Source organism: Phyllobates terribilis, unplaced genomic scaffold (assembly GCF_046119375.1).
Source record: "Phyllobates terribilis strain yellow unplaced genomic scaffold, ASM4611937v1 Scaffold_119__1_contigs__length_5224398, whole genome shotgun sequence".
Lineage (NCBI taxonomy): Eukaryota > Metazoa > Chordata > Amphibia > Anura > Dendrobatidae > Phyllobates > Phyllobates terribilis.
The window spans coordinates 5,158,370-5,224,399 of record NW_027362879.1 but is presented as its reverse complement, the minus strand read 5'-3'; the positions used below and the strand labels follow the sequence as shown (position 1 = coordinate 5,224,399).

General features: G+C 44.9%; 3 protein-coding genes across 4 annotated transcripts; 1 reads left to right on the top strand and 2 right to left on the bottom strand.

Moving 5' to 3' along the window:
* Positions 1 to 5,453: 5,453 nt before the first annotated feature.
* On the bottom strand, positions 5,454 to 24,517 carry LOC141201606 (uncharacterized). 2 transcript variants are annotated; one of them, XM_073663608.1, is made up of 7 exons: positions 24,318 to 24,517; positions 11,640 to 11,773; positions 11,331 to 11,510; positions 11,123 to 11,246; positions 10,942 to 11,039; positions 10,653 to 10,743; positions 5,454 to 7,350 (listed from the first exon to the last, which is right to left on the bottom strand). In XM_073663608.1, the coding sequence occupies exons 2-7, from the start codon at positions 11,694 to 11,696 to the stop codon at positions 5,999 to 6,001; spliced, it is 1,902 nt and encodes a 633-aa protein (XP_073519709.1). In that variant the 5' UTR covers positions 11,697 to 11,773; positions 24,318 to 24,517; the 3' UTR covers positions 5,454 to 5,998. The 2 variants fall into 2 exon arrangements, with proteins under 2 accessions (XP_073519709.1, XP_073519707.1); XM_073663606.1 differs by lacking the exons at positions 11,640 to 11,773; positions 24,318 to 24,517 and having other exon boundaries at positions 11,331 to 11,588.
* Positions 18,953 to 26,790, bottom strand: LOC141201577 (uncharacterized). Its single transcript, XM_073663568.1, has 5 exons — positions 26,680 to 26,790; positions 24,991 to 25,170; positions 24,784 to 24,907; positions 24,607 to 24,704; positions 18,953 to 24,408 (listed from the first exon to the last, which is right to left on the bottom strand). The coding sequence occupies exons 1-5, from the start codon at positions 26,788 to 26,790 to the stop codon at positions 24,307 to 24,309; spliced, it is 615 nt and encodes a 204-aa protein (XP_073519669.1). The 3' UTR covers positions 18,953 to 24,306.
* An 18,348-nt stretch (positions 26,791 to 45,138) lies between these two features.
* On the top strand, positions 45,139 to 54,311 carry LOC141201605 (uncharacterized). Its single transcript, XM_073663605.1, has 2 exons — positions 45,139 to 45,279; positions 51,436 to 54,311. The coding sequence occupies exons 1-2, from the start codon at positions 45,234 to 45,236 to the stop codon at positions 52,404 to 52,406; spliced, it is 1,017 nt and encodes a 338-aa protein (XP_073519706.1). The 5' UTR covers positions 45,139 to 45,233; the 3' UTR covers positions 52,407 to 54,311.
* The last annotated feature ends 11,719 nt before the right edge of the window (positions 54,312 to 66,030 follow it).

The following is a 66,030-nucleotide window of genomic DNA, read 5'->3' as shown; positions in this document are numbered from 1 at the left end:
GCCACGAGACTACAACCCTCAACAGATCCGGCTCCGGGTAAGCTCCTGCATGCGCAACGCTGTGCGACACAGGCCCAGGGGTGCGTCATGAGCACAACCAGATCAGTCACAGAGCCTGGGTACTGATAGGCAGACTGCTACTCACTTTCCTCTATGCTGTGCATCATGGGAGAGTGACATCAGCTGAGCAGGGGAAAGTGGGGATTCCCTTGGTGGGGACTTCAGCTGAAGTCGGCTCATCTGACTGAGAGGCTTCTGCCAAGAAGAGGATTTTTTCACCCAATTGGTATCTGCCTTGTTCATAATTTTGTCAACTCATTAATATTATTACCTCTGCTTTTAAGTTAAATAAAAAAAAAATAGTGATAGGTCCTCTTTAAGTCTCCTTGGACTTAACTCCAACTTGAATTCAACTCCAGTTAGGCACAAGGACTGCAATATAATCATAATAGAACCTGAAAAAAAATAAAAAAATCATAAAGAACTATCCAACAAGCAGGGACACACTTCATCCCATATACTCACGGATCACTGTGTTTTTGAAGATTTGAAGAATTAGTGTTTGTACCACAGGATCTTCAACCTGTAACATCCCGAATTTGATCCCAGCGTATTTGCCTCTCATTCATATCCAGCCAGCGAAGGGCACAGTATCCGGCTACCGTCCTTAACTTGGCAGGGAATGTCACTGAATATGGAACGTGCAGATCTCTCAGATGTTTTTTGTTATCAAAGAATTTGGCTCTTTACTCTGCACTTTTATAGAATAATCTGGAAAGATTGAGATTTTGGATCCATTGTTAGATCTGGGTGATCCCTTTCCTGTCGCAGGATAATATCTCTGTCCCGATAGTGTAAAATTTTAGCGAGCACAGGTCTTGGTGGAAGCCCAGGAGGAAGAGGACGGGTCGGCACCCTATTAGCTTGTTCTAGATCCTAAGATTTTAGGTCCGATTATTAATTTCAGCAAGTATTCAAATAATTCAGTAGGAGAGGAGCCTTCTATTTTTTCAGGCACACCAATAAGTTGTATATTATTGCTCTTGATCTATTTTCAAGGTCATCTGTGCTGATACTTGCTGTGCTGCAAGCCTGCTCTCATTCCTCTGCCTTCCACTGCCCCTGCTCTGTTTTCTGCAGTTTGTGGCGTATACCTGTTATTTAATCTTTAAGACCACCAAATTGTACAAACAAAGCAGATAGAGAGGATTTACAATGTACCTCTGCAATGAAAACTTCCTTTAACCCCTTTACCCCCGAGGGTGGTTTGCACATTAATGACCAGGCCAATTTTTACAATTCTGACCACTGTCACTTTATGAGGTAATTACTCTGGAACGCTTCAACTGATCCCACTGATTCTGAGATTATATTTTTGTAACATATTGTACTTCATGATAGTGGTACAAATTTATTCAATATGCTTTGCAATTATTATTGAAAAAAATGTGAAATTTAGCAATTTTCAAAATTTTAATTTTCATGCCCTTAAATCAGAGAGATATGTCACACAAAATAGTTAATAAATAACATTTCCCACATGTCTACTTTACATCAGCACAATTTTGGAACCAAATTTTTTTTGTTAGGAAGTTATAACAGTTAAAAGTTGACCAGCGATTTCTCATTTTTCCAACAAAATTTACAAAACCATTTTTTTAGGGACTGCATCTTATTTGAAGTGACTTTGAGGGGTCTTTATGACAGAAAATACCCAAAAGTGGCACCATTCTAAAAATTACACCCCTCAAGGTGCTGAAAAGCACATTCAAGAAGTTTATTAACCCTTCAGGTGCTTCACTTGAATTTTTGGAATGCGGAAGAAAAAAATTAACATTTAACTTTTTTCACAAAATTGTTACTTTAGACCACAATGTTTTTATTTTTGCAGGGGTAACAAGAAAAAATGGACCCCAAAATGTGTTGTGCAATTTCTCCTGTGCACGCCGATTCTCCATATCTGGGAGAAAAACACTTTTTGGGCGCACGGTAGTGTCCAGAAGGGAAGGAGCGCCATTTGACTTTTTGAATGTAAAATTTGCTTGAATAATTAGCGAATGCCACGTTGTGTTTGGAGAGCCCCTGATGTGCCTAAACAGTGGAAACCCCAAACAAGTGACATCATTTTGGAAACTAGACCCCTCAGGGAACTTATCTAAATGTGTGGTGAGCACCCTGAACCCCCAGGTGCTTCACAGAAGTTTATAACATGGAGCCGTGAAATTAAAAAAAATAAAACTATTCCAAAAAAATTATCTTTTAGCCCAAAATGTTTTATTTTCATAAGTGTAAGTAGAGAAAATGGACCCCAAAAACTGTTGTGCAATTTCTCCCGAGTACGCCGATACCCCATATGTGGGGAAAATACACTGCTTGCGCACACGGTAGGGTTCAGAAGAGAAGGAGCACTGAGTGACTTTTTTGAAAGCAAAATTAGCTGGAATCGAGAGCGGATGCTATGTCGCATTTGGAGAACAGCTGATGCGCCTAAATTGTGGAAATCCTCCACAAGTGACCCCATTTTGGAAACTAGACCCCTAGAGGATTTTATCAAGGGGTATAGTGAACATTTTGAACCCAGAAAGTACGACACAGAATTTGATAACATTAGGTCATTATACTCAATGAGTTGTCATCAATCTTGAGCACAAGTGCTCACTACTTGAGTTTGCATCGGGTGCTCAGGAATGCACCATGCATCACGGGTGCTCGAGTGACATGCTCGAGTCCCCACCCCGCATGTTTGACGGTTGTTAGACACCCAAAAAAAAATATGCGGGGATCGCTCGTGCATGGCAGGCAATCCCCGCAAGGTATTTTTGGCTGCAAAGCATATGGGGCGGAGACTTGAGCATGTCACTTGAGCACCCGATGCAAACTCAAGTAGCGCGCACTTGCGCTCAACGCTAGTCGTCACACCGTCATTTTTTTTTCTTTACTTTTGAAAAAATTTCAACCCCAACACAACCCTAACCGTAACACAACCCTAACCCTAGAGTTTATTTTTTACACCGTTCCTCGTGTGGTACAAGTGATTAGACAACTTTATTCTTCAGGTCGGTGCGATTACAGCGATGCCAGATTCATATCAGGTTTTTATGTTTGGCAACTGTCATACACTAAAAGATGCTTTTTTTTGCAAAGACTAGTTTTTCCAATCATTTTTCCATATTTTGGCCGACAGAGTCATGTAAGGACTTGTTTTTTGCGGGACAAGTTGACGTTTTTAGTGGTACCATTTTCGGGCATGTGACTTTTTTAATTGCTTTCTATTCTGATTTTTGGGAGGCAGAATAAACAAAAACTAATAGTTTAGGAATTGTTGTTTTTTTTTTTTTTGCTGTTCCGCTTGTGGTAAAAATTGATAAGGTGGCTTTATTCTTTGGGTCAGTAAGTTTACAGCGGTACCACATTAATATTTTTTTTTATGTTTTAGCACTTTTACACAAAAATTATTTTATAGAAATACCGCTTTATTCTTAGAGCTATAACTTTTTTATTTTTCAGCTGATGGAGCTGTATGGCAGCTTGTTTTTTTGCTTGACAAGATGACGTTTTCAGCGGTACCATTTTTATTTACATTTGTCTTTTTGATCACGTTTATTTTATTTTTTGCTTGGTGGTATGATGATAAAGCATAGTTTTTGCTTCATTTTTTATTTATTTTTTTTTTTAGCGTATTCACTAAAGGGGTTAGCTAGTGGGACAATTTTATTGTTAAGGTTGTTCAGGATGCGTTGATACCAAATATGGGTACTTTTATTGTTTTTTTTCATTATAATATTTTTTATGGGTATAGTATATTTTTTGATTATTTTTTTTCATTTTTTTAAATATTTTTACAATTTTTTAAAATATTTTTTTCACTTTGATACTTTTTTTTACTTTTACACTTTGTCCCACTATGGGACTTTCATTTTTTGCAAGCTGATCGCTTGTATACCATGGAGATGTAGCAGCATCTCTATGCTATGCTGCGTGTCAGCGCTGCACAGGCAGAAGTTACTTTGATCGCGCACATGTCACCAGGCAACTTCATGATGCCTGGTGACCCGGATGTCGTCATGACGACATTGGGTCACCATGACAATTACCAAGACTCGGCACAGACAGCTCGGGACGCCGTAGAGGAGGTAAGTAGGTCACGCTTATCTCCCCTTGTTTCCGGAATGCTGCGATCGACTTCACGGCACAGCTCCTGGCACATAGCACCAAGTGTCAGCTGTGAGAATCAGCTGACACCCGGCGGCCATCGCCTGCACCGCTTGTGTGTGGGCACGATCGAAGATCGCGTAATAGTACGTATCTAGTCCAATAAGCCTAGGTCAGTATGACGTACTATTACTGGGCATGTCAGAAAGGGGTTAAAGGAGGTTCCTTAGGCATCTGTATGTCACCTTGGTGCAAATTAGACTGTGGGGCAGTGAGAACTGTGCCACATGTAGTTTTGTGGTCTTTTCACATCATCAATGCAGCTGCCTTTTCCATCTCCTCCTCACCCGACTCCTCTGCTCCGGAGCCCATGCACAGCTGCGGGGTAGCTGCTATATGAAGGCCACCGTCACCTGCTAAGACCTGTGTTTCTGTGCAGGCAAATCGCTCCAGCCTGACCACCACTTCCCTCCTCTTCATCTTCCATGTTCAATATATCTTCAGCATGATGACTGCAGTGTCATCTTGGCGCTTAGAGCCCGCTTCTCCGCCATCTTTCTGTGGATTTCCTGGTCTTTTTTCTCCCCCGCAGCTAAGTACTTCCTAACAAACAGGCATTCCTCACATGTATTAAAGCTTTCAAACAGTCGAAAATCATGCACACGGAGTGACTCAAACATAACATTCAAGCACGCCGAAGATACTCGGAAAACACCTGAGCATGCACGTAAATCTTGAGTAACGAGTATGCTCGCTCATCACTAGTGGTAAATAATTTTTGGGAAACTGAAGAGCAGGTAACTGAAGAGTTGGTGGAAAATCACCTATAAACATATAAAGATCTTGGCTGTAACATGTCCTTAAAGATTAATTTCTTAAATTCGCATCTAGACTTTGAACCACCAAACTGCGGAGCAATGAGGGACAAGCACAGTGAGAGATTTCACCAAGGTATTGTGTTTATGGAGAAAAGATATCAAGGAAATTGGAATCCATCAATGCTTGCAAGTTACTGTTGGACAATTGTAAGAAATGATCCGATGCAGGACTACAAGAGACAAGTGAAAAAGTTGTCACTGAATGAGGACCAAATTTTGTAGTGCAATTTCTGTAACTGTCTATATTTCCCAATAGGGTTTAAACAGGTTTTAGTTATTTGAATTGTTGCTACGTTTCCTCTAAATAAATATCAGAAAATTGGCATAACAAAAAATTCTGAATCTTTATATTTGCAAAATTAATGTTTCAAAGTATTGAAACTTTTATCATTAATTATATGTAGCAGTAAAAGGAAAACGCTTCGATATCATAGAAACAAGTCATTAAAATCATTAAGAAATGGCTCATTTCATAACTGAACTTGACAACTTTTGAAAATATGTAGAACAGTTATACATGATCAGAAAAGTCCTTGAGCTCGTCGGGTGGAAGGTTCTTCAGCTGCTCACTCGTGCAGCCTCTGTGCAGATACCGGTAACTTCCTCTCCTGCTTTGCTCAGTTAGATAAGTGTGGGGCTGGAGGAGAGCGCAGTTCTCTCAGTGATCAGGAAGGACACTGTCTCAGCGTTCTCCTCTGTCACAGGAAGCTGCCACCAGTCTGTAAGACGCACTCACTTATTAGCAAGATTTTTTCTTGCTAAAAGTGTGTCTTTACAAGTAAAACATTTGCCACATTAAGAATATAAAAAAGCTTCTCCTCTGAGTGATTGCTCTGGTGACTAAGAAGAGATGATTTCTTGACAAAACATTTCCCGCATTCTGAACATCTAAAAGGCTTCTCCCCTGTGTGAGTTCTTTGGTGCTTAACAAAATTTCATTTCTTTGTAAAACATTTCCGACATTCTGATCATGAAAATGGCTTATACCCTGTGTGAGTTCTCTGATGTTTGATAAGGCTTGATTTCTCTGTAAAACATTTTTCACATTCTGAACATGAAAATGGTTTCTCCCCTGTGTGAATTCTCCGGTGACAAAGTAAAGATGATTTCTTCACAACACATTTCCCACATTCTGAACATGAAAATGGCTTCACCCCTGTGTGAGTTCTTTGATGTGTAAAAAGAGTTGATTTCCTCATAAAACATTTTCCACATTCTGAACAGAAAAAGGGCTTTTCCCCTGTGTGAGTTCTCTGATGTTTGATAAGACTTGATTTCTCTGTAAAATATTTCCCACATTCTGAACATGAAAATGGTTCCTCCCCTGTGTGAGTTCTCTGATGTTTGATAAGACTTGATTTCTGTGTAAAACATTTTCCACATTCTGAACATGAAAATGGTTTCTCCCCTGTGTGAGTTCTCCAGTGACAAAGTAAAGATGATTTCTTCACAAAACATTTCCCACATTCTGAACAAGAAAATGGCTTCACCCCTGTGTGAGTTCTTTGATGTGTAAAAAGAGTTGATTTCCTCTTAAAACATTTTCCACATTCTGAACAGGAAAAAGGCTTTTCCCCTGTGTGGGTTCTCTGATGCCTAACAAATTGTGATTTCTGGTTAAAACATTTTCCATATTCTGAGCAGGAAAAAGGCTTCTCCCCTGTGTGGGTTCTCTGGTGTATAACAAAATCGGATTTCTGGCTAAAACATTTCCCACATTCTAAACATGAAAATGGCTTCTCCCCTGTGTGAGTTCTTTGGTGCATAACAAAACTTGATTTCTGTGTAAAACATTTTCCACATTCTGAACATGAAAATGGTTTCTCCCCTGTGTGCGTCCGAAGATGTTTAACAAGAGATGATTTCTCTGTAAAACATTTCACACATTCTGAACATGAAAATGGCTTCTCCCCTGTGTGAGTTCTCTGGTGACTAACAAAAACTGATTTCTGGATAAAACATTTTCCACACTTGGAACAAAAAAATCTATTCTCTGTTGTGTAAATGCTTTGATGTTTAAGAAAAGACTTTTCGAGGGAAAAACTATTTCCATATTCTGAATGTGAAAATGGCTTCTTTGCTTTAGGAGCAGTTCGTTTTTTAATGCTTATTTTGTGACTTTGATTTTTCTTAGTAGTCGGTAATGAATCAGAAGACAGGACCTGTTTCATAGGATCAGATGACAGATCTTTGTTGTGAAGGGATGATGGTATATCTGGAGTAATGGCATTCACTTCAATTGTATCCTGTGGGATCTCAAGATCATGTGATTTAAAAATTGAAGATGTCAGCTGTCCCTCTGATCTCCTGGTACTGTTATCTGCCAAGAAGAAAACCAATCATTATTTTTGAATAAAATATCCTTGAAATGTATATTTTTGAACATTTCTACTTAAACTATCAGTAAAAATGGCAAGTTATGTAAAAATACTGAATTCTTCACCAAGAAAATGACAGTTCACAGTCTAATAGAAAACCTCATAGGATGAACCAGTAGAGCGTGGTGTCCAACTGTTTGTTCATTCTTCCCCCCCAAATATGGAATAAAAGGCCAACAAACAATGTTATGTAGGCAAAAATAATACCAATAAAAACTTCTACTCATCTCACAAAAAAAGCCCCCACTCAGGTCCATCATCTGTCAATGGAAAAACAGAGGTTACCATATTATTAGTGGCTCAAAGATTCTTGAAAAGCAACATGGCTTCCATAAACCAATCCAGCAATATCCGCCCTCCTAAAGTCAGATCTCCCCCTCACTTCTGAGCCTTGCAGTGTGCCCAAACCACATTTAGCATCCATGTTTTTGGCATTACTATAGTGAGAAGAACCCACTTAATTTACGGTGTGTGTGTCTCCTGGAGCACAATCTGGGCACTATGTGTTGGGTAAAAAAATGGTATATTTGCAATTTTCACTCTCCACCATCCACTGCATGCTAATTTCCGGAAAGTGCCTGTGGAATCAATAGTCACTACTCCTATAGATTAATTCACAGAGGGTTAAAATTTCCAAAATGGAGTCACTTTATGTGGATTTCTATTGCTTTTATGACATTTTGTCATATTAGGGTTTCTGCAAATGGTGTGTCCCATCTCCTCTGGGACGCAGGTATTTCTGTCACCAGTCACCACCTTATTCATTTTACAGGCGGTGCTGGTGATGGAAGAGACATCAGAACCAGAAGCTCTGGGCGGCGCAGGCTCTGTCCAGCCACTAAGATTAGGGTTGCTGGGACCTGTAGTACCATCCAGTCTGGCAGTATGGGTGTGTGCTGTCCAGCTGGAGTAATCTACTAACTGTTTCAGTCAATCAGAAAGCACCGCACCCTACTAAAGCTGGAAGCATATTGCCGGAAGCTGCCAGATACAGCCTTGTTCTCCTCTGGTTCAGTCCTCTGTGCTCAGCTCCCGGATTATGTATTTGGTTCCTGTTGTGACCTCAACACGTTTACCGACTACTCGTGTCTTCTGATTTTGTATTTTCTTTAACCTCCTGGTTCTGACCCGGCTACCTGACTATTCTTCTTCTAATCTCACACCACAGAACAGCAGGTAACACCGTGGCCCAAGCCTAGGGGTCTCTGTGTAAGTCCAGATCCATGTAGAGGGGTTAAAGGATCAGGGTTAAGGCAATACTTGAGATCTGGAAAACAGGGTAGATAGCGCCAAGATTGTTCGTGGTGGCCCCAATTCATTGTGTCTGCAAATTATTCCAGCAAGATCTGCATTCAAATAGCTAAATGTCGCTCCTTCCCTTCTTAACTTGCCATGTGCCCAGACAGTAGTGTACAACTGTATACAGGGTATTGTTGGATTCAAGAGAAGTTGGAAAATAATTTGTAAGGTCCATTTGTTTCTTATTAACTTTGGAATTCTTCACAAAGGATATCACCACAAAGTGACACACGTCAGATTTGAAGAATAGGGCCTCATAAGGCTGTCTACAGAAAGTGGTTAAATAGTATTTTGGGCACTAACTACTTTAGTCAAAAACTGTGACTATAGACAATAACACATCTACTGAAATGATCAAACTCAACAGTCTCCATCAGTAAGTAGTGAGTAACTAGTGGTGAAACCTCTCTGTTGTAATTGGAGTATGGGGCTTGGGGGCTCTTGGCATTCTAAATGATCATAAGGGACAATATTTTCTGTCAGATGAGTTTCAAGAAGAAATATTAGACATTCAAAGAGAACTTTTTATATTAGTAAAAACCTGGGAGTCTGAACTGAAACGTAAATTGGTGTGCATGCAAAATGTAAATGCAAATTCACATAAGGCCATTAGACAGAAAAAAACAAAGACAAAAGCACAATACACAAATACCCAAAAGTAAATCGATAAATTGCAAAGTGCATAAAAGTAATGATAAATAATAAAGGGTATTTAGTTAACATAAATTTTTATCAAAATAATGTAAAAGCCATCCCGCCACGTCATGGCAACCCTTATGGGACAGTCCTAACTCTAATATTAAAACATTACCATTTGTCAAGTGACACATATATGGATAAGGGCTGAGAGACTGAACCCTTAGTAGAAGCATGGACCCGAGAGGCAGAATGAACCTTCCAGCTCAGAAAAAGGGCGGCCACACCCTTATATGCATTAATAAACATTAGACTACAAAGAAAAAACCTGGGAGTCTTTTTACTCTTTAAAATGGCTTTTACATTATTTTGATCAAAATTTAAGTTAAATAATAAAGGGTATTTAGTTATCATTACTTTTATGCACTTTGCAATTTACTTGTGGGTATCTGTGTATTGTGCTTTTGTCTTTGTTTTTTTCTGTCTAATGGCCTTATGTGAACATGTATTTACATTTTGCATGCACACCAATTTACGTTTCAGTTCAGACTCCCAGGTTTTTTCGTTGTAGTCTAATAAGCATTAGTGCATATAAGGGTTAACTAAATACCCTTTATTATTTATCATTACTTTTATGCACTTTGCGATTTATCCATTTACTTTTGGGCATTTGTGTATTGTGCTTTTGTCTTTAACTTTTTATATTAGTGCAGAGCTGAGGTGTTTTAAATTTAGCTTAGAGATATATCATGGCACAGGTGTAATGTTTTTTATGTAGTTTATCGCAATCCTGTTTGAAGTTAGTCAGTTTTAAAAGAAATTGAAAAGTCAGGATAAAGGGAAACTGCTGTTATTGTACAGAAATTCACACTGGGCCCTCACTGCACATTTAATGTTGTAGATCATAAAAGTGAAGTTTGGTCAGAAAGACTGGACCTGGTCTTGTATGAACCATATGAGCACATTCAGCAGCACAGAAGGGAGAGAAGGTAGATTCATCCAATAAGATATCAGGGATCTAGGAAGCCAACAGCATCATTACCCTCCGCTTTCTCTTACAGTCCCATCATAGTATTTTATTCTAAGCCCAGAGGGTAGGTGGTACTTCCACCTTGTAAGATCTATTGAAAAGGGCTTTCAATGCCCAAAGTCATTTGAACAGTTTTGGGTGGAGGAGAATCTTGTGGTCCAGAGGCAAAATGGTGATCACACAATTATGATACAGACGGACAACACCGTTGATAAAGAAGCCACAGCCGGTGACTGAGAAGAATCTGTGAATTCTCCGCATTTAGTGGTCACTACTCACCTGGGTAGTCATATGTAGGACTCTCCTCTTTACACCACTCATCACCCCTCACATATGTCTCTGTAGTATTAATATGGATCAGATCTTTACTCTGAAACAAATATTTCAAAAGTCACAGAGAGATGGAGAAATCACATCTATGATCAGCTCTAATCCTGCCATCTCCACCGTTCTCAATACACAAGTATAAAACATATAATACTGGTTGATAAAACAAGACTGAGCACAAGACCTTCACAGCCGTCTACACATCATAGGGGAGATCTCATGACACCTTCTCTCCATCTACCTGATGATCCTGAGGAACATTGGGGTCTTCTTGTTTACAGTCCTTTGGAAGAAGAGGATGGAGACATCTGTCTGGTGTTGTCCTCTTACTGGATAGATCTGGAGGAAACACATACAGGGACTGAATTCATTCTTTACATACAGATAATTAAAGGCCGTGTGTATTCAGTCCTGTCTATTACCTGGTGATGTGAAGGGCTGGGGAACCTCCATCATGATGTCCTTGTACAGATCTTTGTGTCCTTCTAAATACTCCCACTCCTCCATGGAGAAATAGACAGCGGCATCCTGACACCTTATAGGAACCTGACACATACAATGATACAGTCATCCCCCCCATTCCTTTCATAGTGTTACTGTATAATGTCCCAGCATTCCCAGCAGTGTCACCTCTCCAGTCAGCAGCTCAATCATCTTGTAGGTGAGTTCTAGGATCTTCTGGTCATTGATGTCATCATGTATCAGGGGGTGAGGTGGAGGCCCCGTGATTGGGCTCAGGGGTTTTTCCCATCCCTCAGACAAAGGGTCCTGACAGCGCTCACTAGAGGTCTTCTTCACTACTGTGTAATCCTGGTTATGGAGCGACACATTAATAAATATCACTATAGACATTTCCAGAGTCCTCACCTCTCCAGTTCTGTCCATCTGTTATTCCCATAGATAAGAATGATGTAATGTGACGTCATCAGAATCTCTCACCTCTCCAGTAACCCGGAAGAGGATCTCTAGGGTGAGGTGTAATATTTTCTCTACCATCTAGTCTCTGTCCATCTTTGATGGGTAAATCAGCAAAATTCTCTTATATAGAAGATATCCACTGAGAGGATCCAATACTGTAGAGAGAAGATGATGAGCCGATATATCATAAAAATCCTGTGTAATAGTACAATTACTGGAGATAATAAGGGAAACATGAGATTTATTATTTTACAGTATTTAGTTTTCTGCTTTACATCTTGTAATAAAACCTATATATTTTAGACCACAGACAACAAGCAGTTTCTTCCTCGGAGTCTGCAGCTGAATACGTTTCTCATAGACTCATCCTCCATGACACTAATTCTCATCTCATTTATCGACACTGGAATCAGTAATGGATTCCACATTCCTCTATTCCTCCTCATCTAGTGAGGAATGAACCCCAACAAGGCACCTTAAGACCTAGGCAACCCCTACTGCAATTGATCCCATATGGCCTACACCCCCAAAAATGGTCAGTCTGTTATTTCTGGATTTCATCGGACGCTCAGGAATCCAATTTGATGTCACACGCCTCACTGAAATTGACTTTTTAAAATTCTTTTTCAGAGACAAAATAGTAAATCTTATGGTGGCCCAGACAAATTTTTATGCCCATCAATTTTTACCCATTTTTTTCTCACCCAAAACCAAGTGAGGAACAATCAGAGAAAAGGTCACTAATTCTGCATTTATCACCCACTCCTGGTTTTGGCTCCCACTCCTGAGAAAAAATACTGACAAAATACTGAGCTGTGGCCTTATAGTGATAATGCATTGTGTCCTCCCTGAGACAATCCTAACTTTGATCGTCTACACAAAATTCGGCCAGTAGTTGACCACTTCAGCAGAACATTTGCAGAGGCGTACAACCCCCAAAGGAACATCTCTATAAATGAATCTCTGGTTCATTTCAAAGGGAGGGTAAAATTTCGACAATATCTGCCCAGAAAGAGGGTGTAGCGCCGGCGTCCCTGCCCTCTGCTAGGCAGGGACGCTGTTCCCCTCACCTCTCTGCTCTGTGCCCGGCGTCCTCCTCCCGCTCTGCTGGCAGCGCGCGCTCCTTCCCGGCCACTGTGCTTAGGGCGCGCACGCTCTCCCTCCCTCTTAAAGGGGCCGCGCGCGCCGTCCTAAGGAGTCCCCGGCCAATGGCCGGAGGACTTCACCATATATAAGGCACCTCCTCCAAAATGGAGGTGCCCGAGCAATGTTGTTGCACTGTTCACTACTCTGCTTCAGCCCTCAGGTCCCGTTGCCAGTTACCTGCCAGATACCTGCCAGATTCCTGCCAGCTTGCTGTCTTATTCCTGCCTGATATTCTGCTACCTGCCTGCTAGCCTGAGGTCCGACGGTCTGCCTTACTACTCCTGTCAGTCTGTCTAAGGACCAGCTTGCCCGCTCACCTGGGAGCGCACATCAACTACCAGCCTGCTTGCCTGAGGTCCGACGGTCTGCCTTCCAACTCTTGTCAGTCTGTCTATGGACCAGCTTGCCCGCTCACCTGGGAGCGCACATCTGCTACCTGCCTGCTAGCCTACCTGGAGGCTCTGCCGTCACGTGCGGTGACCACCTGCCTGTCCAGTGACTCCTGCCCGCTCACCTGGGAGCGCTCATCTGCTGCCTGTCTGCTAGCCTACCTGGAGGCTCTGCCGTCACGTGCTGTGACCACCCGCCTGTCCAGAGACTTCTGCCCGCTCACCTGGGAGCGCTCATCTGCCGCCTGTCTGTTGGTCTTCCTGGAGGCTCTGCCGTCACATGCTGTGACCACCCGTTTATCCAGAGACTCTCGCCTGCTCACCTGGGAGCTCACGTCTGCCATCAGCCGCCACAGGTCGTACCAACCCTTTACCCAGAGACTGCCCCGGTCACTTGCCGTGACCATCTGCCCGTTCACCCAGAGACTGCCCCGGTCACTTGCCGTGACCATCTGCCCGTTCACCCAGAGACTGCCCCGGTCACTTGCCGTGACCATCTGCCCGTTCATCCAGAGACTGCCCCGGTCACTTGCCGTGACCTCCTGCCCGTTCTTCTAGAGACTGTCCCGGTCACCTGCTGTGACTGCCTGCCTGGTCGCCACCCGCTCCCTTACAAGGACCGCCCCCTTGTATAGTAGCTCAGAGGTTCCGCCTCCCAGACCCGTTACAGTTTGCTCGGGCCATGGAACCCGGTGGCACCCAAGCTCCCTCGCTCTCGGACCTGTGTCATGAACTGTCCCGTCAGAGGTCCCAACAGGAGTCCATCCTGGGTCACCTGCGGAATGTCAATTCTCGCCTGGACACTCTGACTGCTCCGCCAGCAACCTCCGCCAGTGCCATGACTCGCAATCCGGCAGCTCCGCTGTCCACTAATACCATGGTATCCTACCCCGGACCCCGGCTTTCTGCACCTCCTCGCTTCGGAGGCGACTCCGCCCAGGCTCGGGGCTTCATAAATCAGTGCACCCTGCACTTTGAACTCCTGTCCCACCAGTTTAACTCCGACCGGGCCAAAATTGCCTTCATCATGTCCCATCTCACCGGGGAGGCCCTGGCCTGGCTAAATCCTCTATGGGAGAGAGGAGACCCCCTGGTGTCCGACTTGCCTGCCTTTCTCATGGCTTTCCGGAAAGTCTTCGACGAACCCGGACGGAAGACCTCATCCGCATCATCACTGCTACGCCTCCGTCAGGGAAGTCTCACCGTGGGCCAATATGCCATACGGTTCCGTACCCTTGCCTCGGAGCTGGCCTGGGATAACGACGCTCTGGTATCCGTCTTCTGGGAGGGTCTGTCCGGCCGTATTAAAGATGAACTTGCCGGTCGGGACATTCCTACCACTCTCGATGACCTAATAACTCTTGCCACCCGGATTGACCTACGGTTCCAGGAGCGTGCCAAAGAGGTCACCCGTGAGAGGAGGTTTCCACGTCTAGCTCCTACTTTTCAGAAATCCGTCTCTCCCCAGGTACACTCTCCTGAGCCTATGCAGGTCGACCAGACCAAGATGGTCAAAACCCGTCAGGACTTACGCCGTGCCGAGGGGAGCTGCTTCTACTGTGGCAGTAAGGAGCACCGGATCCGTGCCTGCCCGGAGAGGTCGGGAAACGCCTGTGTCTAGGTTCGCTCAGAGAGGTCGACCTAGACAAGAATAAATCCTCTCCATCTCTGCTGCTGTCAGTCTCAATTGTCTGCGGGAAGAACCGTTATTTCGAACTAGCCCAACTTGACTCTGGAGCAGCCGGGAATCTTATTTCACAGTCCCTGGTAGAGAAATACCGCATCCCCACCAAACCTCTGGCTGTACCCTTGTCTGTTGCTGCCGTGGATGGGGGTCTCTTACCACGCCCCATCCAACTCATCACCGAATCCATTACTCTGCAGGTGGGAATGCTGCATTCTGAGAGTATCTCCTTTCATGTTCTGCCTGGACTCTCTCACGCCCTCTTGCTAGGCCTACCTTGGCTCCAGAGACATGCACCCGTGCTTGACTGGCAGACCGGAGAAGTCCTTCGCTGGGGACAGGACTGCCATAAGACCTGTCTGGTTCCCGTCCATCCCGTCCGTCCTTCTCCTACCCCAGCTAATCTACCTGGACTTCCGATTCCTTATTGGTCTTATGCTGATGTCTTTAATAAAAAGGAGGCAGAGACACTACCCCCTCATAGACCATACGACTGCCCTATCGACCTGTTACCTGGTACTACTCCTCCCCGTGGGCGTATTTATCCATTATCCGCTGCTGAGACCCGGTCGATGTCCGAATATATTGAGGAGAATCTGGCCAGGGGATTCATCCGGAAATCTACCTCCCCGGCGGGAGCAGGCTTCTTTTTCGTCAAAAAGAAGGACGGCTCTCTCCGTCCCTGTATAGACTATAGAGGCCTTAACCAGATCACGGTGAAGAATAAGTACCCCCTTCCGCTCATTCCGGAGTTATTTGATCGTCTGAGGGGGGCTAGAATCTTCACCAAACTGGACCTCCGTGGGGCGTACAACCTGGTTCGTATCCGTCAGGGGGATGAATGGAAGACGGCATTCAACACCCGGGACGGCCACTATGAATATCTGGTAATGCCCTTTGGTCTCTGTAACGCTCCTGCCGTCTTTCAAGAGTTGGTCAATGACATCTTCCGGGACCTTCTCTACTCCTGCGTAGTGGTGTACCTGGACGACATCTTGGTCTTCTCTCCGGATCTCCAGACTCACCGGAGGGACGTTCGTCAGGTCCTGCTCAGGCTCAGGCAGAATCACCTCTTCGCTAAATACGAGAAGTGCCTCTTTGAGCAGACCTCGCTTCCGTTTTTGGGCTACATTATTTCTCAGACCGGCCTACGAATGGATCCAGAGAAACTGTCTGCCATCGAGAAATGGCCTCGACCGGAGGGGTTGAAGGCCATTCAGCGGTTCCTGGGCTTCGCCAACTACTACCGCCTCTTCATACCGCACTTCTCTTCCCGGACTGCCCCAATTTCCGCGCTCACCCGTAAGGGTACTAATCCCAAAGAGTGGCCGCCCGAAGCAGAGGAGGCCTTTCTTTCCTTAAAACAGGCCTTCTCTTCCGCCCCGGTGCTGCATCGCCCGGACGGCAACAAGCAGTTCTTCCTGGAAGTTGACGCCTCCTCCTCTGGAGCCAGAGCGGTACTTACTCAAAAATCATCTTCCGGGAGGATGGTAACTTGCGGCTTCTTCTCTAAACTCTTCTCCTCCTCAGAGCGCAATTATTCCATAGGAGACCGAGAGTTATTGGCCATCAAACTGGCATTGGAGGAGTGGCGTTACCTGCTCGAGGGGGCTCTTCACCCGGTAATAATTTACACTGACCACAAGAACTTGGCTTACCTCCAGCATGCCCAGAGACTTAACCCGCGCCAAGCCCGGTGGTCCTTGTTTTTTGCTCGCTTTGATTTTGTTCTTCATTTTCGCCCGGCTGACAAAAACGTCAAGGCGGACGCCTTGTCTCGATCCTTTCTGGTGTCTGATCTCGAGGAAGATCCGAAACACATCATCGATCCCGCCAGAGTAATGCAGGTGGCTCCCGTGAGTCTAAATCGTCTCCCTCCCGGAAAGACGTTCGTATCAGTACCTGATCGGGAGAAGATCCTTCACTGGGGTCACTCGTCTAAACTGGCTGGCCACGCCGGTCAGAAAAAGACCCTCCAGCTTATTACCCGGCACTACTGGTGGCCTACCCTGCACAAGGACGTAATAGACTTTGTTTCTGCCTGTGTGTCCTGCGCCCGCAACAAGGTTCCGAGACATCTACCAGCCGGTCGCCTCCTTCCGCTTTCTGTACCTGCTGCCCCCTGGCAGCATATAGCAATGGACTTTATAACTGACCTCCCAGTCTCTGCCGGTTGTACGGTCATTTGGGTGGTCGCTGACCGCTTCTCCAAGATGGCTCATTTCGTTCCCCTGCCAGGCCTCCCGTCTGCACCCGAGCTAGCGAAAGACTTTATTCGTCACATCTTTCGTCTTCATGGCCTGCCCCTCCACATCGTGTCGGATCGTGGGGTACAGTTCACCTCACGCTTCTGGAGAGCCACTTGTAAACTGCTAGACGTCACCCTGGACTTCTCTTCCGCTTACCACCCACAGTCCAATGGTCAAGTGGAGCGGATCAATCAGAACCTGACCAGTTACCTCCGGCACTTCGTTAATGCCCATCATTCAGACTGGGTGGATCTCCTACCATGGGCCGAGTTCTCTTATAACAATCACGAGAGCGAATCCTCCTCCAAATCCCCGTTTTTTGTAGTCTTCGGTCAGCATCCTCGGATTCCTTTTCCTGTCTCCACCTCTGTGGACAACCCGGCTGTGGAATCTCTCGTTAGCAAATTTTCCTCCATTTGGGAGAGTACCCGATCCGCACTCCTTCAGTCGTCCGAACGGATGAAAAGACACGCTGACAAAAAACGCCTGGATCCTCCACAATTTCGTCCTGGAGATAAAGTCTGGCTCTCATCTAAATATGTCCGACTCAAGATACCTTCTTACAAGTTAGGGCCTCGGTTCATCGGTCCTCTGGAGGTCATCAGTCAGATCAACCCGGTGGCCTATAAATTGAAACTCCCGGCCAACGGATCCCTAACTCCTTCCATGTATCTCTCCTCAAACCTGTGGTACTTAACTCTTTTTCCAAGTCTACAGGTACGCCTCCTGCTCCGGTTTCTGCTGAGGACGAGTTTGAGGTAGAGAACATTCTTGCCACCAAAAGGGTAAGAGGAAAGACCTTTTTTCTAGTAGATTGGAAGGGGTTTGGTCCTGAGGAGAGAACGTGGGAGCCCCGAGAGAACATCCATGCCCCGCTCATCCTTGCTAAATTTCTGTCTGGCCTAAAAAAGGGGGGGCCTAAAGGGGAGGGTACTGTAGCGCCGGCGTCCCTGCCCTCTGCTAGGCAGGGACGCTGTTCCCCTCACCTCTCTGCTCCGTGCCCGGCGTCCTCCTCCCGCTCTGCTGGCAGCGCGCGCTCCTTCCCGGCCACTGTGCTTAGGGCGCGCGCGCTCTCCTTCCCTCTTAAAGGGGTCGCGCGCGCCGTCCTAAGGAGTCCCCGGCCAATGGCCGGAGGACTTCACCATATATAAGGCACCTCCTCCAAAATGGAGGTGCCCGAGCAATGTTGTTGCACTGTTCACTACTCTGCTTCAGCCCTCAGGTCCCGTTGCCAGTTACCTGCCAGATACCTGCCAGATTCCTGCCAGCTTGCTGTCTTATTCCTGCCTGATATTCTGCTACCTGCCTGCTAGCCTGAGGTCCGACGGTCTGCCTTACTACTCCTGTCAGTCTGTCTAAGGACCAGCTTGCCCGCTCACCTGGGAGCGCACATCAGCTACCTGCCTGCTTGCCTGAGGTCCGACGGTCTGCCTTCCAACTCTTGTCAGTCTGTCTATGGACCAGCTTGCCCGCTCACCTGGGAGCGCACATCTGCTACCTGCCTGCTAGCCTACCTGGAGGCTCTGCCGTCACGTGCTGTGACCACCTGCCTGTCCAGTGACTCCTGCCTGCTCACCTGGGAGCGCTCATCTGCTGCCTGTCTGCTAGCCTACCTGGAGGCTCTGCCGTCACGTGCTGTGACCACCCGCCTGTCCAGAGACTTCTGCCCGCTCACCTGGGAGCGCTCATCTGCCGCCTGTCTGTTGGTCTTCCTGGAGGCTCCGCCGTCACATGCTGTGACCACCCGTTTATCCAGAGACTCTCGCCTGCTCACCTGGGAGCTCACGTCTACCATCAGCCGCCACAGGTCGTACCAACCCTTTACCCAGAGACTGCCCCGGTCACTTGCCGTGACCATCTGCCCGTTCACCCAGAGACTGCCCCGGTCACTTGCCGTGACCATCTGCCCGTTCATCCAGAGACTGCCCCGGTCACTTGCCGTGACCTCCTGCCCGTTCTTCTAGAGACTGTCCCGGTCACCTGCTGTGACTGCCTGCCTGGTCGCCACCCGCTCCCTTACAAGGACCGCCCCCTTGTATAGTAGCTCAGAGGTTCCGCCTCCCAGACCCGTTACAGAGGGGCATGTACGGAATTAAACTGTAAAAGCTGTGCGAGAGTACCTCAGGGTACACCCACAGATTTAGGGTCTAAGAAGGGAAGGACACCCAGATTAACCAAATTACACCCAAATTAACAAGTGGGAAAATTGTGTAGGAACTGCTGCACCCACTGCTGGATAAGGGTTATCACCTCTACTTTTACACCAGCATTCCAATCTTCAAGACCCTCTCAGTCAGAGGTACAGTTTCATGCTGCACTTTGCGAAAAAAATGAGGGAGGCCTCCCTAAGTTGCTAATTGGGCAACTGCTGAGAAAGGGAGAAATAATTAAACTACTCAACCAGTATAGGTGCTTCATAATAATTATTGTACAGTGAAAAAAACTCTGATTAGGTGCACTTGCAGACTACAGAGTAAGGGGACAAAAATCGCTAAAAAACATCAGAACCATGGACTGAAAAAAAGACGATCGAAAAAATCCCAAGTGACAGAGTATCATATAAGAGATAAAGCCTTTATTAAGGCATGTTTAAAATCAATATAATACAGGTAATTGGAAATGGCGACAGGGATTGTGACATGCACATGAAAAAAGGATGTGCGTATTACCCAGAGATCACACAGGAAATATTTGTGAAGTACAGATAATTATAAACATCAAAATGTTAGTCTGCCAATGGTGAATTCACCAAGTGTGAAATCATACAAGTGTGGCATATTGAAGAATTAGACCTGAATTTAATACTATGTATATAGTTTGCATCTTGTCATCTATGATCATCACACTCTAATCAGCATGTCCATTTGTCTATTCTTCTTGCAGATACAGCACCCAACTTTCCATGTGTGTGACATATCTTGCCTCTCCTATGTTGCCTAACTCGGTATGTTTGTTAGCTGAACAGTATATTGAAGAATTAGACCTGAATTGAACCTGAAGTGAACCGAAAGAAACTAGATACCCAGGCAAAGAAAACAATGTTTCTGTTTGTTTTCACTCTCTCTCCTATAGTCCTCCACTTTCTACTAACCCCCCTAATCTCTACACCAAGTAATGAACTCTTCATCTCTCCCTCCATCATCCCCATTCACCTCACCTCTTCCTCGGAACTATTTCTCAATATTTACTCCTGAGTCTCCAAACACAAGACATCCACCTAAGGCTCTCTCCTGCTCCCACCTGCTAACACTTTCCCTGCTCCTTCTGACTGCCAGCGATATCTCTCCAAATCCTGGCCCTCCTCAGCACATACCCACAGTCACTTCCGCCTCCTATCCACTGTCAAAAACTCTCACAACCTTTGAAATCTTATATTCATCCGTCCAGCCCCCGCTTCTCCAGTCCCACTAACAGGAGCTCTATGGAACGCTTGCTTCGTCTGCAACAAACGTTCCTACATCCATGATCTTTTCATTACTAACAAATTTTCCTTCCTTGGCATCACTGAAACGTGGCTCAACCCCTCTGACACAGCCTCTCCAGCTGCACTTTCATACGGTGGATTACATCTTTCTCACACACCCCGCTCCAACACCAAGCATGGTGGAGGAGTAGGTTTACTCCGGTCAGATAACCGCTCTTTCACTCAAATCCCACTGCCACCCTCCGATGCTCTCCCCCCTTTTGAGGTGCACTCTGTGCGCATCTACTCCCCCTCCACCTCTAACTGGCTGTCATTTACCACCCCCCAGGACCAGCCACCACTTTCTTCAGCCACTTCACCACCTGGCTCCTTCTTTTCCTTTCCGCTGACATCCCCACTATCATCATGGGTGACTTCAACATCTCCACTGACACTTCCCACTCATCTGCCTCTAAGATTCTATCCCTCAGTTCCTCCTTCGGCCTTGCTCAATGGTCTTCTGCCCCCACTCAAAGATGGCCACACACTGCACCTCATCTTCACCCACCTCTGTTTCCTATCTAACTTCTCTAACTCAACTCCCCCCCTGTCTGATCACAACCTACTTACATTCTCTTCCCTCTCCTCTCCAGGTGACAATCCTTACTTCACAAACTAGCATACTCTCGCAAAAATCTCAAACACCTTGACCTACACTCACTAAATCCCTCCTCCCTCTTACAGACATAAGTTCATTACACAATGCAGATGCTGCTGCCACTTATATAACACTACAACAGCTGCAGCTCTCGTCGGTCGCCCCCCTCACACATACCACAGCATGCACACTCAAAAGGCAACCCTGGCACACCAACCTGACTAAAGAACTATGAAGACAAAAAAGGGGGTGGGGTAGAAAAGGTTTGAATTTAGCGATTGATAATGTGTGCAGATGAATTATTAATATTTATATATTTTTGGGGGGATAAAAACTGGTTGAGGGGTATACTCAGAATATGCCTCACCAATTTTTATGTAATATGCTTCATTTATATATGCATTTTTATATGTATGTATTTTTAAAGCATTGCCGTTAATGTCTGCCTCTTGCATCTTCATAGTAAGTTTATAATGTGTAGTTATTGACCTGTAATGCTTTTTTAAGTCCCTTTGTTATTTAATTGCAATTGTCTTTTTTAATGGTGATTAAGGGGTTAAGTACCAAATTCTCCCTTGGCACCTCCCATTGAGTTCCTTTGTTTTATGTATAAAAGTGCCTGTTTCTGCCATTTTCCCATAACTCCACCCGATGAAGGCAGCAGACCGCTGCAGAAACGCATTGTGGGCATTAATACTTCAATAAAGAGGTTTGTTTTATCCTTTTCCAGCGCCTTATCCAGTTTCTAGTGCCCCACTGACCACTTCAATTTGCACACTAAAGAACTATGAAGGGCCTCCAGGGCTGCTGAGCGGAAATGGAAAAGGTTCCACTCCAACGAGCATTTCATCATTCAAATGGTCCCTCAATTCTTTCAAGTCCCCACTTCCTGCAGCAAAACAAACCTACTTATCAGCTCTTATATCCTCCCTGTCTCACAACCCTAAACAGCTATTCAACGCTTTCAATTCTCTCCTCCATCCCCCAGAGCCTCCTCCCTCTCCTGTCGTATCAGCCGAACACTTTGCCTCATTCTTCAAGCAGAAGATTGACACCATCAGACAAACTTTTGCCTAAAGTCCCCACAGGCACTCCTTATATCTACTCAACCCTCCTCCTCAAAAACCAGCTTCTCCACCATTACGGACGATCAAGTTTCCCCTTTACTCTCCAAATCACACCTCACCACCTGCGAATTTGACTCAATCCATCCTACCTCATCCCTAACCTCACCACAGTCTTCATCCCAACCCTAACCCACCTTTTCAACCTGTCAAAACTGATGTCTTCCCCTCATGTTTGAAACATATCTCGATCACACCCATCCTCAAAAAGCCCTCCCTTGACCTATCCTCTCTGACTAGCTATTGCCCCATATCACTTCTCCCCTATTCCTCAAAATGACTGGAACAACACGTCCATTCTGAACTGTCCTCCCACCTCTCCTCCCGCTTCCTCTTTGACCGCTTACAATCTGGCTTAAGACCGCATCACTCCACTGAAACTGCCCTCACTGAAGTCACCAAAGTCACCTACAAACTGCCCAATCCAAGAGACACTACTCTGTCCTCCTCCTCCTGGACCTGTCATCAGCCTTTGACACAGTGGACCATTCCCTTTTACTACAGACTCTCTCATGTCTTGGCACCACAGACTTGCCCCTATCTTGGATCTCTTCATACCTAACAGACCGGACATTCAGTGTCTCACACTCACACATCACCTCCTCATCTCGGCCCCTATCTATCGGTGTCCCCCAAGGTTCAGTTCTAGGGCCCCTGCTCGTCTCCATCTACACCTTCGGCCTGGGACAGCTCATAGAGTCCCATGGCTTTCAGTATCATCTCAATGCTGATGACACACAGTTCTACGTCTCTGGACCTGATATCACCTAATTACTAACCAGAATCCCACAATGTCTGTACGCTATTTCATCCTTCTTCTCTGAAAGATTTCTAAGACTTAACATGGATAAAACTGAATTCATCATCTTTACTCCATCTCACTCAACCCCACCGTCTGACCTATCCATCATAGTCAATGGCTGCTAACTCTCCCCAGTCCCGCAAAATCGCTGCCTCAGGGTAACCCTGGACTCTAATCTCTCCTTTAAACCACATATCCAAGCCCTTTCCACTTCCGGCCGACTCCAACAATATCTCCCGGATCCGCACATTCCTCAACCACGAATCTGCAAAAACACTAGTGCACTCACTCATCATCTCCTGCCTCAACTACTGCAACCTCCTGCTCTGTGGCCTACCCTCTAACACTCTCGCACCCTCCAATCTATCCTAAACTCTGCTGCCCGACTAATCCACCTCCCCCCCCCTGCTATTCCCTGGCCTCTCCTCTCTGTCAATCCCTTCAATGGCCCCCCATTACCCAGAGACTACAGTTGAAAACCCTAACCATGGCATAAAAAGCCATCCACAACTTGTCTCCTCCATACATCTGTGACCTAGTCTCCCGGTACTTACCTGCACACAACCTTCGATCCTCACAAGATCTCCTTCTCTACTTCCCTCTTATTTCCTCTTACCTCAATCGCATACAAGATTTCTCCCGTGCATGCCCGCTACTCTGGAACTCTCTACCCGAACATATCAGACTCTCGCCTACTGTGGAAACCTTCAAAAGGAACCTGAAGACCTACCTATTCCGACAAGCGTACAACCTGCAGTAACCACCGCTCCACCATACCGCTGCATGACCAGCTCTACCCTCACCTACTGTATCCTCACCCATCCCTTGTAGGTTGTGAGCCCTCGCGGGCAGGGTCCTCTTTCCTCCTGTACCAGTCGCTGACTTGTATTCTTCAAAATTATTGTAATTGTTTTTGCTATGTATACCCCTTTCACATGTAAAGCGCCATGGAATAAATGGCGCTATAATAATAAATAATAATTAAATCTTATTACCACACTCCCCTTCAGCATACAATCACGTTAGTATACCACTGGCTAATCCAGCAATGGCAAAAAGACTACTGATGATATAGTAGGAAAAATAATTATATGGGGATAGTGTATACCTGTTGTACTGTAGTCTAGAGGCAAAATGGTGACCACACGATTGTGATATGGCCGGACTACACCGTCAATAAAGCAGCCACAGCCGGTGACTGAGAAGAATCTGTGACTTCTCTGCATTTAGTGGTCAGTACTCACCTGGGTAGTCATATGTAGGAATCTCCTCTTTACACCACTCATCACCCCTAACATATGTCTCTGTAGTATTAGTATGGATCAGATCTTTACTCTGAAACAAATATTGTAAAAGTCACAGACAGATGGAAAAGTCACATCTATGATCAGCTATAATCCTGCCATCTACACTGTTCTCATTACACAAGTATAAAACATATAATACTGGTGGATAAAACAAGACTGAACACAAGACCTTCACAGCCATCTACACATCATAGGGGAGGTCTCATGACACCTTCTCTCCATCTACCTGATGATCCTGAGGAACATTGGGACCTTCTTGTTTACAGTCCTGTGGAAGAAGAGGACGGGGACATCTCTCTGGTGTTGTCCTCTTACTGGATAGATCTGGAGGAAACACATACATTATCTGAATTCATTCTTTACATACAGATAATTATAGGCCGTGTGTATTTAGTCCTATTACCTGGTGATGTGAGGGACTGGGGAACCGTCATCATGAAGTCCTTGTACAGATCTTTGTGTTCTTCTAAATATTCCCACTCCTCCATGGAGAAATAGACAGCGACATCCTGACACCTTATAGGAACCTGACACATACAATGATACCGTCATCTCTCCAATCCCTTCATAACGTTACTGTATAATGTCCCAGCATTCCCAGCAGTGTCACCTCTCCAGTCAGCAGCGCAATCATCTTGTAGGTGAGTTCTAGGATCTTCTGGTCATTGATGTCCTCATGTATCAGGGGATGAGGTGGAGGCCCTGTGATTGGGCTCAGAGGTCTTCCCCATCCCTCAGACACAGGGTCCTGACAGCGCTCACTAGAGGTCTTCTTCACTACTGTGTAATCCTGGTTATGGAGAGACACATTAATAAATCTCACTGCAGACATTTCCAGAGTCCTCACCTCTCCAGTTCTGTCCATCTGTTATTCCCATAGATAAGAATGATGTAATGTGACGTCATCAGAATCTCTCACCTCTCCAGTAAGCCAGAAGAGGATCTCTAGGGTGAGGTGTAATATCCTCTCCGCCATCTTGTCTCTGCCCATATCCACCTTTGATAGATAAATAAGGATAATTCTCTTATATAGAATATCTCCACTGAGAGGATCCGACACTGTAGAGAGAAGATGATGAGCCGATGTAATATCATAAAAATCTTGTGTAATAATACAATTACTGCAGATAATAAGGGAAACATAGTTAGAAAATCAGAGATTCGGTAATACTGGAGTACTGATATTCTCTACAACACACCGGTATTCTGTTTGGCTATGAAAAAAATGTTTGCATTAGGCCCTAGCCCCACTATCAGTATTTGGTCAGCATTTTTTTCTCAGGAGTGGGAGCCAAAACCAGGTGAGGGACAATCAGAGACAAAGTATAATAGAAACAAGTCACCAATTCTGCATTTATCACCCACTCCTGAGAAAAAATACTGACCGAATACTGACCAAATACTGATAGTGCGGCCGTGGCCTTATAGTGATAATGCACTGTGTCCTCCCTGAGATGATCCTAACTTTGATCGTCTATACAAAATTCGGCCAGTAGTTGAACACTTCAGCAGAAAATTTGCAGAGGCGTACAACCCCCAAAGGGACATCTCTATAGATGAATCTCTGGTTTATTTCAAAGGGATGTTAAAATTCTAACAACACCTGCCCAGTAAGAGGGCAAGGTACGGAATTAAACAGTACAAGCTGTGCGAGAGTACTTCAGGGAACGCCCACAGATTTAGGGTCTACGAAGGAAAGAACGCCCAAATTAACTAAATTACACTCAAATTAACAAGTTGGAAAATTGTGTGGGAATTGCTGCACCCACTGCTGGATAAGGGTTATCACCTCTACATTGATAACTTTTACACCAGCATTCCACTCTTCAAGACCCTCTCTGTCAGAGGTGCAGTTGCATGAGGCAACGAGCAAAAAAAATCAGAAAGGCCTCCCTAAGCCGCTAATTGGGCAACTGCTGAGAAAGGGAGAAATAATTAAACTACTCAACCAGTATAGGTGCTTCATAATAATTATTGTACAGTAAAAATCCTCTGATTAGGTGCACTTGCAGACTACAGAGTAAGGGGACAAAATCGCTAGAAAACATCAGAACCATGGACTGAAAAAAAAGACGATCGAAAAAATCCCAAGTGACAGAGTATCATATAAGAGATAAAGCCTTTATTAAGGCATGTTTAAAATCTATATAATACATGTAATTGGAAATGGCGACAGGGATTGTGACATGCACATGAAAAAAGGATGTGCGTATTACCCAGAGATCACACAGGAAATATTTGTATAGTACAGATAATTATAAACATCAACGCTCCCTCCATTTGCAACAAACGTTCCTACATCCATGATCTTTTCATTACCAACAAACTTTCTTTCCTCGGCATCACTGAAACGTGGCTCAACCCCTCTGACACGGTCTCTCCAGCTGTACTTTCGTACGGTGGTTTCCATCTTTCTCACACACCCCTCTCCAATGGCAAGCATGGTAGAGGAGTAAGTTTTCTCCTTACCCCCTCACACATACCACAGCTCAACAGGCAACCCTGGCACACCAACCTGACTAAAGAACTACGAAGGGCCTCCAGGGTTGCTGAGCGGAGATGGAAAAGGTCCCACTCCAACGAGCAATTCATCGCGTTCAAATAGTCCCTCAATTCTTTCAAGTCCCCACTTCCTGCAGAAAAACAAACCTACTTCTCAGCTCTCATATCCTCTCTCCGTCTCACAACCCTAAGCAGCTATTCAACACTTTCAATTCTCTCCTCCATCCCCTAGTGCCTCCTCCCTCTCCTCTCATCTCAGCCGAAGACTTTGCCTCATCCTTCAAGCAGAAGATTGACACCATCAGACAAAGCTTTTGCTTAACCCCTTTAAAGCCCATGACGTACTAATACGCGTCTGTGCTCTGGGCTTTAAGAGCCTGACCCTTATTAGTACATCATCGCGCGCGCACACAGGCTGTGCGGGAGCGATCGCCGCAGGGTGTCAGCTGATTGTCACAGTTGACACCCGGTACTATGTGCAGGGAGCGGTCCCGCACAGCTCCCAGCACATTAACCCCCGCAATGCTGCGATCGAAGTCGATCGCAGCATTGCGGTGGCAAGGGGAGGTGATCGGTATACTCACCTCCTCTTCCGGCCTCCAGCGCCGTCTGCCGCGGCTTCCCGGGTGTTGCCATGATAACCCGATGTTGTCATGACAACATCCGGGTCACAAGACAGCAGTAAGATTGTTTGGACATGCGCAGTGCATCTCCAAACTATCTTCTCCCTGTCCAGCGCTGACAGCCTGCATGGCACAGGGATGGTGCTGCATTCCTGTGCCATGCAGGCAATCAGAATAAAAAAAGTGAAAGTCCTATAGTGGGACAAAGTAAAAAAGTAAAAAAAAATTTGTAAAAATATTTTTAAAAAAATAATCCACTAACAAAAAAAAATATAATGTACCCATCAATAAATATTATTATGAAAAAAAACCAAACAAACAATAAAAGTACACATATTTGGTATCGCCGCATCTGTAACGACCTGGTCTATAAAACTGTTCCACTAGTTAACCCCTTCAGTGAACACGGTAAAAAAAAAAATTAAAAACAAACCAAAAAACAATGCTTTATCATCATACCACCAAACAAAAAATGGAATAACACGCGATCAAAAAGAAGAATATAAATAAAACTGGTACTGCTGAAAACATCATCTCGTCCTGCAAAAAACAAGCTGCCATACAGCTCCATCATCCGAAAAATCAAAAAGTTACAGCTCTCAGAATAAAGCGATGCTGAAAAATAATTTTTTCTATAAAATAGCTTTTATTGTGTAAAAGCGCCAAAACATAGAAAAACTATATAAATGTGGTACCGCTGTAAACGTACTGACCCGAACAATAAAGCTACCTTATCAATTTTACCACACCCGGAGCAGAATAAAAAAATGTAAAAAAACACAATTACTGAATTGTTGGTTTTTGTTTATTCTGCCTCCCAAAAGCTGGAATAGAAAGCGATCAAAAAATGTCACATGCCTGAAAATGGCACCAATAAAAATGTCAACTCATCCCGCAAAAAACAAGCCATCACATGACTCTGTCGGCCAAAATATGGCGATGCAAAAACTAGATTTTACAAAATATGTGTCTTTTAGTGTGTGACAGCTGTCAATCATAAAAACCCGATATGATTCTGGTATCGTTGTAATCGCACCGACCCGAAGAATAAAGTAATCTCATCACTTATACCGCACGAGGAACGGCGTAAAAAATAAACGCTAGGGCTGGGGTTGGGGTTGTCCTAATGTTGGGGTTGTTTTTTTTTTCAAAAGTAAAAAAAAAAAAAAAAAGATGACGATATGGCAACTAGTTTTGAACGCAAGCGCTCGCTACTTGAGTTTGCATCGGGTGCTCGGGTATGCACTGAGTATCGCGGGTGCTCGAGTCTCCACCCCATATGCTTCGCGGCCAAAAAAACCTTGCGGGGATTGCCTGCCATGCACGAGCGATCCCCGCATGTTTTCTTTGGGGTGTCTAATAACCGTGAAACATGCGGGCGGGGATTCAAGCATTTCACTTGAGCACCCGTGATACATGGTGCATACCTGAGTACCCGATGCAAACTCAAGTAGCGAGCACTTGCGCTCAAGAGTAATGACAACTTATTCAATATGATGACCTAATGTTATCAAATTCTGTGTCGTACCTCTGGGTTCAAAATGTTCACTATACCCCTTAATAAAATCCTTGAGGGGTATAGTTTCCAAAATGGAGTCACTTGTGGGGGAGCTCCAATGTTTAGGCACACAGGGGCTCTCCAAACGCAACATGGTGTCCGCTAACAATTTGAGCCGATTTTTCATTCAATTTGTTAGCGGACACCATGTCGTGTTTGGAGAGCCCCTGATGTGCCTAAACAGTGGAGCTCTCCCACAAGTGACCCCATTTTGGAAACTAGACCCCCAAAGGCACCTATCTAGATGCATAGTGAGCACTTGGAACCCTCAGGTGCTTCACAAATTGATTCGTAAAAATGAAAAAGTGGAAAAAAAAATACTGTTTCATTTTACGAATCAATTTGTGAAGCACCTAGGGGTTCCAAGTTCTCACTATGCATCTAGATAGGTGCCTTGGGGGGTCTAGTTTCCAAAATGGGGTCACTTGTGGGGGGTTTCCACTGTTTAGGCACATCAAGGGCTCTCCAAACGCAACATGGCGTCCGCTAATTATTCAAGCAAATTTTACAATCAAAAAGTCAAATGGCGCTCCTTCCCTTCCGAGCCCTGCCGTTTGCCCAAACAGTGGTTTTTCCCCACATATGGGGTATCTGCGTGCCCAGGGGAAATTGCACAATAAATTTTGGGGTCCATATTTTCCTGTTACCCCTGTGAAAATAAAAAAAATTGGGTCTAAAATAACATTTTTGTGAAAAAAGTTAAATGTTCATTTTTTTCTTCCACATTCCAAAAATTCCTGTGAAGCACCTGAAGGGTTAATAAAGTTCTTGAATGTGGTTTTGAGCACCTTGAGGGGTGCAGTTTTAAGAATGGTGTCACTTTTGGGTATTTTCTGTCATAAAGACCTCTCAAAGTGACTTCAAATGTGATGTGGTCCCTAAAAAAATGGTTTTGTTGGAAAAATGAGAAATCGCTGGTCAACTTTTAACCCTTATAGCTCCCTAACAAAAAAAAAAATTTGGTTCCAAAATTGTGCTGATGTAAAGTAGATATGTGGGAAATGTTATTTATTAACTCTTTTGTGCGACATATCTCTCTGATTTAAGGGCATAAAATTTCAAATTTTGAAAATTGCTAAATTTTCGCCAAATTTCTGTTTTTTTCACAAATAAACGCAAGTGATATCGAAGAAATTTTACCACAATCATGAAGTACAATATGTCACGAAAAAACAATCTCAGAATCAGGGGGATAAGTTGAAGCGTTCCAGAGTAATTACCTCATAAAGTGACAGTGGTCAGAATTGTAAAAATTGGCCTGGTCATTAACGTGCAAACCACCCTCGGGGGTAAAGGGGTTAAAGTCCCCATAGCTCCTTCTCATATCTACTCAACCCTCCTCCTCTAAAACCAGTTTCTCCACCATTACAGACAATCAAGTTTCCTCTTTACTCTACAAATCACACCTCACCACCTGCGAACTTGACCCAATCCGTCCCACCTCATCCCTAACATCACCACAGTCTCCATCCCAACCCTAACCCACCTTTTCAACCTGTCAAAACTGGTGTCTTCCCCTCATGTTTCAAACATGTCTCGATCACACCCATCCTCAAAAAGCCCTTCCTTGACCTATCCTCTCTGACTAGCTATTGCCCCATATCACTTCTCCCCTATGCCTCAAAACTACAGGAACAACACGTCCATTCTGAACTGTCTTCTCACCTCTCCTCTTGCTCCCTCTTTGACTGTTTACAATCTGGCTTAAGACTTCATCACTCCACTGAAACTGCCCTGACTAAAGTCACCAAAGACCTACTAACTGCCAAATCCAAGCGACACTACTCTGTCTTCCTCCTCCTGGACCTGTCATCAGCCTTTGACACAGTGGACCATTCCCTCTTACTACAGACTCTCAGACATTCAGTGTCTCCCACTCACACACCACCTCCTCATCTCGCATCCTATCTGTCGGTGTCCCCCAAGGTTCAGTTCTAGGACCCCTGCTCCTCTCCATCTACACCTTCGGCCTAGGAAAGAGTCCCATGGCTTTCAGTATCATCTCAATGCTGATGACACACAGTTCTACGTCTCTGGACCTGATATCACCTCCTTACTAACCAGAATCCCACAATGTCTGTCCGCTATTTCATCCTTCTTCTCTGATAGATTTCTAAGACTAAACATGGATAAAACTGAATTCATCATCTTTCCACCATCTCACTCAACCCCCTCATCTGACCTATCCATCATAGTCAATGGCTGCTCCTTCTCCCCAGTCCTGCAAGCTCACTGCCTTGGGGTAACCCTAGACTCTAATCTCTCCTTTAAACCACATATCCAAGCCCTTTCCACTTCCGGCCGACTCCAACTCAAAACAATTTCCCAGATACACACATCCCTCAACCACAAATCTGCAAAAACACTAGTGCACGCACTCATCATCTCCCGTCTCAACTACTGCAACCTCCTGCTCTGTGGACTACCCTCTAACACTCTCGCACCCCTCCAATCTATCCTAAACTCTGCAGCCCAACTAATCCACCTGTCCTCCCCACTATTCCCCGGTCTCTCCTCTATGTTAATACCTTCACTGGCCCCTCATTACCCAGAGACTGCAGTTGAAAACCCTAACCATGGAATAAAAAGCCATCCACCCCTTGTCTCCTTCATACATCTGTGACCTAGTCTCCTCTTACTTACACACAACCTCTGATCTTCACAAGATCTCCTTCTCTACTTCCCTGTTATCTCCTCTTCCCACAATCGCATACAAGATTTCTCCCATGCATCCCCCCCCTACTCTGGAACTCTCTACCCCAACATATCAGACTCTCGCCTACCCTGGAAACTTTCAAAAGGAACCTGAAGACCTACCTCTTCTGACAAGCGTACAACCTGCAGTAACCACCGCTCCACCGTAATGCTGCACGACCAGCTCTACCCTCACCTACTGTTTCCTCACCCATCCCTTGTAGGTTGTGAGCCCTCCCGGGAAGGTCCTCTTTCCTCCTGTACCAGTTGCTGACTTTTATTGTTCAAAATTATTGTAATTATTTTTGCTACGTATACCCCTTTCACATGTAAAGCGCCATGGAATAAATGCTATAATAATAATAATAATTAAATGCTATTACCACACTCCCCTTCAGCATACAATCACGTTAGTACACCACTGGCCAATCCAACAATGTCAAAAAGACTACTGATGATATAATAGGAAAAATAATTAAATAGGGATAGTGTATACCTGTTGTACTGTGGTCTAGAGGCGAAATGGTGATCACACGATTGTGATATGGCTGCGGGTGATGGACTCCCTGGGTGGGCGCATGTCCACCCCAACTCTAGTTTCGGCGGAACCTTCGTCAGGGAAACAGTGCACAAATGGAGGGAAAATCTAGTTAAAGTTAAGTTCACCAATCACGCCGTGTTGGTGACCACAAACGACGCATGCCGCGTCATGGTAGTCAGGGTGACCCGCGGCTTCAACATCATGTGTGGAGCAATGTCAGAGTCACGTACGATTTTTTTGATCGTTTTTTCAGTCCATAGTTCTAATGAGAAAGAGAGAAAGCAGAGCCCAATGCAGTGACAACATGCTCATGGTCAAATATAAGGAGAATAGGGGTGTCCTTATTTTGACCACCATAAACTGAGACAACACTTCCCTTGTCACTGTCCGAGGTACCACAACACAAGTCCCAAAGCCAGATTGTATCTTGGATTATAAGTACATGGTCGGTATAGAACTCTCAGATCAGGTCCTTTAATCATATGATGCCATGTGAAAAGCTAAAGTATGGTGCGAAAAATTGGCCAAGCACATTGTACAGATGGCACTGTACGATGCTTTTGTGTTGTTTCGACCTGCAGGCAATATGGGGACCTTCCTTCAGTTTCAGGATGTAGTCATCAAGGCCCTAATGTTTGGCACTCAGGAAGGTGAGGGTTCCAGTTCTTCTGAAATGATAGTGCCCATATCGTCCCAGGTCAAAAATTTTCCAGGAGAGGCTTCCCAAACAGCAAAGAAAGGAAGATCACAAAAACGCTGCATAGTGTGCTCAAAGAGAGGAATCCGAAAAGACACAATTTACCATTATGAAACCTGCACTGAGAAGCCTGGCCTTTGCATCAACCCATTACTGACATTGTCAGTAATAGTACGTCCCTGTGCCCTGGGCCTAATGGACCAGGTACTTACTATTCTGCACAATGTGATCATAGCTTCTGTGCGGGGCGCTCGCCGCCAGGTGTCAGCTGATTCTCACAGCTGACGATATTGTTGCATTTTATTAGAGCTTTACTGGCCCATGAGTTGAGATGGGCAAACCTGAACAGTACGCTACGTCGCTATCGGCAAGCGAGCAAAAAGCGTATGGCGTCACACCTCCGGATTCCAACGCATGGAATATGTGTCTACGCCCCGTTCGGTTACTGCCAGCTTCACGATAGCCCAATTACGATTACACCACCGGCCAGTTTGAAATATATTATAGGACTGGTCAGAAATCTGCGTTCTGGTAGCGTATGGCTTCGGGGGAGGGAACGATTACAGAACAAAAGAAACAGGACTATTAAATTTTATATTTAATCCAAAAGGGAGGCAGTGTTTAGGAAAAATTGACAGAGATTTTACAAAAGGAGACAATACAATACATATGCAGTTACACAAAATAATAAGGATTAAGGAAGAAACTTACTATAAGCCCGCAGAGACGATTCACTATAGCTCGAGGGGGAGGAGGCCCACTTTGATTTGAACGTTATCGATTGTGATCCGTTGCTTATAGTCTCTCTCTATACCCCCCCGACAATGAATACTGATCCATCCCCAGTGGATTATTTTATGCTGAAGGGTGAAACCTGCCCACACACCACCTGTGCTGACATTACATGGGCTGGGCTCCAGCCTTCACATTTTTATTAAAATATCTGGCTTTTGTGATAATTTATCGCTGGTTGATCGTAGAGGCCCGAAAGTGATACAGTTTTTTTCTGTTATGAATTTACCTTCCGTTAGAGACCACACACGATATAGCTGCGGTCTGTTAAATAGTTACTTTTGAGCCACAGCTCCCTGAAGGTGCTTACAGCAATGGAAAAATAAGCATATTGTTCCTTAGCTGACCCTGTCACTAAAAATATGGGCCCCATTATTATCGAAAGTATGGAACCTTAGTTATTCCATATTTTGTGTCGGCTCCGGTCCAACTGCAGAGCTCTGTTGAATCCCTGGGAACTAATCTTCCTTGGCTAGATGTACATTTATCACAAGTCTCTGTTAATTGGGTTTGCCACCTCTCTCAGTACTGGGATCTGCTTACAGGCTACTTCGACTGCGAGTGCTAATTGGGTTTGTAGCACCTTTTGTGCTACCATGTCTCCTAGCTACTTCTGCTGTGGGTGATAATTTGTGTACACCCCCACTTCCCTTAACCCCCTCCCGCACCCAAGTCCAGGAATACTCGGGCCATCGGTATGGGACGGCGAACACCCCCAAACCCAGTGACAGTCAGGATCTTCCCAGGAATGAGTTCTTCTATTAACACAAACTAAGGGAGGATGAAGGATGGGGGATGAGGGTAAATTCTGCGCCAGTATCCTTAAGGCCAACAGTAACTGTGTTGCCCACAGTAACCGGTTGTAAGTTCTCCTGGACCCTGCCAACCGCCCCACCCACAAAAAGAATGGCTGCAGTAGGCCTTAGGGCCTCAGATGTGGTGTTCATCTTCTGCAGACAAGGCTGATGTCACAAACATAACACTTATGGGAGTCAAATGCAAGCCACTTCGCCTGCGAGTGCTAATTGGGTTTGTACTTAGCACTAGTGATGAGCGAGCACTAAAATGCTCGGGTACTTGTTGGAATACTCGGGTGCTCGACCCGAGCAACGAGCCTAATGTAAGTCTATGGGAAACTCGAGCATTTTTCAGGCGGCTCCCCCCGGCGGTCTGCAGAGGGCCTAAAAATTGCCCAAATCGATGAGAACAGTGCTGAAATGACATGGGGACAGCATGGGGAAGACCCCTGGAAGGATTTCTGACTCCCAGGTCACTGCTGTCAACAACGTTGTCAAAGTATTACGCCACTTTTACAGACTCACAATAAAACATACAAAAACGAAACCAAAATGGATTTTCCTGGGATATATGTCAAGGAACATCCTTTCCAGGGTAATGACTTGTATAGAAGGCAAAATAAATAACCAAAACCAAAAATACTCCTCCACACCTTGGGCTATGTTCACTTGTAGCGTTTTTCATGCGTTTTTGCACTTTTGTATTGCTTTCAACCAAGATAAATGCATTCACCAGGAAATGTCATTTTTACATTTTACAACCTTATCTGGCCATGTGGTGTGTGACACATCATCAGACACATGCATACAGTGCTGAAAAGTCATGGGAACAGCATGGGGAAGACCTCTGGAAGCATCTCTGACTCCCAGGTCACTGCCTAAAAGCATGCCCATCATAAGTGATCCTTGGCGCATGCAAAGATGGCTCCCGCCATGCACCTGTCATTGCAGACTTGCAACAATCACCGTCCACGTCCTTGTCCCAGTGCAGCGTTCAGTTGTCCCTACCCCATTCCTTGGAATGCAAGCACAAGTATGCAGGCAGCCACCCACCCATCCACCCACAGGCTGCAATACTATACTGCAGCTCTTTGCACTTGAAATATGGCCTTTTAAGCTCATAGAGGTGGAAGCTTTTCACAACCTCATGCCGGCGGCGGCCGGGTGTCCATACTTGGTCCCCAGCCGCCACTATATTTCCCAGTATCGCCTCCGCCTTCCACAAGCACGGGTCCCACAACATTACCCGTTCCCTCCCCAGTGCACTTACTGGGAAGGACCGCCTAACCACAAAAATGTGAATGTGGCCAGGGATGGTACGGAGCCAGTCCACAACTTTTTTTGCTGACAGTTGTATTTAGCTCGGTGAAAGGACTGGCATAGAGGGAAACCATATCTACCCTGCGTGTCATTTCTCCCAGGAAGTCTTGTAAAGCTGCTTGCACTTGAAACGTGGCCTTTTAGGCTCGTGGAGGCGGAAGCTTTTCACAACCACATGCCTCATGCCTCGTGTCCATACTCGGTCCCCAGCCGTCACTATAAATCCTTTCCAACATCTGCAGTGTAGAGTTCCAAAGCGTGGGGACATCACACCAGTCTGTGAGCCGGAAGCTGCAAATGCTGCTGAAACACGGCAAGGGCGGTGGAAGCTGACTTTCTAAAATGGGCACACAGGCGCCGTACTTTAACAAGCAGATCCGGCAGCTCCGGGTAGGATTTGAGAAACCGCTGAACCACGAGGTTAAGCACATGGGCCAGGCGAGCTCCCCTCGCCTCAGAGCCGCCACCAGGTTCCGGCCATTGTCACACACGACCAGGCCTGGCTGTAGGTTCAGCGGTGTGAGCCACAGATCTGCCTGGTCTTTCAGAGCTGTCCACATCTCTTCAGCATTGTGCGGTTTTTCACCTAAGCATATTAGCTTCAGCACAGCCTGTTGCCACTTGGCCGAGGCAGTGCTGCAGTGCTTCCAGCTTGTAACTGATGTGATCATTTCGGAGATGGAGGCTGAAGAGGCTGAGGAGGATGAGGTGCAGGAGCTGTAGACCGTGGGGGCAACCCTGATTGACCTAGGGCCCGCAATACTTGGCGTCGGGAGGACATGTTTCGTCCCAAGGTCCGACTGGGTCCCCGCTTCCACTATATTAACCCAGTGTGCCGTCAGCGAGATGTACTGTCCCTGCCCACAAGCACTTGTCCAAGTGTCCGTGGTTAGGTGGACTTTACCGGTAACTGCGTTGTTGAGAGCAAGGCTAATATTTTGGGACACGTGCTTGAGTAATGCGGGGACGGCACACTGGGAGAAATAGTGGCGGCTGGGGACTGAGTACCGAGGGACGGCGGCCGCCGCAATCAGGTTGCAGAATGCTTCCGTCTCCACGAGCCTAAAAGGCAACATTTCGAGCACAAGCAGTTGTGAAATGTGAGAACTTAGTAGTGTAGCCTGTGGGGCGTTGGCTGCATAATTGCGCTTGCGTTCCAAGGACTGGGGTATGGACAACTGAACGCTGCGCTGGGACAAGGACGTGGACATGCTTCCTGATGCTGCTACTTGAGAATTTGCAACAACAGGTGCAGGGCAGGAGGCATCTTCGCATGCACCATGGGCAGGGGATTGGCTTGCATGCACAAAAGCGGAAGAAGCAACAGTGCCACCCACAGACACTGTTCCTGGACCCGGGGTTCGACCCCCAAAGTCGGGTGCTTTGCTGCCATGTGCCTGATAATGCTGGTGGTGGTCAGGCTGGTCGTTTTGCCACTCCAGCTGATGCTGGCCTGGCAGGTGGTGCAAATGGCCTTTTTGGGGTTATCGGCAGAGTCTTTAAAAAACAACCAGATTCGGGAAGACATAACAGTTGTACTGGCAACTTCCTTCGTGTTTGTGTTACGGGGAACGGTGGCCTGCCTTCTGTCTGCGGCCACCACACTGCTTCTTCCTGCTTGTTGGGGTGCTCTGCCTCCCTCCCCCTGTGTGCTGCTGTCCTCGCTCTGCATGTCCTAATGCCAGGTTGGGTCAGTTACTATATCATCCACCACCTCGTCTTCCACTTCCGCACCCTGGTCCTCCTCCTGACTTTCTGGCAATTGTGTCTCATCATCGTCCACCTCTTGTGACACTTTCCCAAAGTCGCCTTTTTGTAACCATGGCTGCTCAAATATTTGGGCATCGCTACACGCGATCTCCTCTTGCCCCGCTTCAAGTGGACCGGGAGAGAGGCCCGAATCTATAAATGGAAGAGTGAATAGCTCTTCAGAGTGTCCAAGTGTGGGATCAGTTGTCTCTGGGTACTCGGCCTGGTGGGAGGAAGGAGGATCAGGGTGAGGAATATGTGGTCCAGACTCACGGCTACTGAGACTTGACCGTGTGAAAGACAGGGTGGTGGTGGTGGGGCTAAGTGACTGGAAGCATTATCCGCTATCCAACCAACAACCTTTTGACACTGCTCTGGGTTAAATAGTGGTGTGCTGCGGTCGCCTAGAAAATTGGGACAGGAAGGTCAGGCGAGAAGATGTGGGTGTTTGTTGTGGCACAATTTCGGCTTGCCCACGGCCTTGTCCTCTGCATGCACCATTACCATCACGTCCAGTTGCCCGTCCTTTGCCACGTGCCTTGCCCATTTTAAATGGAGGACAGTATCTTCCACGCTCACTACAAATGACTGAGTTTGGAGCGAACTTATATGTGATCCGTGTGATGGAGAAACCAGTTTTAAATACCTGGCCTGTAGGTAAGTAGTTTGATCAGCAAACTGCTGTGAATTGCTTCACTGACACACTGAAATTTTTTTTTAATGGAGGCCAGAAATGGCAGTATTTCCTGACAACGTATATGTGAGCCATGTGATGGAGAAAATACAGTTTTAAATAGATGGATTTTTAGCGCTGTAATATGGAAAGGACCTGGCTGTATTCTGCAGTGCCAACAAGCAAATGGCGCAGAAAAACGGTGTTCTCTGGATTGCTTTATAAGCAAATAATGAGGATTAAGATCCAAAGAAAAGTATTCCTGGCCCTGAGACCTAGGGCCTTTGTATACAAATATGTAACAGCAGCAGAAGGCAGAATTGGAATGGAGCCTCTTGTGCTATATGCACTGCAGTCTGCTATATACACTGCCTGCCTGCCTATATACACTGCCTGCCTGATATCTCTGCAGATGGATTAGTCCTCAGAAGGACTGTTTGTTAAGATGGATATGTGTAATGTACGGTTTTTCTCCCTACATTACCTAATACACAAGCAAATCTCTCCCTGACGCAGCAGCAGCTCCCTACACTCTCTGATCTGGAGTGACTGTGACGAGCATGGCGGCGCCAGGTCTTATATACACCTGATGACGCTGTGCGGCCAGCCAATCACTGTAATGCCCACAACCAACATGGCTATGGCATCACAGTGCATGGCAGGCAATCCTTGCATGTTCATTGGCTCTGTAAAGAGCGCCAAACATGCAGGGAGGGGACCCGAGCTCCCGCCTGAGCAACCCGGAAATACTCGCCGAAATTGTCGAGCACCATGATGCTCGGGCGAGTACCGAGTAGTAGCGAGCACGTTCGCTCATCACTACTTAGCACCTTTTGTGCTATCATTTGTCCAAGCTACTTCTGCTGTGGGTGATAATTTGCATACAGACAGATGGTGGATTGTCAGCTCCTCTCTTCTAACAAATACTATAGGGGAGGAGGGGTGAAAAGTTGGGGGAAATTATTAATATTTTCTTAATACTTCCATGACAACCATCATAATACTTGCCTGTCGGGTTTAATCCACATCAGCAGTCACTGATGTGACTGTTCTACACAACAGCCACTGCGGTCAGGGTCAGCTGCGGTGCCGTGAGATCACTTGGGTTCATCAGCTGAACTGAACTTTCTAACAGCAGCTCAGCACTACACACTGCCTGTCTGTGTCAGTGTGCAGCTGGCGGTCATGTAGAGCAGTCACATTAGTGACTGCTGATGTGGATTACGTCCGACAGTTGATTATTATGGTGTTTTTTTATTTGTTCTCATTTACAATGGACAAGGGCATGAGGCATTAGGTGTTAGGTAAGTATACCTGTGTTGTTTATTTTTAAATAAATGTGTAAAATGTTGTGTCTGTCTCTCGCGTTTTTCTACAAACGATCGTGCGGAATACAAAATGTACTGTGGGGACTCTTTTTCCTGAATCTGGTGTTCATGTTTATTGCCTGTCTATTAACCCCTTTACGACCTTGGGATTTTCCGTTTTTGCATTTTTGTTTTTTTGCTCCCCTTGTTCTCAGAGCCATAGCGTTTTTATTTTTTGGGCAATATGGCCATGTGAGGGCTTATTTTTTGAGGGACAAGTTGTACTTTTAAGCCATTACTAGTTTTACCATATCGTGTACTGGAAAATGGGAAAAAAAATTCCAAGTGCGGTGAAATTGCAAAAAAAAATGCAATCCCACAGTTGTTTTTTGTTTTTTTTTCTTTCCACGTTCACTGGATGCTAAAACTGACCTGCCATCATTATTCTCCAGGTCATTACGAGTTCGAAGATACCAAACATGTAAAGGTTCTTTTTTATTTAAGTGATGAAAAAAATCCAAAGTTTGCAAAAAAAAAAAAAAATGGCGCCATTTTCCAAGACCCGTAGCGTCTCCATTTATCAGGATCTGGGGCCGGCTGAGAGATTATTTTTTGCGCGCCGGGCTGACGTTTTTATTGATACCATTTTAGGGTAGGTACAATGTTTTGATCGCCCGTTATTGCATTTTATTGTAATGTTAGTACATCCAGGAAAGGCAACTGTTTATAACTCAACTCTGATGTAAATCTACTTAACTCTATTGATTCCGCTGACAAATTCAAGAAATTGTTCACTCATCTTTGACCAGATGATACAGGTGCATCTCACTAAATTAGAATATCATCAAAAAGTTAATTTATTCCAGTTCTTCAATACAAAAAGTGAAACTGCTATATTATATAGAGTCATTACACACAGAGGGATCTATTATATAGAGTCATTACACACAGAGGGATCTATTATATCGAGTCATTACACACAGAGGGATCTATTATACAGAGTCATTACACACAGAGGGATCTATTATATAGAGTCATTACACACAGAGGGATCTATTATACAGAGTCATTACACACAGAGGGATCTATTATATAGAGTCATTACACACAGAGGGATCTATTTCAAGTGTTTATTTCGGTTAATGTTGATGATTATGGCTTACAGCCAATGAAAACACAAAAGTCATTATCTCAGTAAATTAGAATAATTAACAAAAAACACCTGCAACGGCTTCCTAAGTGTTTAAAAATGTCCCATAGTCTGTTTCAGTAGGCTCCACAATCATGGGGAAGACTGCTGACTTGACAGATGTCCAGAAGGCAGACACTGACATACTCCACAAGGTCCCAGATTTCCAATTTTCATTTGGAAATCAAGGTCCCAGAGTCTGCTTGAGCTCTAGTGTGAAGTTTCCACAATCAGTGATGGTTTGGGGGGCCATGTCATCTGCTGGTGTAGGTCCACTGTGTTTTATCAACACCAAAGTCAGCTCAGCCATCTACCAGGAAATTTTAGAGCACTTCATGCTTCCCTCTGCCGACAAGCTTTTGGGAGATGGAAATCTCATTCTCCAGCAGGACTTGTCACCTGTACACACGGCCAAAAGTACCTATACCTGGTTTAAAAACAGTATCACTGTACTTGATTGGCCAGTAAACTCGCCCGACCTTAACCAAACAAAGAATCTATGGGGTATTGTCAAGAGGAAGATAAGAGACACCAAACCCAACAATGCAGACGAGCTGAAGGCTGCTATCAAAGCCACCTGGGCTTCCATAACCCCTCAGCAGTGCCACAGGCTGATCGCCTCCATGCCACATTGATGTAGTAATTGATGCAAAAGGAGTCCTGACCAAGTATTGAGTGCATTTACTGAACAGACATTTCAGCTTTTAAAAATATTTTTCAAGCTGTTGTTATCAAGTATTCTAATTTACTGAGATAATGACGTTTGTGTTTTCATTGGCTGTAAGCCATAATCATCAACATTAACAGAAATAAACACTTGAAATAGATCACTCTGTGTGTAATGACTCTATATAATATAGGAGTTTCACTTTTTATATTGAAGAACTGAAATAAATTAACTTTTTGATGATATTCTAATTTTGTGGGATGCACCTGTATATTAATGATATTTTTATCTATACCCCAATATATGAAGGCCACCACTTATGATCATTCCTGAATATTGTAGATTCCTCCCACCAGCATAGGAAAAGGTTTTCATATGAGGGGGCACAGAGGCTCCCCATCGCAGTACCCCTGAGCTGGTGGAAGTACTTCCTATCAAAAATAAAGAAGTTATGAGTAAGAGTGAATTTTAGAAGATCCTCCATGAAGTCATTATGTCTGCTACACTCTATTGATCTCGATTTCAAGAAATGTCTTACTCCTCTGATATCATCCTCATGCGGTATATTACTCTACAAAGCCTCGATATCTAGTAAGGCCTGCTCCCATACATGAATGTATACATGCTCGAGGGTCTACATGTAGGGGAGCAGGCAAAGGGAAAACCAACTCTAGAGGGATTATTCCAACTGCAAGACCTCAGGCGGTACTGGGGGAACATTATACTGTGTGGGGGGCATCATACATCCTGCATAAGGGGCATAATGGGGGCATTACACTGTGTGGGGGCATCATACATCCTGCATAAGGGGCATAATGGGGGCATTACACTGTGTGGGGGCATCATACATCCTGCATAAGGGGCATAATGGGGGCATTACACTGTGTGGGGGCATCATACATCCTGCATAAGGGGCATAATGGGGGCATTACACTGTGGGGGCATCATACATCCTGCATAAGGGGCATAATGGGGACATTACACTGTGGGGTCAGTAAAGGGGTCCTGTACTATGAGAACAATACGTTTCCTCCTTCCTGTCTCCATAGTTGGGTCGTATGTATCTATTACAGGAAACAGAACAAAAACCTTATGATTCTTATAAAGGGGCAACACAAGACCCCAAAAGAGTCTCCGTGCTGAAGGGGTTAATGCCCCCTGCGCCCAGTAATGGGGTCTCCACATACCTCCACCTGCAGAGCCGCCACCACATATATGGCTGCTCTGTGCGCACAGGAGCTGTGATGAGGTCACAGGAGGGGAGGAGTCAGGGGTCACATGATCAGGGGCCTCAGTGGATGCAGGACTCTGCTGTGCTGGTTGTCATGGTGCTGGATGAGCTGAAGTTTATGTGTGGGGTCAGGAGGGGTTTACAGGGGGGATGTAGCAGAGCCGCGTGTGTACGAGGTGTACGGAGCAGAGCCGCGTGTGTACGAGGTGTACGGAGCGGAGCCGCGTGTGTACGAGGTGTACGGAGCGGAGCCGCGTGTGTACGAGGTGTACGGAGCGGAGCCGCGTGTGTACGAGGTGTACGGAGCAGAGCCGCGTGTGTACGAGGCGTACGGAGCAGAGCCGCGTGTGTACGAGGCGTACGGAGCGGAGCCGTGTGTGTACGAGGCGTACGGAGCGGAGCCGCATGTGTACGAGGCGTACGGAGCGGAGCCGCGTGTGTACGAGGCATACGGAGCAGAGCCGCGTGTGTACGAGGCGTACGGAGCGGAGCCGTGTGTGTACGAGGTGTACGGAGCAGAGCCGCGTGTGTACGAGGTGTACGGAGCGGAGCCGCGTGTGTACGAGGTGTACGGAGCGGAGCCGCGCGTGTACGAGGTGTACGGAGCAGAGCCACGTGTGTACGAGGTGTACGGAGCGGAGCCGCGTGTGTACGAGGCGTACGGAGCGGAGCCGCGTGTGTACGAGGCGTACGGAGCGGAGCCGCGTGTGTACGAGGCGTACGGAGCGGAGCCGCGTGTGTACGAGGCGTACGGAGCGGAGCCGCGTGTGTACGAGGCATACGGAGCGGAGCCGCGTGTGTACGACGCGTACGGAGCACGGTGTACGGAGCAGAGCCGCGTGTGTACGAGGCGTACGGAGCGGAGCCGTGCATGTACGAGGCGTGCGGAGCGGAGCTGGGCTTGTACGAGGCGTACGGAGCGGAGCCGCGCGTGTACGAGGCGTACGGAGCGGAGCCGCGCGTGTACGAGGCGTACGGAGCGGAGCCGCGCGTGTACGAGGCGTACGGAGCGGAGCCGTGCGTGTACGAGGCGTACGGAGCGGAGCCGGGCGTGTACGAGGCGTACGGAGCGCAGCCGGGCGTGTACGAGGCGTGCGGAGCGGAGCCGGGCGTGTACGAGGCGTGCGGAGCGGAGCCGGTCGTGTACGAGGTGTACGGAGCGGAGCCGGGCGTGTACGAGGCGTGCGGAGCGGATCCGGGCGTGTACGAGGCGTGCGGAGCCGGGCGTGTACGAGGCTTGCGGAGCGGAGCCGGGCATATACGAGGCGTACGGAGCGGATGCTGCCCCTCTCCAGGAGCGATCACAGCAGCATGCACGGCATGAGACGTTCTTGTACTACACAGACTGTCCTGACAGAACACAGCTCGTCAGGACATAGCCCCAACCTCCAGCGACAGCCGGACAGTCCCATTGGATCAGGGACGGTTGGGGGGTCTCTGTATATAAGTTGTGTGTGATAATTGTAGAATTATTAATGTCTTAGCATAAAAGGATGTGCCTGAGTGTTTGTGCCGGGGTCCACATTCATGGAGGGGTTGAGGCGGTGCTGGCTGTATTATGCAGACGGCATCTGCCTGTAACAGTAGTAACCAGAAACTACTAGAAACTCTGCACCAAAATGAAGCAAATCCTTATTCTGGGACCTTCGCCTTGTACGTAACACCCCCGGATCCGGTACAAGCTGGGCAGATGTTCTCATTCATGTCATTTTCTGCTTAAGGTTCTGCGGTTTTCTGGCCAACTATAAAAAAGAAAAAGCGTAAAACAATATTTGTTTCTGCTGCATTGACATAAGTGCAATCTTTCATTACATATAAATCTATTACACGTCGGGTCAATGCTGTAAAGGACAGTAAAGTGCCATGGTTGTGGTTGTGGTTTTTGGGTCACTCAACTTCCCTCGCAAATGCAATCAGAAACTTGTAACTACTGATCTCTCCACAAGAAGAAGCCGACAACTCCATCAATGGGATCATTTTATAAAATTAGGTCTTCGCAAGATGAAAATGGTCTCACAAACCACATTTTTTTTAAATGTTCATAAAAAAACCCAAACAAACAAAAATAATAACCTTACTTTGATTTTCCCCCCATTTTTCAATACTTTATGTGCTAAATTGAATGTTGTCATTCCAAAGAACAACTAGTCCCACAAAACACAAGCCCTCCGTCTATGTGAATGAAAAAACAAAGTTATATTTTTTGGGAAAAAGGGGAGGAAAAAAACAAAAAATTGGTCTTGTCAGAATAATGTAATTGCTATATATATATATTTTTAAAATTGAATAATTTTACCCCAAAGTTGTGATCTCTTATAATATTATCATTCTTCATGTGAGATTAATCATTAGTCTGTAGATAAATCCAAACATCTGGAAGATGTAGAACAATATATCTCTGATTCTCTTCTGCCAGGATAAGCGCCTCCTTTCTGTCCTTTCTGTGATTGAGAAAACGCTTGAAAGATTCAGAAAGTCCGATGAGTTTTTGGAGCTTATTGTAAAGGGCCTTAATGACGACCTGGGAAAGAAACCACCAGAAACAAAGGATCCAACCAGGTAAGTTCTAATGATCCCATCTGATAAAATGATCAGCTTTATTTCCATGGGATTGTTCTGTAGAAGAGATGGGACCTGCAGCATTTTGATCCTGAACTTCACTATGTATAGATGTAGCAAAGCTTAATGTCACAATTCACACACCGCATTGATAAATTGTCTCAGAAGGTTAGCTCTCATAACAGAATTAACATCACTTATAGTGGAACTAAACTTACAATTTGTTTTCAGAATTGTGAAAATTATGGCACTTTGCAAAGCACTTCATTAGTTTCTTTGGCGTCATATCCATAAAATGATGATGATATTAAAGTGGCCTCCAGACCCTGCTTTTCCCCAGTGCAGGAGCGTTGCTGGGGTCCTAAGAGATCAGGGACCCCAGCCCCAAAGTACATGTTTCCCCATATAACCTCCCTGCCACTTAAAAGAGGACTTATACATATATAATTACACTATACCACTGTTACTAATCTAAAATACACTATACAAAGACCAATATTCCCAAAATTACTACTATACAAGGCCAAAATGATCCTGCTACACAATGTCCTCTACCATCACCACCACACAGTGAGTCCATATATGAAAGAAAACCCCGCAGGGTAAAAGACGATCAAAGGAGTCCAGGGAGTATAAAATCTATCATATTTATTCAGCAATAGAAGAATAGGATGATGGGGGAAGGGACACAACACATATGTGATTGTTAGACATGTAAGCAAAAAAAAGCAAGGCACGCAAGGAAGGGGCCATTCCAGGTATAATGGCTGTCTATAGTATCATCATGGGTGTACTAAAATATCCCAAAATAGACACCGCATATATTCCACTGGGGGCAGCAGTCATCATATGCAGGTGCATCTCACTAAATTACAATATCATCAAAAAGTTAATTTATTTCAGTTCTTCAATACAAACAGTGAAACTCATATATTATATAGAGTCATTACAAACAGAGAGATCTATTTCAAGTGTTTATTTCTGTTAATGTTGATGATTATGGCTTACAGCCAATGAAAACACAAAAGTTATTATCTCAGTAAATTAGAATAATTATCAAAAAACACCTGTAACGGCTTCCTAAGTGTTTCAAAATGTCCCATAGTCTGTTTCAGTAGGCTCCACAATCATGGGGAAGACTGCTGACTTGTGGTGTAATGCATGCAGGTGTCGGGGTCCTGATCCACACTCCATCCTTACCTGAGAGTGAGATACCGCACATCTGGATGAGGTGCAATACCTCTGTAGCAACCGAGCCCTCGGGGCGCTACAGATGCACCTGTATATATAAGGGGTGTGGGTGCTATCTTACTGTAAGGGGCTATGGGAGTCATCATGCTATAAATAAGGGGCAGTGGGGCCATCATATTATATAAAATGGGGAGTGGGTGCCAGAATACAGTTTATAAGGGGCTGTGGGGCCATCATAGAGTATAAAGGGAGCTGTAGGGGCCATAATATAGCGTACAAGTGGGTGTGGGGGCCATCATACAGTATATATTGGGCTGCGGGGGCCATCATACAGTGCAAAGGGAGCTGTGGGGACCATCAGACAATACATAGATAGCTGTGGGGACCATTATGCAGTGCATAGGGAGCTGTGGGGACCATTATGCAGTGCATAGGGAGATGTGGAGACCATCATACAGGGCATAGGGAGCTGTGGGGACCATTATACAGTGCGTAGGGAGCTGTGGGGACCATTATGCAGTGCATAGGGAGCTGTGGGGACCATTATGCAGTGCATAGGGAGTTGTTGGGACCATCATACCGAGTGTAGGGAGCTGTGGGGACTATCATACAGTACATAAGGAGCTGTGGGGACCATCATACAGTGTATAAGGAGCCGTGGTGACCATCATACAGTGTATAAGGAGCCGTGGGGACCATCATTCAGTGCATAAGGAGCTGCGGGGACCATCATACAGTGCGTAGAGAGCTATGGGGACCATCAGACAATGCATAGGGAGCTGTGGAGACAATCATACAGTGCCTAAGGAGCTGTGGGGACCATCATACAGTGCATAGGGAGATGTGAGGACCATCATACAGGGCATAGGGAGCTGTGGGGACCATTATGCAGTGCATAGGGAGCTGTGGGGACCATCATACCGAGCGTAGGGAGCTGCGGGGACCATCATACAGTACATAAGGAGCCGTGGGGACCATCATAAAGTGTATAAGGAGCCGTGGGACCATCATTCAGTGCATAAGGAGCTGCGGGGACCATCATACAGTGCGTAGAGAGCTATGATGACCATCATACAATGCATAGGGAGCTGTGGAGACCATCATACAATGCATAGGGAGCTGTGAAGACCATCATAAAGAGCATAGGGAGCTGTGAGGACCATCATACAGAGCACAGGGAGCTGTGGGGACCATCATACAGTGTCTAGGGAGCTGTGGGGACCCTCATACAGTATCTATGGAACTGTGGGGACAATCATACAGTGTGTAGGAAGCTGTGGGTACCATCATACAGTGTTTAGGGAGCTGTGGGGACCATCGTACAGTATCTAAGGAGCTGTGGGGACCATCATACAGTGCATAGGGGGCTGTGGGGACCATCATACAGTGCATAGGGAGCTGTGGGGACCATCATACAGAGCGTAGGGAGCTGTGGGGACCATCATACAGTGTGTATGGAGCTGTGGGACCATCATACAGTGTATAGGGAGCTGTGGGGACCATCATACAGAGCGTAGGGAGCTGTGGGGACCATGATACCAGTGCATATGGAGCTGTGGGTACCATCATACAGTGCATAGGGAGCTGTGGGGACCATCATACAGTGCATAGGGAGCTGTGGGGACCATCATACAGAGCGTAGGGAGCTGTGGGGACCATCATGCAGTATATAGGGATCTATGGGGACCATCATACAGTGCATAGGGAGCTGTGGGGACCATCATACAGTGTGTAGTGAGCTGTGGGACTATCATACAATATACAGGGTGCTATGGGGGCACTCAGGACATTATTTCTTTCAAATGGGTGCATCATCAGAAATTTCTTCTTTCACCACCCCGAAATCATCGTCCATAGACTTGAAGAAGAACTTTGTAGTTGGGTGTAGTTTGATTGTGGCTTTAAGGGGGCATTATTACTTAAAGGGGATACTCAACGGTATTTGTTGCTTGGAGGGAACAGTTCAGATATTGAAACTTTCATAAGAGCATATCTGGCATTATTACTTGCTAGGTAGCACAGTGGGGTCTTTACTACTTTCTATGGGACGCTATTATTTTTATAGGTCCCCTTTATCTGGCACACAGTCTTTGTAGCATTAATTGGTGGAGGGTAATCATAGTAATGACATAATTTTTGAAGTATTGAGGTTCCTATTCCACGTCGGAAGAGCAGGCAGCATGGGGAGGTTGTGCAGGGTGGGAATAGATGGGGACGGTGCTGGAAATGTGAGAAGTCAGATGGTCTTTGTACAGTGTGTTTTTTTATGTAGAGGCAATGGTCATATCATAATACTATGTACTCACTGTGTAGTGTTGATGGTAGAGGGCATTGTGTAGCGGGATTATTATTGCCTTATATAGAAGTAATTTTGGGAATATTGGTCTTTTAGTTGTGTATTTTAGGTTAGCAACAATGGTGTACAGTAATTATATATGTATAGGTCCTCTTTTAAGTGGCGGGGAGGTTGTATTGGGGCTTTGGCCCCTGATCTTTTAGGACCCTAGCAACGTCCCAGCATACAAGGGATATCGGGCACAAAGTGTTCTGGACGTTTCCTTTACAGTATAAAGCATTTTCCACACAGTATCCTTCCTCTGTAATATACTCCAGGACTGGTGAGGCGCACTGTCGCTCCCTATTTCGCCATAACTCGGCCTCAGCACTGCAGTGCTGATCAGCAGGTCTGCTTACTTGTTCTTCGGTTTCGCGCACTATGTCTTCCACTACTGGCACCCTTGAACCCTTGCACTCGTGACTCCCACTAGTACATCATATTCAGTGCTGCTTTGGGGTCCATAACTCGGCGTCCAATCCAAGTACCCTTCTCTGTAAGGCCACTCTGTCTCATCGGTCCAAAAAAGTCGGGCGCACTTCATGGCCGCCTCATATAGAATGAATGGAGCAGCATTTTAGCATGCGTACCACCGTTCCAATCTAAAGGGGGTGAAGGTTCCTGTAGATTGGAGCTTGTTTTCATTGGACAACCCCTTTATTTTTTCACACACTGTTTTTGCATTTAAGTCTATTTTTTGGTAAATATTCGATGACCTGGTGTAATTTGTGATGTGTTGTTGTTCACCTGAGGTTGTATTGACCTCATTTTATAACTTCTAAGGACCAGACTTTTTTTTAACCCCTTTCCAACCCATGCCGTATTAGTACGCATTTTTGCGTACTGCCCGTTCAGTGAGGGCTGCTGCGCTGAGCCCTCACTGAACCGAGCACATGTCAGCTGATTATTACAGCTGACATGTGCCCGCAACAGCCGCGGGTGGAATCGCGATCCACCCGCGGCTGTTAACCTGTTAAATGCCGCTGTCAATCTCCGACAGCGGCATTTAACGCGCGCTTCCGGGTAGCGCGTCATAAGCCCCGCCCACCGGCGACCCCGCCACGTGATCGCGGGTCGCCGATGGGCGTGCATGACAACCCAGGGTCTGCAGCAGACGCCTGTGATTGTCATGATCTCGTCGCTATGAGCGCCACCTAGTGGTCGGCGCTCATAGCACAGGACCATTTCTGCTGCATACAGGGGACCTGCTGGTCCCCTGTATGTAGCAGAGCCGATCAGACAACTGCTGCCTCTAGTCTCCTATGGAGACTATTGAAGCATGCAGTAAGTGAAAAAAAAAGTTTTTAAAAAAATAAAAAAAATGAAAAAAATATAAAAGTTTAAATCACCCCCCTTTTGCCCCACTCAAAATAAAATAATAAAAAATAAACCCCACATACATATATTTGGTATCACCATGTTCAGAATCGCCCGATCTATCAAAATAAAAAAAGAATTAATCCGATTGGTAAACGGCGTAACGAGAAAAAAATTCTAAACACCAGAATTACGTTTTTTGGTCGCCGCAAAATTGCAATAAAATGCAATAACGGGCGATCAAAACATCGGATCTACCCCAAAATGTTATCAATAAAAACATCAGCCCGGCGCGCAAAAAATAAGCCCTCACCCAGCCCCAGATCACGAAAAATGGAGACGCTACAGGTCTTGGAAAATGGCGCTATTTTTTTTTTTTTTTTACCAAATTTTGGAATTTTTTTTCACCACTTAAATATAAAAGAAGCCGGGTCATTCCACATCAAGTGGACCAGTTTTAAAAATCGTCCCCACTCGACCTTCTCCGATTTTGTTGAAAATTTATAAGGATGTACATGTAGGTTTGAATAGAGGTTCTGTAAATTTTTAGAGCCAGATCTCAAATACATTGGGCAATGTTGACCTTTTACTGCAGGTTCCACCAAGCCTGCGGCTTCAGCTAAGAGGATTTTGCAAACTTTGGCACATAGCCATTAGAGTTCTATACTGGCTATGATGCTGAAATTTGGCATACTAGCTCAACTTTTGCTGCTAAACACAATAAAATTATTACCGGCCATGACAAAACAATATTTCGGCCGCAATTTTGTGTCAAAGTAGCTTGTAAAACGCGTCGCATAAAATTTATGCCAAACTTTGCCCATATATAACTCAAGACCAAAAACCAATAGTAACTGGTGCTTTGCCCTGTACACCAAACATCTACATGACTTTGCATTGCTGCAATATCACGGTCAAACCATATGTATTTGTGGAAATATTCACACCCACATATGATGAAAAACTTAAAAAAAACGAATTTTACCTATTTTTAGGTCAAATTTCTCAAAAAGGGTACCCCTAAAATATATTAATTCTGATATCATTAGAAAGAGCACATTTTTCTCTACAAGGATCATTGTTTTTTTTTTTGGAGTCTCTCAGTTTAAGAAAAGAAAAATGCCACTGAACATGGTGTTATTTATGCGCGTAATGCATTGATTTTGTGTTTGATTTTCAGATTCTTATCACATGTTACAGAGTTGTATTGTTGCTAGCAATGTCTATTATAATCAAAAACCTATAAACCTTTTTGTTTATGAAAAGTTATTGACTATTGTTACATTTTAATGCATATATTATTTATTTTTTAGCGTTGGAGAAAGAAATTGATGAAGAATCGGCCCAGTGCTCTATCGGCCTTGCGAACAATTCGAAGTGCCGCCTTAAGACATTCACCCATAGCAAGGATGAGTTGAAATTGTTTACAAGCTTTGGATTGGATGAACAGAAATTGCTGCGTCGACGAGTGGGACTAAATTTTGACGAACATTCACAAATCTGTTTACACCGTGAAGCTTCATTCTTGACCAAATATGAGCATTTGCAAAAATCGTGTTGCAATCCTTTTGGGAAGAAAGGTCATAACACCAAAAAGAATTTGCGAGCTATCAATTTGTTAGCAGCTGACCAGTTGAACGAATTTACAAAGAATGATGTGAAGCCTGGCCAGAAGATGTGTGCATCATGTCGAAAAGAATTTGCTAACAGGAAAAAATCAGCTGATCCAGTTTCCTCTGAATCAGATCCAGATGGAATGGAATGTTCTCCTGAAATTCTAAATTCAAGCTTAACATCCATTGGCGTCTCTCCTCTGAAATATCCACGGGTAAGCCAGCGGGATTCACTTGGATATGCAAGGAGAAAGATAAGCCAGGTGCAAAATGCATTTCCTAGCAAGATTGCTTCAATTGGAGGGCTTGAGCCGAAAGACATTGAGCAAACAAAAACAGCACAGTGCAAAATGTGTCTGGATTACAATCACCTTTTGGCAGATTTGAAGCAAAAGCTGCAGGTGTCCAGTCGGGCAGAAAAGGTCCAAATCTTGACATTGGCACCTAAAAGTTGGTCCATTAAGGCTATATCAGACGAATTCGGTGTCTCTGAACGAATGGTCAAACAAGCTCGAAAGCTTAAATGTGAACATGGGATCTTAGCCTTACCTAGAATCAAGTGTGGCAAGAAAGTTTCTGAGGAAGTGAAGAAAAAGGTGCAGGCTTTTTTGAGGATGATGAATTCAGTCGAATGTGCCCTGGTAAAAAAGACTATGTATCAGTGTGAATAGCAGGAGAAAAAAAGCAGATGCAAAAGCGACTATTACTGAGCAATATGAGGGAAATGTTTGTTGCCTATCAGGATCGGAAAGGCCCTGAAATTGGATTTTCCAAGTTTTGTGAGCTTCGGCCAAAGTGGTGCGTAACCGTTGGATCTGCTGGAACACATTCCGTTTGTGTGTGTACCATTCACCAAAATGTCAAACTAATGCTTGCAGCATGCCCAATCAATGATGACTACAAAGAGCTCATATGCAAAATGGTCTGTGGAATTGAATCCAAGGACTGTATGCTTGGCCGTTGTGATAAATGCCCGGGTCCTGAAGTTTTAAAAGAATTTCTAGTCAATGTGTTTGTCAACAGTGACCCTGAAGATATTATTGAGTTCAAATAATGGATTTATACTCATCGAGGCACGCTTGATACCAAACAACTGACTATAGAAGATTTCATTGAAGAATTGGTTTTGAAAATTTCTAAACTTTGTAGCCATCACTACATCGCCAAGCACCAAAGTAGCTATTTGAAATCGTTGAAGGAAAATCTGAGACCTGGAGAGCTTGTGATCCTTATGGACTTTGCTGAAAATTACTCATTTATTGTTCAAGATGCCATTCAAGGTTTCCACTGGGAAAATAGTCAAGCTACAGTACACCCATTTGTAATTTACTTCAAGGAGTTAAATGGTGAAGCTGCGCAGAACATCAGCTTGTGCATAATCAGTGATTGCTCACGACATGACACAGTTGCAGTCCACACTTTCTTAACAGTAATTGTGGAGTATCTCAAGACTCTCATCTATGGGATTCGTCATATCCACTACTTCAGCGATGGATCTGCAGCCCAGTACAAAAATGTAAAAAATTTTCTCAACTTGTGCCACCACAATGCTGATTTCAATATCAGCGCTGAATGGAATTTTTTTGGTACCAGTCATGGAAAGTCACCCTGTGATGGGATTGGAGGGACAGCAAAGAGGTTGGCAGCTCGTACCAGTCTTCAACGCCCAACTGAAAACCAAATACTGACCCCGGTGGATTTATTCAACTTTTGCAACGAGCAAATGCATGGAATCAAATTTTTTTTTTGTTCCAAAAGAAAAAATTGATGAAATACGGGTAGTTCAAGAGGAAAGGTTCAAAGATGGACATACAATTGCTGGAACAAGAGAAAATCACCAGTTTGTGCAAATTGATGACAAAAAGATTCACATTTCAAGGGTGTCAAATGACCCAGCATCTTTCATTGCCCATGTAGATAGATCTGTCAGATCAGAAATGCCTTTTGTGCCAATTGCAAACCTCCAGCCAGGGCAATACATTGCCTGCATTTACGATAGGAACTGGTGGATTGGAAATATTTCTGAAATTTCAGTCGACGACCATGATGCATTAATAAATTTTATGCATCCTCATGGACCAGCTAGCTTCTTTCACTGGCCTGTGAGAAATGATACATGCTGGATTCCCGAGCAGTCAATCATTGCAATAATTCCAGCACCAGCTGCAACAGCAGTGGGCCGACAATACAGCTTCTCTGAACCGATTATGTTGCAAATTCAGCAACAATTCCAGATCACTTAGACTGAACATTATGGTTTTGGAACCAACAAAAGATACCCAATATTAGGCTTGGGATCCTAGGCAAAGACACCCACCCTCAGGCTTCGGAACCTGCGATAAAGAGACCGCCCGCGGCTGGCCTTGCACGGCTATCGGCCATGGCTCCTAGGTGATGGGGCTGCCAATTCTCGAAAGACAGCATTATTACAATTCTTAATAGGATTATAATACCAATTCTTAGGGAATTGGTTGTGGTATAACCACCATGGACCAACGCAAGGGTTTGAATAGTGCAGTTACCATTCATTGCTTATTAATAAATAACACCATGTTCAGTGGCATTTTTCTTTTCTTAAACTGAGAGACTCCAAAAAAAAAAAAACAATGATCCTTGTAGAGAAAAATGTGCTCTTTCTAATGATATCAGAATTAATATATTTTATGGGTACCCTTTTTGAGAAATTTGACCTAAAAATAGGTAAAATTCGTTTTTTTTAAGTTTTTCATCATATGTGTGTGTGAATATTTCCACAAATACATATGATTTGACCGTGATATTGCAGCAATGCAAAGTCATGGAGATGTTTGATGTACAGGGCAAAGCACCAGTTACTATTGGTTTTTGGTCTTGAGTTATATATGAGCAAAGTTTGGCATAAATTTTATGCGACGCGTTTTACAAGCTACTTTGACACAAAATTGAGGCCGAAATATTGTTTTGTCATAGCCGGTAATAATTTTATCGTGTTTAGCAGCAAAAGTTGAGCTAGTATACCAAATTTCAGCATCATAGCCAGTATAGAACTCTAATGGCTATGTGCCAAAGTTTGCAAAATCCTCTTAGCTGAAGCCGCAGGCTTGGTGGAACCTCCAGTGAAAGGTCAACAGTGCCCAATGTATTTGAGAACTGGCCCTACATGTACATCCTTATAAATTTTCAGCAAAATCGGAGGTCGAGTGGGGACCACTGGTCCACTTGACATGGAATGACTCAATCCTATACATGTTTGGTGTCTATGAACTCGTAATGACCTGTAGAATAAGAATGGCAGGTCAGTTTTAGCATTCAGTGAACGTGGTAAAAAAAATAAATAAAAAACAACTGTGGTATTGCACTTTTTTTGCAATTTTACCGCACTTTGAATTTTTTTCCCGTTTTCCCGTACATGATATGGTAAAACTAGTAATGGCGCTGAAAAGTACAACTCGTCCCGCAAAAAATAAGCCCTCACATGGCCATATTGCCCAAACAATAAAAACGCTATGGCTCTGGGAACAAGGGGAGCAAAAAACGAAAAAGCAAAAACGGAAAAAGCTCTGTTCCTTAAGGGGTTAATATATCCTGAATAGAACACAATAGAATTGTATGGAAAACATTATTGTGTTCTTCACAATTCAAGGCAACGTGTCCTTATGAGATCTTTTTCTTGAAGGTATATGGCCCTCAGGTTCTTTATCACCATGCAATCTGAAGAGCCAACTTAGACTAAGGCTGTGTTCACACGATGCGTATTTCATGCGTTTCCGCGGCGTTTTTGCAGTTGCGTAAACGCCGCGGAAACGCATGAAAAACGCATGGTAGAAGGGCAGCAATGTTCCCCAATGGAAATCCGCATGTGCTGTGCCCATGATGCGGATTTTTCCGCAGCGTTAACGCTGCGGTCAAAAATCCGCAGCATGTCAATTAATTTTGCGGAAACGCGGCGATTTCGCCGCCATTGACTTGCATTAGAACGCGCCAATTCCGCTAGACAGCATTTGTACTTGCGTAATTGGTGCGTTCTAATGTGCGGATGGTACCCGGGTGTGGAGGAGAGGAGAGTCTCATCCACACCCAGGTACCATTAAAAAAGCTGTAAAAAGAAGAATAAAATAAAAAATAAATGTATTCTTACCTTCTGTCGGCCCGCGCAGCACTCCCGCTTGGTTCCCGGCACTTGCAGTGAGTTGTAGGACCTGCGGTGACGTCAGAGTCATGTGACGGGTCACGTGACGCTGACGTCGGCAGGTCTTTCAATTCAAAGTTGCCGGCAGCCGGGAGAACGGAGTGAGCAGGACAGCGCGGGCCATCGGAGGTAAGTATATACACTCTCTCGGGTCACACTATATAAATCCATGCTGTTTGCATGGATTTATATAGTGTGACCTAGTTATCAAGCACTTTCCAGGTGATGCTAAGATCGCCTGGAAAGCGCTTGTCAATCTGCATACGGAAACGCATGTGAATCTGCATGTGGATCCGCATGTATTCTGCAGGAAAAACGCATGCACAATCTGCATGCGTTTTTTCTGCCAGGGAGATGCAGAAATGATGCAGAAATTTTCTGCTTCATTTCTGCATCGTGTGCACATACCCTAAGAGTGGCCACCACTGGGCATACACCATGGTGCAGCAAGGGCTAGCAATCTGTCCCTCCAATTGTGTGGGTACTTATTGCTTAGGGAATGTCAGTCCAATTCTTCTTTTTAAGAGGGTTCACTGTATGTGCATCTCTGTGCCCGAAGAATATTAACCTGGTGTTACTGTATTACTGCTGTTCCAAGTGGCAAGCACATGGTTCTCTTAGAGACAGTACCCTTGTTTAAACCCAAGTAGACTTGAATTGGAAAGGCCACTGGTCAGGACCAGGACTCTGGTTGCGTACGGTGATGGCGGCATGCACGGTTTCTATGTACGTGTCTGTGTGTAGTCAGAAAAGAATTTCAGTGGTGGCCTAATAACTGCAAGGACCGACGGAGGTGTTGGACAAAGGGAAACGAGTGGCTACAGAACGGTTGGTAAATGTGGGTCACTTCATGCGAATATTGGCCACTGATGACTGAGGCCTCCCTCCTGGTTTGGTCCTGGAGCCCCCCGGCCACTTGTTGAACATCTTTACTGTTTTTTACTGTTACACAAGACCTTGTGTCCCGTTCTTCAGTCTTCTTTCTGTAGCATGGTGTGTATGACGTCCTGTATACAATGTTACTGCTCCATCACAGACTGAACCCCAGAACAATTGTCATGGAATTTGGTACCAGAGTTGATATTATGACATCTTCTCTCTGTGTATGGGGCCCCCATATTTTGTGATTACTCTTATCATTCTCACTGTGTAAGGTGAAATCCAGGAAAAAAAAAACACACAAAACTATATATATATATATATATATATATATATATATATATATATATATATATATATATATAATTTATTTTTTTATTGAAATAGCAATAAGCAACATTGTAATGAAAATATTACTGGTCCTTTAAGAAATTAAACTATGGTCACAGTCACTCTCAGATTGGCCCCGGTGGAGACCACAAAACGAGCTGCGGTCATTGGGGACCACCTGAGAGTCGTTGGGACCCAAAGATCCAGAAGAAGGCAAAGAAACCCCCCCAAAAGAATTCTGATTCAGGGGGGGGGTAATTCCTTCCTGACCCCATTTTTGGCGATCGGATATTTCCCTGGATCTCGTGTATCCTGCTGCTTATTGCTGTATATAACATAGGCTTACGTTATGTGAACAATGGCCAAATAGCTGTTGGCTGAGAACTCGTCCTGTATGATAAAATCTGCGATGGAGGTTCCTAATACAATCACTGAGCTTAGAAGCTCTGTCGGCGTGGCCCACTGAGCCAAGTGATTGGCTGCAGCACTGCAGTCATGATGTCACCCTTGAAGCCAGTGACTAAAGATCAGCGGCAGCGGTGAAGTGCTGGAACTGGAGCAGGAGGTAGTAAAGCTTCATCTGTTCTACTTAAGTGACGATTTATAGGATTTATATTTAAGTGATGAAAAAAAAATTCAGAAATTTGTAAAAAAAATATTAAAAATAATTTGCTTGTGTCGCCACTTTCCGAGATCCGAAAGCCGTGGCGTTTCCATTTTTCGGGAATGGGGCTGCGTGAGGGCTAGTTTTTTGCACCACAAACTGATGGTTATATTGATATCATTTTGGGGTATATACAATGTTTTGATTGTCTGTTATTATTTATTTTTTTCTTGTTGCAACGACTGAAAATCTGTAATTCTGGCATTTTATTTAATTTTCTAGTTACGCCGTTTACTAAATGGATTAATTTATTTTATATTTTGATGGATCTGACTTTTACAAACGCAGCGATACCAAATATGTGTATTTTTTAAATGTTTTATATTTCTTAATATTTAATGGGGGGGAAAACTGGGATGATTTGAACTTTTATACTTTTTTCTTTTTTTTTTAACTTTTCACTGTATTTGTCTCTTTAGAGGGCTTGAACCTGCAATCATCTGATTGCTTGTGCTATATACAGCATTGCTATATATAGCAGAAATCACGGTCTCCTATGAACACTAGCAACAGGCTGGCTGTCACAGGAATACAGTGATGACAAACAGTGTGCAGTGATGGGGCCACACATACCAGGATTGGGGGGGTGAGGAGGCCCCACATACCAGGATTGGGGGATGAGGGGGCCATGCATACCAGGATTGGGGGTTGAGGGGGCCACACATACCAGGATTGGGGGATGAGAAGGCCACACATACCAGGATTGGGGGATGAGGAGGCCACACATACAAGGATTGGGGGATAAGGAGGCCACACATACCAAGATTGGGGGATTAGGAGGCCACAGATACCAAGATTGGGGGATGAGGAGGCGATATATACCAGGATTTGGGGATGAGGAGGCCACACATACCAGGATTGGGGGATGAGGAGGCCACGCATACCAGGATTGGGGGATGAGGGGCCACGCATACCAGGATTGGGGGCTGAGGGGGCCACGTATGCCAGGATTGGGGGATGAGGGGGGGCACACATACCAGGATTGGGGGGATGAGGGGTGCCATGCATACCAGGATTGGGGGATGAAGAGGCCATACATACCAGGATTGGGGGATGAGGAGACCATTCATATTAGGATTGGGGGATGAGACCATGCATACCAGGATTGGGAGATGAGGGGGGGGCTATGCATGCCAGGATTGGGGGATGAGTGGTGCTATGCATACCAGGATTGGTGGATGAGGGGTGGCCATGCATACCAGGATTGGGGGATGAGGGGTGGGGCATGCATACCAGGATTGGGGGATGAGGGGTGCCATATGTACCAGGATTGGGGGATGAGGGGTGCCATACATACTAGGATTGGTGATGAGGGAGCCATACATATCAGGATGGTGAAATTTTCCAGTAGCTGCTCCATTTCCCACCCTAGGCTTATACTCAACTCAATACGTTTTCCCAGTTTTTTTGTGGTAAAATTAGGGGCCTCGGCTTGTACTCGAGTCGCCTTATTTAAAACATACGGTATTTTAAAATCAGTGAGTACGTGGTGCACATAATACTGCAGGACTGTGTGGTGCATTATACTATATGGGGGCTGCATTTTACCCTTTGGGGTGTGAAATATACTGTATGGAGGACTATGGGGAGTGCATTATATTCTATCGAGAACCATGGGAAGTTCATTATACTATATGGCGGATTATGGGGGGTGCAATATACTATATGGAGGATTTTGGAGGGTGCATTATACTATATGGAGGATTATGGGTGGCATATTATACTATATGGAAGTCTATGTGGGGCCATTATGATATTTTGAGGGCTCTGTGGGGGTACGTTATACTGTTCTAGATGGTGGCCCGATTCTAATGCATCGGGTATTCTAGAATATGCATGCGGCCGACCGGGCGCGACTAAGCAGCGAAGCAGTGTTTAAATGGGTTGTGCACTACTTTAAATTAACTTCACAATGTATCCCCTCGGTGCCCCTAATGAATTTTGTAATTACGTCATGTTGTCAATACTGATTGTTACAACATCGCTGACGACGCACAGCCAGCACGTAATTCTCCCGGCTGCCGCCGGCTGTTGCTTCCGCTTACATCACGACTATTTGCGTCTGCAGCCCGGGGTCTGTTCCGCGTACCACAGTGAATGACGGGCTGTGGCCGGGCTTATCCTCCATCATGTCACATCCAGCATCTACCGCGCGCTCTGTCAATGTATGCTTGTGTGGTGAATGCCAGGTGTGACGGGATGTGGATAACTCCGGCCACAGACCATCACTCACCATGGAACGCGAAACAGGAGACTCCTTGGGTGCAGGTGCAAATAGTTGTGACATAAGCGGAAGCAAGAGCCAGCTTCAGGCGGGGGTACATGCTGCCTGTGCGCAGTCACCCGAGTATAAGCCGAGACCCATAATTTTTCAACAAAAAAAAAGGGACAATTTATTGACTTGAGGATAAACCTAGGGTGGGAAATGCAGCACCTACTGTTAAATTTCCATATGCTGGTATGTATGGCTTCCTCATTCCCTAATTGTGGTTTGTATGGCTCCGTCATTCCCCTAATCCTGGTTTGTATGGCTGCCTTTTCTTGGATTGTACGGCTTCCTCATCCTAGCTTGTATGGCCGCCTTATCGTGGTTTTGTATGACCTACTCATTCCCCGATCTCCACAGCACAGTTAAAAAACTAAACTCTAATACACACCTTGCTTCCTTTTCTCCTCTCCAGCGTTGTCTGTTCTGTTTTCAGCAGCTCCTGGCAGGATCTGAGGCACAGCACGCGCTCTCAGATACTGCTCTGAGTTGCTGCTGTCTGTAGATTCGGTCCTTTCCACGCCAGGACTAAGTGTGTGGAGAGGCACAAATCTGCATTCAGTTTAGTAGCACATGCTGCAGATGCCGCTATGAAGATTTAAGAATAATACAATGAATACACAGAATTTTCTGTGTAAAACAATACTTTATTATTAAATATTATTGCTAGAACTTAATACAACTGAACAAAATTATTAAACAGATGATCGAAATATATAAACTATTCCATGAATATCTAACTATTTTAAAATAAATCATCGGACAAAACAAGTACGACCCTAGAATATATTGCTTAACAATATCAACCTAAAATATTTTTGTACATGACATTTTTGGTGAATACTTTTGGACTATCTGTAAGCAACTTTCCTTGTAAATGGGTATCCAAAACTTGCACCTTGACATTGGATCTCATCTTAACTCTTGAAAATGCAACATAGAGTTGTCCATGACCAAAAACGGGCTCCGGTAAATATATGCCAACACGGTGTAGAGTTTGACCTTGTGACTTGTTTATTGTCATGGCAAATGCTGGTTTTACTGGAAACTGTCGACGTCGAAGCCTAAATGGAAATCCGGTGTCCGAAGGACATAAATCAATGCGTGGAATGAACACTTCGTCTCCTTTTGAAGATCCAGTGATCACTCTTGATTGAATTATGTGGGAATGGAGTCCAGTAACAATAAGGCGAGTTCCATTACATAGACCATTTCTGGTATTTAGATTCCGCAGCAACATTACGATTGTTCCAACTTTAAGTTGTAGTCTGTGGGATGGCATTCCTGATGGCGTAACACTATTTAAAAATTCAACTGGATAATGCTCTCTTTCAACTTCATTGTCTACATCCACCGAATCATCACTTTTGTATAATTTATACTCTCCAGGCATTCTATCCATCACACGGGAATTTAGCAGAGCTACGTCATCGTTCTTGGGACAGAGAATTGCTTAGGAAGAGGCCCTCTCAACACTGCTTTGGTCGTTCACATCAATTTCAACACGTTGTCCAAAAACATCACTTACGATGCAGTCAGCGCACAACATGTCTTTTGGTATTTCAATAATGTCTTCTCCAAGGTTATATTCATTGCTAAGTTCACCATTACCAAGTTTAAGAAGCCAGTTGCTGTACTCTGGGTCAGAAGATCGCATGCTGTTAATTAGTTGGAGTTTATTAAACTGTTTCCAAAGGTCAGACATTTTTAAGGTGGACTCGATAATATTTGTTCTTGTTCCATTTGGTACAACTGGAAGGCATTGCCTAAAATCTCCGCCAAGGACAAAAACTTTACCTCCAGAAGGAATTTCATTTTTTTCTGCAACATTTGTAGTCATAACTTCACGCAGAAGTCTGTCAATTAAGCTCAAAGCATATTTGGGTGCCATGGTGCACTCATCAAGTATCAAAAGATTTGCACTGTTTAACTGTTTTCCTGCAAATGTGTCTTGTTTGATTCTGGAAACGAAGATTTCATTGACTGGAACTGGTATCCCAAAGAGTGAATGCATAGTGCGACCTCCTCGTAAAAGGTTTGCTGCAATACCTGTTGTAGCCGATGGCAATACGACTTTTCCCAACCCTCTAACGTGATGCATTAGAACTTCCTAGAGGTATGTTTTACCGCTGCCTCCAGGACCGTCAATAAAGAAACATTTTGGCGTTGGATCGGCTTGGTTTTCTACAGCGCTCACAATAGTGTCATATGCAATCCGTTGTTGTTGATTTAAGGAGTTTTTCTTCTCTGTTGCCAACAATAATTCATAAGCTTCGTCATACTCTTGAATTTGTGGAACTTGACTTGCAGGCTGTGGCAAATTAAAGTCTGAAAATGTTTTTACATGCAGTAGTAGGACATTTTCGACATCTTGCATGGCATAAGATTCGCAATTTTGACAATTTCCACTTCTGTTGTGAAGACGTAAGCAGTAATCCTCTATTATATGTTCTTTGAAATTTGTCCAAAGTTGAGCCGGATTTGTAGGTGGTCCAAATACACAAATGTAGGCAAACAACTCGCGTAGTTTCTTAGGCATATGTAGGGTAACTGCGTCTTCTAAAGTAAGTGTCCACACAGTATCATCCAATAGAAGTCCTAAAGCTAAAGCTGCAGCTTTAAATGTATCGTGCAATACTCCGTTAACTGTTTTCAAATCGTCGTAACTTCTAGCTCCTTTGACATGCAGTAGCAACAGCCGTAGGCAATATCTTTCTTGATCCTTGACACTAACAGTATACATGCGTCTAATTATTCTGCTAAGTCCTCGTTGTCTTGGATTCCAAGTTTTATTCCAAACGTAATGCTCTGGAATCTCTCGATACAAATACTGCCTAACGTTTTCCTCATGTTGGTTCAGCTAAAACCATTCCATTAATGTTGACGTTGTGCTTAAAGTTTTTGAGACATCTTTGAGTATTTTCAAATAAATAAAGCTGCTGTTGATTTGGTAAATGAATAGCTAAACGTATAATGGCATGGGACTGTGAATGCATTAGAAACGCAAATATCCTCCAAGCAGCTTCTGGAGCACTCACATATCTTGAGTCAACAAAACTTGATTCATCGTGATTGACTGTTTTCTGTTGTATTTCGACGTTAGCTTTGTCATGCCCCTTGTAGATGTACTTGAAAAGATATTTTACACTTTTTATTGAAGCGCAGATTTCAACGTTGATGTGACAGTTGTAGCGTTTTAATAAGTACGGGTTGTATGGGACTATCCATGAGTTATTTATAATTTTTTTGCTGCGTACAATGTTATCAATGTATTGTCGCCGGTAGGATGGGTAGCCATCCAAATCTTTAACAGTGTGCTGTTTCAACTGCTTAGGAAACCCTTTTGTACACTTTCAGTTTTACATGCATGGACTTTTTGGATTTGCTGCAAAGCTTGGGCCATGAACCATATGACAGACTACAATATTATACAATTCAGGATACTTTTCTTGGTTAGGAATTTCAGCCCACACTATGTTGTCAATTTCTTCCTCCGTGCGAAACTTGGAATCCAAGTCTAAGATAATTAGTGTATGCGCATGTGGAAGACCTCGTTTCTGAAACTCTATGACGTGTACCATTGCTATGACTGTTCCAAAAAGCCCATTTTTGATGTCTTTCAAATTTGCTGCTGAGTTTTAGTCGAAATACGCGTGCAACTAAGTCCAGCCTGTGTTCAATTTGCTGCCAGGGTTCTAGATTTTCGGTAATTTCTAGCCATTTAGGATTACAGGTCATTGTTACAAAAATGTCTGGTCTTCCATACTTTAGTATTGCCATTGCATCTTGATAACGCTGTTGCATGTTGCGGGGGCTACCTTCAAACGACGACGGGAGAATTACTGTTTTTCCAATTGGAATTCCCTTTTGAATTGATTGTTTTTGCAAATGTTCTTGAAGAACGCAGTAGTCTTCAACTTTAAGTTGTTTTTGGTTCATTCGTATGAAATTTAGATGATTAGCTTCAATTTTAACGTATGCGTTGACTAAGTACTGTTGTGTCAGTTTACCACAGTTTAAAATAGGATTGAAGTAATTTCGGACAGACAGAAGAAAACTGTAGTACTGCAGTTGCGTAATTCTTCTTGAAGTTCTTTGCTGGTGTAGGTTTTCATGCCACCCTTGATCACCTCTTGGAAAGAATAGCGCATACAGAAGAGCATCAATTCATTGTGTTTTAGGAATGAAAGGGTTGTTTTGGTCTGGCTTAAGATGGACTAATATATCCCTTTGAAAAGGAGGCTCTCCATCAACGTTTTTAAAAACAACTGCGACCTCACTTACACGTGGTTTGTTGTAACATCGGGGATCTTTTTACGTTCTTGTTTAATGGTCATGATAATAGAAGTCATTTTAGTCCCATTTTGTATAGCCCTCTGTTCCTCCTCAGTTTCGACTTATTTTAGCATGCGATATGCGGCAGCAAATGGGCTGATTTTTTGTAACTGTACGGCAATCAGGTTCATCAGTTCAGCATTACACTTTTAATTTTCTTTCAGGTTCATCCTTTGTTCTGTAGCCTCATTTGTATCAAAGATGTATAATTGTGCAAATTTTGGTGGTTGTCCTATTTCTGGGTGAAGTGTTCCAGTGCGATGGTAGATCTGGCCGTGAATTTTAAAACAATACGGTCCGAATCCAGGGGCCGGTGCAATGTTGGCACCAAATGAAGCAAACGCATGACAACTGTTGATACTTCTGATATTTTCCATAAAGTTTCTACTGTGTTCATGCTTTCCTTTCATCAAGTGCTCAAACAAATCTGAGTAGTGATGTCTCAGTAGCATAACTTTTCCTTTTTGGCAGCATTGAGTATACTGATTGTCAGATGGTTTTTCATCAATGAAATTCAGACAGTCGCTTTTAGAGCAAACTGCAACCATATTCCCACAGTAGTGTTGAATAATTATAGTTCCATTGTCTGTTACGTAACGCGCAAGTTGTTGAATATTCTGCTGGGTTTGCCTTAGTTGGTAGAGCATTAGTTTTTTATAAATTTGGCGATCGTGTTGTTGTCTGTTTGCCCTGGATTCTGGAGATTCAGTCACCCGACATTGTCTATGGGATTCCGCATCGCATTCATGCCTAGCAGCAGTGTGTTGCGGTGTCTCCCGTTCCCGACGTTGTTTGTGAGATTCCGCATCCTGGGCTTGTCTGGTGGCAGTGTGTTGTGTTGTCTCCTGTTCCCGACATTTTCTGTGAGATTCCGCATTCTGGGCTTGTCTGGTGGCAGTGTGTTGCAGTGTCTCCCGTTCCCAACGTTGTCTGTGAGATTCCGCATCCTGGGCTTGTCTGGCGGCAGTGTGTTGTGGTGTCTGTTGCTCTCGACGTTGTCGTTTCCTTGCTGCTTCTGCTACTTTTCTGTCATCCTCAGTGGTGTATTTTCGCTTACGACCCATTGGAAGACAGGAAGCGTAAATTGTGATAACGTGCAGTAAAGAAGTATCTGTTCAGCGCGCTGTGACTGGCAGAACGTGTTCACTGAACGTGACAGAAGTACATCACACACTGTGACTGACAAAACATGTTCAGTACGTTATGGGCAGTTGGTGAGTCACATGACCACATGGGCGGAGTCAGCCCTGCTATCTCCCGACGGTGGCATACTTATTTTAAATCCGGCGGCAATTGGCCGGAGAGCGTGTTTAAATTTGGCGCCAAAATCGCTGATTGGTCGCGGCCGGCACCAATCAGCAGAGCGTTGTTTAAATTTGGCGCCAATATAGCTGATTGGTTGTGGCCGCAACTAATCAGCAGAGCGGTTTTGAAATTTGGCGCCAATATCGCTGATTGGTCGCGGCCGGCGGCTGCGACAAATCAGCGAACCGTGTTAGTGAGGACTGGGGAGCGGCGCTGACTGTGCTGGTACTTCCGCTGCCAGCAGCCGGGAGATGACCGGCTAGCACCGATCATCTCCCGGCTGCATTGCCGCTGACCTCCATGCGGCTACCGTCGGGAGATCAGCGGCTAGGGCCGCTGATCTCCCGA

Bases quoted from the DNA above. Each gene is read 5' to 3' on its own strand.
- LOC141201606 (XM_073663606.1), bottom strand. From the start codon at position 11,585: ATGGACAGAACTGGAGAGGTGAGGACTCTGGAAATGTCTATAGTGATA. The intron at 11,247-11,330 runs GTGACACTGCTG...TGTATGTGTCAG, and splicing joins TTGAGCTGCTGACTGGAGAG to GTTCCTATAAGGTGTCAGGA. The intron at 7,351-10,652 runs GTGAGTAGTGAC...TCTTCTTGGCAG, and splicing joins TCCTACATATGACTACCCAG to ATAACAGTACCAGGAGATCA.
- LOC141201577 (XM_073663568.1), bottom strand. From the start codon at position 26,790: ATGGAAACCACCGTACGAAAGTACAGCTGGAGAGACCGTGTCAGAGGG. The intron at 24,908-24,990 runs GTGACACTGCTG...TGTATGTGTCAG, and splicing joins TTGCGCTGCTGACTGGAGAG to GTTCCTATAAGGTGTCAGGA. The intron at 24,409-24,606 runs GTAGATGGAGAG...TATTTGTTTCAG, and splicing joins ATGTTCCTCAGGATCATCAG to AGTAAAGATCTGATCCATAC.
- LOC141201605 (XM_073663605.1), top strand. From the start codon at position 45,234: ATGACGACCTGGGAAAGAAACCACCAGAAACAAAGGATCCAACCAG. The intron at 45,280-51,435 runs GTAAGTTCTAAT...TTTATTTTTTAG, and splicing joins GAAACAAAGGATCCAACCAG to CGTTGGAGAAAGAAATTGAT.